General features: G+C 38.0%; 1 protein-coding gene across 1 annotated transcript; it reads right to left on the bottom strand.

The window, feature by feature from the left end:
• Positions 1–57,279: 57,279 nt before the first annotated feature.
• LOC104106624 (histone H2B-like) lies at positions 57,280–57,879 on the bottom strand. The gene has a single exon (XM_009615206.4). The coding sequence runs from the start codon at positions 57,839–57,841 to the stop codon at positions 57,398–57,400; it is 444 nt and encodes a 147-aa protein (XP_009613501.1). The 5' UTR covers positions 57,842–57,879; the 3' UTR covers positions 57,280–57,397.
• Positions 57,880–72,089: the final 14,210 nt, after the last annotated feature.

Here is a 72,089-nt window from a genome sequence, read left to right as displayed (position 1 = left end):
TCCCTTCGTTAAACAGCATGCTTCCTAATAGAACACTTCTTCATTTTCCTTTTGAACACTAAAAATATAACTCTATAACAATATAATTAAATAGGTGGTAAGAAAAGACATGTGAGTTATTGCAATTAGAATGCGATTTTTTTTTTCTCTTTTTCAATTGTAACGTAGCTTGGAGATGCCCTACCTTGGTATTATTATTTACTTTTTGCAAATTTTATTGATGATTATTGGATCATGATGCCTCCAAAAGATGAAAAGCATAATTGTCAAATTGTATATCTAAATATACTTTGCAACCTTCTGGAAATGTAACTGATACGATTTAATGTGTTTGTCTTTACAAGATGTTATGAGAACAAGAATCTTATCAAATAAATAATTAAGTTATAAGTGATGCAGACTTCCAGAATTATTGCTCAATCTAATTGATTTGAGAAAACACAAAGAATTTGATACCGCTAAACATAAATTTAATAACGTTACATACCATCTTTTGACCCTTCATTCATGATTTATAGGTTAATTAGCTTCGAATAGATCCTGAATGACGGATAAAAAGGTGGTAGATATATTTAAATATAATGGGTAGGGGTGGCAAACAGGCGGGGCGGGTCGGATATGAGATGGGTAAAAAACGGGTAATGAAAAAAAGATAAATTGTCCGACCCAACCCATATTTAATACGGATAAAAAACGGGTTAACCGTCGGATAATATGAGTAACCATATTATCTATGACTTCTTGAATATGATCACTTTTGGGAGAATTCATAGTCTCCCAAACTTGAGGAACCCCCAATTTAAGATTTTAGAAATATAAAAGTTAAACTCATTAGTTATCCATTGGTTATCCATTTTCTAAATGGATAATATGGTTCTTTATCCATATTTAACCCGTTTTTAAAAAGTCAATTATCCAATCCATTTTTTAGTGGATAATATGGGTGGTTAACTGTTTTCTTTTGAACCATTTTGCCACCATACCCCTAATAGTGGGTATCGATCAAGTTTTTATATGTTGTCAAATCTATTAGACTAGATGTCGTTGCACGGGTCTATCACGATCCAAAATCCCACCACAGGCGTCGTGATGGCACTTAGTCTCTAAGACTAGGTAAGCCGATTATAATAATAATTCACGTCTTTTTTTTATATATATATATAAGCCAACAATGGAAATAATTACAAATATAACAACCTCCCAAAACTGGTAATATTGAGTCACGAACTCTAACTGAATACATGGAATGATCTCAAGGATTGAATACTCAATTTCGTTTGATTAATAATTAACAGTACAATAAAATGGAAAGACTCCAAGGGATTGCGACGACCAAGCAGCTCTACCTTGAATCCTTATGATCACACTTTAACTCTGTCCGAGTCTGATATCTCCAACACCTGACTCTGCATAAAAATGTGCAGAAGTGTAGTATGAGTACACCACGGTCGGTACCCAATAAGTATCAAGACTAACCTTAGTGGAGTAGTGACGAGGTACAGTCGAGACACTCACTGGTCTAATAACTTGTGCAATATAGTATACATAAATAATAGAAAACAAATAATAATAATGGTAACAATAATCAACCAGTGATATACACAGCAGGGCGACAAGAACACCATAAATATTGCGCAACAAATAATGAATTTAAGTACAAGCAATTAATCAAGTCCTTCCAATATAAATCTTTCGCCTATATGTTTCTCAAATAATACTCTTAAGAATAAAATTCTTTCACATAAATCTCTTTCTAATATTATTCCTTCAAATAGATATTATTTCGAATATAATCCTTTCAAATAAAAGTCACCTTGTGACACCTCATCTCATAATCATTAAAATACGGGTCTCAGCCCACTTTCATATTCCACGGCACCTCGTACCCATATCTCTATCACAACCGTACGGATAACTCTCGTGCCAAATATGTCTATACATAAAAATCTGCATGATTAATTTATTTTCAATAAAGTAAGGTTATCATTTTTAAACTAAGTAAGAATTCAACAAAGAAATGAGTTTATTTTAGAAATAGTTGGAGTGAAGAAAAATAACATTTCAATTTAAATAAAACATCAGATAATGTATTGCTTCGGATGTAAATCTTATTAATTCAAAACATAATAGTAACTTTTTTTATTTAAAATAACTCAATCATCAAAAATCGATAAAAATCAGGAATATAAATCTTTAGAGTCTCGTACTAAAAAGCCCAAGCCAACACAATACAACAAAAAATACAAACACATAGTAAAATCAAATAATACATCACGGTAGCTCACAAGGATTTTTCTATCACAGAAATACAAAATAACCAAAGGCAATTACTACCATAGAGAGATGTCAACAAAAGGGCACTCCCGAGATACCATCTCGTAGTCCCAAAAGTAAATGCTCAACAGGGGATCTCCCGAGGTACCGCGTCGTATTCCCAAAGTAAATATGCAACAACAACAATGCCCCCCGGCTATCACAAGTCATCACAATTCAATTCCCGACATAACCCACCTTGTCTCGCCACGTGCGCAATAATAATTTAAATGCCCACCTTGTCTCGCCGCACACGTATACTAATATTTCTACCTTGTCTCGCCACATGCGCAACCCACATATATAGCCCGCCCCCACACACATACATATATATATATATATATATACACACCCCGCCTTGTCACGCCGTATGTGCATAAATCAATAGTAATAATAGCACGGCAGAAACCTCGTGCAAACACCCGAACAAAACTTCCCAACAATATATCATGCCAATATCACATCTCATAAATTGCACTTCAAGTGCTCAAATATTACAACATATCACAGATTTGCACATCAAATGCTCAGATATTATAATTTATCACAAATTGCACATCAAGTGCTCAAATATTATAATTTATCACAGATTGCACATCAAGTGTTCAAATATTACAACTTGCCACAAAAATCAACAATACACTATTTTCCACAATCAGAAGCCCATGGCTCGACCATAATGTGCACAAAATCTTAACCAATATATCCGGGAGTAAACAACTCAACAAAATAATATTTCACATAAAAATCAAAGTGACAATCATACCAAATCATCATATAAAAATAAATCCAACAAAACAAGGATTTAGGCAAGACAAATCAAAGGATTTAATAAGTGCCGATAATTTCCAATTTAATACATAAGGGCGTCTAAGGAATTTAACCAATATAATTTGCACATATAAACCAAGTACGTACTTGTCACCTCGCGTACATAGTTATTAATTACACAAATTGCACATAAGACTCAATGCCTAAGGAAAATTTTCCCCACTCAAGGTTAGGAAAGATACTTACCTTTTTTTAAATTAGGCCGATATTCCGAAATAGTCTTCTTGCTTGAATTGACCTCCGGACAGCTCAAATCTATCCAAATTAATTGTGTAGCTTCATTAAAATTTATCGAAAATAATTCCGGATAATAAAACACCAACTTAAAATTTTATTCTAAAAAGTCAGCGTGGAGTCCGCCCCTCGGAACCCGACAAAATTTTTATGAAATCCGAACACCCATTCTAATACGAGTTCAACCATACCAAAATATCAAATTCCGATAACGGATCGCCCTTCAAATCTTAAATTAAAGTCTAGAGGATTTCTACATTTTTCAACCCAATTCACTAATTTAGTGATAAAAACAACAATAGATTCATGTAATTTAACCAAAATCAAGTTAGGAATTCCTACCCCCAATGTTTTCCTTGAAAAACTCTCCAAAAATCGCTTCACCCGAGCTTCCTTGGTCCAAAAGTGAAAGAATGAGATGAATTTGTACTTTATTCTGCTACCCAGGGATTTGTTCTTCGTGTTCGCGACCCTCCCCTCACGTTGTGCAACAGAGATTTCCAAACTCTTCCCAGGCAGCCTGTAGTGTATCCACCATAAAATTTTGTACACAACTCCAAATAACAAATGGTTTGCGTTTCTGAACACTAGACACAAAGGGCTACAACTATTATTTTGGATCATCTCCAAATTCCTTATAAATTGCGAGATATGAGTCTCCAAAGTGAGACGACAGAAAGCAAAAATTTCTTCTTCGTGAATGCGAAGAACAAAGTCCCAACAGCAAAATTCTTTTTTGCGAACGCAAGAAACCCCTCGCGAACACTAAGAACAACACCAGAACCATCAACCAGCAGCATCAAAACACCCAAACTTGGTCTGGAACCATCCTGAATCAAATTCGAGGCCCCCGGGACCCGGTCCAATCGTACCAACCAGTCCCAATATATAACACAAACCTGCTCGAGGCCTCAAATCACATCAAACAATATCAAAACCATGAATCGCACACCAATTCAAGCTTTATGAACTTTAGAACTTCAAACTTCTACATTCGACACCGAAACCTATCAAATCAAATCTGATTGACCTCGAATTTTACATACAAGTCATAATTGACATTATGGACTTACTTACACTTTCGGAATCAGAATCCGACCCTGATATCAAAAATTCTACTCCCTGGTCAAACTTCCCAAAAATTTAATTTTCGTCATTTCAACCCAAATTCCACTACGGACTTCCAAATAATTTTCCGGACACGCTCCTACGTCCAAAATCACCATACGAAACTATTGAAATCGTGATTATAAATATTTATAATGGTTCGTGATTATCAATCTTATGTCCGTAAATACTTTTAAGTCTAACCAAATTTAATAGTTAGGAAGATACACAAATATGACCCCTAAAAATTTTACTAAAGAATACAGCATCGGATATGATTGAAAAGAAGGAGCTTTTCCTTTTTTTACATATTTTAGTTTTCAAGATTTTTCTTGTTTTCTTTAGTTACTCTAAAAGTTATATAGAACGTGAATTTCTTATATGATGGTTTCTAGCCTCCATTGAATTTTCATTCAGTAGTGATCTTTAGTTTTAATATTTCTTTTTCCAAGCTTGTTTCATCTGTGAAATTTTTTAACAGTCTCATTCGCTGACAGTTAAGTGATCTCTTTATGATTTTATTCATGAAGTTTCAATGCATAGTCACATTGACATCGAAGAAAAAGTTTAGCTAACATTAATGATTTTGCCATGATATAGCACTTCTTAAGTGCATCGTTGATATTCAAGTTGAAGTTAAAGGAAGAATGCCAATTGTAACAACCTGGCCGATCGTTTCGATAGTTATAGCCTCATTTTTTTTATTTTTACTTCTTTTTTTTATATTATTCAGCTATATTATATTATATCGTGTTAATTGATTTGGGACCGGAGTGGTTTCAGAGTAAATTGAGACACTTAGTCTCTTAAGTAGAAACTTAAGTTAGAAAAGTCAACAGGATATTGACTTATATGTAAACGATCTCGGATTTGAATTTTGATGGTTTTGTTAGCTCCGTTAGGTGATTTTGGACTTAGGAGTGCGTCCGGAATGTGATTTGGAAATCCGTGGTAGAATTAGGTTTGAATTGGCGAAATTGAAAATTTGGCGATTTCGGTCGGCAGTGGAAAATTTGATATCTAATTCGGAATGGAATTCCGGAAGTTGGACTAGGTTCGTAGTGTCATTTGTGATGAGTCTGAAAAATCTGAGGTCATTCGGACGTGGTTTGGTAGGTTTCGGCGTCAGTTGTAAAATTAGAAGTTTAGAAGTTCTTAGGCTTGAATCCGGGGGTAATTTGGTATTTTGATGTTATTTTGAGTGATTCGAAGGTTCGACTAAGTTCATATGAGGTTTAAGGGTTGGTTGGTATGTTTGGTTGAGGACCCAGGGGCCTCGGGTGAGTTTCGGATGGTTAACGGTTAGTTTTTGGACTTTGCAAAATGGCTGATCTCCTGGTATGAACTTTCTGGATTCCTTATACGCGATCGCGTGGGTAGGTCTGCGGTCACGTAGGCTTATTTGGGGCATAGGCGAGTTGTTCTCTGCGATCGCAGTTTTTGGGACGCGATCGCGTGAGTGTGTGAAGTTGTGCTTCGCGAACGTGTGGCCAGTGTCGCGTTCGCGTAGATGTATCGAGCTGGTGAAGAGGTGAGGTGATTGCTCTACGTGATCACGTGAGGTAGGATGCCATCGGGTAGGTTTGAGCAGTAAATGTATCGCGTTCGCATGAGGTGTTATGCGTTCGCGTAGAGTAAATTTATGGGGGGCGAAGTTGTTCTTCGCGATCGCGAGGAATTTTCCGCGATCGCGATTAAGGAAAATCTGAGCAGTAGTGTTAAATTCCAAAATCGAGGGTTTGGACTCATTTTTCATATTTTGAGCTAGAGACCACGGATTTAGGCAATTTTTGAAGGGATATTCACGGAGTTGATTGGGGTAAGTATTTCTTACTAGATTTTTGTAAAATTCCGTAATTATATCTTGATTTTTATCATCTAAATTGTGATTTGGGGTGAAAATTGGGGAAAAGTGGAAGAGTTTCTAAGATGGAATTTTGAGGTTTTGAAGGGGATTTTGTTGTCGGATTTTAATAAATTTTGTATGTATGGACTCGTGAGTGGACGAGCTTCCTAGTTTTGTAATTTTTTGTCGGATTTGAGACGTGGGCCAGGGGGCGGGTTTGAGCCAATTTTGGGTTTTGGGCTAATTTGATAGTTTTTCTTATGGAATTCATTCCATTAGCATATATTGATGGTATTGTACTGATTGTGAATAGATTTGGAGCATTTGAAGGCCGAGCATTGCGGGGTAGAGATTTGACCGGTTTGAGGTAAGTAATGATTGTAAATCTAGTCCTGAGGGTATGAAAACCTTTCGTATTATTCTACTATTTTGAGGTGACGCACATGCTAGGTGACGGGCGTGTGGGAGTGCACTGTTGGGGATTGTGACTTGGTCCGTCCCGTAGCAACTGTAAAGTTACATATTTTATTGAAACTATATGATACTTATATGTTTTAGAAAGAGTTTCTGTAAATTGGGATGAATGCCATGTTTGGGCCTTGTGCTAGTGCTGTTTGAACCCTTAAGGGACTTTTCTTATTATCCTCTCACTGTTTTCGATTGAAAATCTATACTCAGTCATGGTTATACTCGTTTACTGTATAACTCAATTTTATTACTCTATTTTGATGCATATAAATGTTGTTTTGGGTTGAATGCCATGTTTTTACTGAAATGCCCGAGTGGCTTAAGAGGTTTATGACTGAGTGAGGCCGAGGGCCTGATTTGTGAGGATATTTATGGGAGCAGGCTGCACGCCGCAGCATGTTCGATATAGGTTGAGGGCTTGAGTGATTTATGACATGATTTGGCTTTATATAGTGCTTGAGCTGAAGGAGCCCCTCCGGAGTCTGTACACACCCCCAGTGAGCGTAGGTACCTATTGAGTGCGAGTGCCGAGTGTTGAGTGACTGTGAGGCATGAGTTATTGTGAGGTATGCCCGAGTGGCAAGAGTAATTGTGAGGTATGTCCGAGTGGCAAGAGTGATTGTGAGGTATGCCTGAGTGGCACTAGTGACTGTGAGGTTTACCCGAGGGGCTGTATGTGAGTGATGCTTTACCCGAGGGGCTGTTTATGATTTCATTATTTTTTTTCTCACCTGTGCATTTTTCCTCTGTTTGAAAACTGTTGAAAAATATCTTTAAATAATTTTTACTGGAACTCGGTTTAAACGAGATATTTTGATTCAAATCCTCATTTTAAAAGCATGTGGTATCTTACTGAGATTTCATGATATGAACGTTATATGCTTTATTGCTCGTCACTACTGCATCAGTCTTTATATATTGTTATTACTTACTGAGTTGGCGTACTCATGTTACTCCCTGCACCTTGTGTGCAGATCCAGGTGTAGCTGGACACGGTAGCGAATGTTGATTATTCTGGTTGCAGATTTTTCTCGGAGATAGCAAGGTAGCTGCTTGGCGATCGCAGTCCTTGCTCTTTTCCCTCTTATCTTCCTTTAGTTGTATTTAGCTATTTTCCAGGTTGAGTTAGCCTTGAAATTGTTAGACAGATTGTAGTAGATGCTCATGACTAGTAACACCCTGATGTCAAGCTTTTCTTTTCCATACTTTTGTTTTGATTTGAACTCCTTTACAAAGGCCTTTACGCTACATAGCCTTGAAATGAAAATATCGGTTGGTTTTGCAATGAGTCAGCTTGCTTAGTACCACGATAGGCGCCATCACGACAGGTTAGGTATTTTGGTTGTGACAGATTGGTATCAGAGCCTAGGTTACATAGGTCTCACGAGTCATGAGCGGGTTTAGTAGAGTCTTGCGGATCGGTACGGAGACGTCTGTACTTATCTTCGAGAGGCTGCAGAACCTTTAGGAAGATTCCACATTCTTGAATTCTTGTCGTGCGAATCTCTTGATTCTAGTAACTAAACATATGTTGTTTCATTCTCTCATAGATTGTGAGGACTGATACTGCCGGTCAGGAGGGCCAGCCACCAGTACCACCAGCCAGGGCTACGAGAGGCCGAGGCCGCGGTAGAGGACGTGGTAGGGGCAGAGGTGCAGCATGTACCGCAACTGGGGCAGTACTTACAGATCTACCAGTTATCCCAGATCAGGACCAGATTCCAGTTGTTGATATATCAGCTTAGGCTCCACATGTGCCTATTGTGATTCCAGTCCTTCAGGAGGTCCTAGCTCAGATTATGACAACGTGTACTGGCCTTGCTCAGGCGGTCTCTATCTCGATGGTCGCAGCCACTTCTCAGGCCGGAGGAGGCACATGCACTCAGACTCCCGTCGCTCGCACACCCGAGCAGGTTGTTCAGGGACTCCAGACACCGGGGGCACCACCAGCCCGGCGGGTTACAGTTGCTCAGGATTATGTGGTTCCTACTATGCCTAAGGATGATCAGCATAGGTTGGAGAGGTTTGGGAGAATACAGCCACCACTTTTCAGTGGCACAAAGAGAGAGGATGCTCAGGATATTTTGGACATGTGTCACAGGATACTCCGTACTGCTGGTATTCTGGAGACTTATGGGGTCTCCTTCACTACTTTTTAGTTTTCCGGGGATGCACTCAAATGGTGGGAGACTTACGAGAGGCGTAGGACTGTTGGTGCAACACACCTTACTTGGCAGCAGTTCTCCGTGGTCTTATTGGAGAAGTTCGTGCCTCGATCCAGTAGAGAGGAGTTGCGCAGACAGTTTGAGTGGCTTCGTCAGGGTGATATGTCTGTGACACAGTATGAGATGCGGATCTTTGAGTTGGCCCGTCATGCTATCTGGTTGGTTCCCACAGACAGGGAGAGGATCATGAGGTTTATTGATGGTCTCACTTATCAGCTACAGTTACTCATGACTAGAGAGAGGGTTTCAGGTACTACTTTTGATGAGGTTATCGACATTGCTCAGCATATTGAGATGGTTCACGGTCAGGAGAGGGTTGAGAGGGAGGCCAATAGGCCTCATGGTCAGGGTGAATTCAGCAGTGCTCCTTTTTGGGGTCAATTCCAGCATAGTAGAGGTCGTCATTTCAGACAGGCTCAATCAGCTCGGCCATTTCACTGTGGTGCATCATCTGTCCATGGTTCTCATAGTTCTCATCAGGGCCACTCATCACTTAGTGCCCTTCCAACTCAGAGTTCATCCCGTGCTCCACCTATTCAGGGTTCTTCTATGCTAGGTTCTTCTACCAGTTATCCTAGTGCTAGGGGTTCCCTTCAGTTCCCCCCACTAGCACCAGGGAGTTGTTTTGAGTGTGAGGAGTTTGGGAATATGTGGAGGCGTTGTCCTCATCGTCATGGAGGTCTATATCAATAGAGGAGTGAGTCTCCGACTTCAGCACCAGTTACCTCACCACCCGCCCAGTCAGCTAGGGGTCGCCCTAGATGGGGAAGCATATGAGGGGGTGGCCAGGCCCGTTTCTATGCCCTCCCTGCCAGACCAGACGGTATTGCTTCAGATGCTGTGATTACAGGTATTGTCTCAGTTTTTCACAGAGATGCCTCAGTATTATTTGATTATGGTTCCACGTATTCATATGTTTCTCGTATTTCGCCCATTTTTTGGATATGCCTCGTGAGTCTTTAGTTTTATCTGTTCGTGTATCTACTCTTGTGGGCGATACTATTATTGTGGACCGCGTATATCGGTCATGTGTGGTGACTATTGGGGGTCTGGAGACCCAAGTGGACCTTTTGCTGCTCAGTATGGTTGACTTTAATATGATATTGGATATGAATTGGTTATCTCCATGTCATGTTATTCTAGATTGTCAGACTAAGACAGTGACGTTGGCTATGCCGGGATTTCCGAGAGTTGAGAGGAGTGGTTCTATAGACTATGTACCTAGTAGGGTAATTTCGTACCTAAAGTCTCAGCGTATAGTTGAGAAGGGTTGTCTATCCTATTTGGCCTTTGTGAGGGATGTTAGTGCACAAACTTCTGCCATTGATTCTATTCTGGTGGTACGCGATTTTCCGGATGTGTTTCCTACAGACCTGTCAGGCATGCCGCCTGACAGGGATATCGACTTTGGTATTGATTTGGTGTCGGGCACTCAGCCCATTTCTATTGCACCGTATCGTATGGCACCGGCGGAGTTGAATGAATTGAAAGAACAACTTCAGGAACTCCTTGATAAGGGATTTATTTGGCCTAGTATGTCACTTTGGGGTGCACCGGTTCTATTTGTAAGAAAAAAGGATGGTTCCATGAGAATGTGCATTGATTATAGGCAGTTGAACAAGGTCACACTCATGAACAAGTATCCTTTGCCTCGTATTGATGATTTATTTGACCATCTTTAGGGAGCGAGGGTGTTCTCCAAGATTGATTTGTGGTCCGGTTATCACCAGCTGAAGATTCGGGATTCGGATATTCTTAAGACAGCTTTCAGGACCCAATATGGCCATTATGAGTTCTTAGTGATGTCCTTTGGGTTGACCAATGCCCCAGCAGCGTTCATGCATTTGTTGAACAGTGTATTCCAGCCTTATTTGGAGTCATTCGTTGTTGTATTCATTGATGACATCTTGGTGTACTCTCGTAGCCAGGAGGAGCACGCTCAACATTTATGGATTGTATTACAGATATTGATGGATGAGAAGCTTTATGCAAAGTTCTTCAGGTGTGAGTTTTGGCTCAGTTAAGTAGAATTCTTGGGATACACGGTGTCCAGTGATGGTATTCAGATTGATCCGAAAAATATAGAGGCGGTTCAGAGTTGGCCCAGACCGTCTTCAGCTACAGAGATTCGGAGCTTTCTTGGTTCGGTTGGTTATTATCGTCGGTTCGTTCAGGGTTTTTTATCTATCATATCTCCCTTGACCAAACTGACCCAAAAGGGTGATCCATTCAGGTGGTCGGACGAGTGTGAGGAGAGCTTTCAGAATCTCAAGAGTGCCTTGACCACAACTCCAGTATTAGTTCCGCCATCAGCTTTAGGTTTTTATACCATGTATTGTGATGCCTCGAGGATAGGCATTGGATGTGTTCTGATGCAGGAGGGTAGGGTGATTGCCTACGCCTCGCGCCATTTAAAGACCCATGAGAAGAACTATCTTGTCCATGATCTTGAGTTAGCAGCCACTGTTCACGCCTTGAAAATTTGGAGCCATTATTTGTATGGGGTTTATTGTGAGATCTATACTGATCATTAGAGTTTGCAGTATTTGTTGAAATAGATGGATCTTAATTTGCGTCAGCGGAGATGGTTGGAGCTTCTTAAGGACTACGATATCATTATTTTTTACCATCCGGGGAAGGCCAATGTGGTAGCCGATGCTTTGAATTGTCGGGCATAGAGTTTAGGGAGCTTAGCATACCTTCTAGAATTAGAGAGACCTTTGGCATTAAATGTTCAGGCCTTAGCGGGCCAGCTTGTGAGATTGGATATTTCAAAGCCTAGTCGGGTATTGGCTTGTGTGGTCTCTAGGACTTCTCTTTATGACCGTATCATGGAGCGTCAATATGATGACCCCCACTTGCTCGTTCTTCAGGACAGGGTTCGGAGAGGTGATGCTAGAGATGTGACTATTGGCAGTGATGGTGTGTTGAGGATGCAGGGCCAGATATGTGTGCCTAATGTAGATGGGCTTCGGGAGTTGATTCTTGAGGAGGCCCACAGCTCGTTGTACTCCATCCATCAGGGTGCCGGGAAGATGTACCGGGATTTGAGGCAACACTATTGGTGGAGGCGTATGAAGAAGGATATAGTTGGGTTTGTTGCTCGGTGTCTCAACTGTCAGCAGGTTAAGTATGAGCATCAGAGGCCGGGTGGCTTGCTTCAGAAGTTAGAGATCCCAGAGTAGATGTGGGAGCGGATCACCATGGACTTCGTAGTTGGGCTTCCACGGACTCCGAGGAAGTTCGATGCTATTTTGGTTATTGTGGATCGGCTGATCAAGTTCGCACACTTCGTTTCTATTGGTACAACTTATACTTCAGAATGGTTGGCTGAGATTTATATTCGACAGATTGTTCGCCTGCATGGTGTCTCAGTTTTCGACATTTCAGATAGAGCTACTCAGTTCACATCGCAATTTTAGAGGGTCGTGCAACGAGAGTTGGGTACTCATGTTGGGTTAAGCACAGCTTTTCACCCTCAGATGGACAGGCAGTCCAAGCGCACTATTCATATATTGGAGGAGATGTTACGTTCTTGTGTCATTGACTTTGGGGGTTCATGGGACCAGTTTCTGCCACTCGCGGAGTTTGCATATAACAACAATTATCAGTCGAGTATTCAAATGGCTTCATACAAGGCTTTATATGGGAAGAGGTGTAGATCTCTGGTAGGATAGTTTGAGCTAGGTGAGGCTAGGCTCTTAGGTACAGACTTGGTCCAGGATGCATTAGATAAGGTGAAATTGATTCAGTAGCGGCTTCGCACAGCGCAGTCTAGATAGAAGAGCTACGTAGACAGGAAGGTCTGTGATGTGTCTTTTATGGTTGGGGAGAAGGTTTTGCTGAAGGTATCACCCATGAAGGTTGTTTTGAGGTTTGGGAAGAGGGGAAAGTTGAGCCCCTGGTTCATTGGGCCTTTTGAGGTGCTTCAGAGGATAGGGGAGGTGGCTTAAAAGCTTGTCTTGCCACCCAGATTGTCGAGTGGGCATCCAGTGTTTCATGTTTCCATGCTCCAAAAGTATGTTGGCGATCCATCCCATGTTTTGGACTTTAGCACGGTTCAGTTAGAGGGTGATATGACTTATGATGTGGAGCCGGTGGCCATTTTGGATCGGCAAATTCGGAGGTTGAGGTCAAAAGATATAACTTCGGTGAAAGTGCAGTGGAAAGGTCAGCCTGTGAAGGAGGCCACCTGGGATACTGAGCGGGAGATGCGGAGCAGATATCCACGCCTGTTTGAGACTCCAGGTATATTCCTAGACCCGTTCAAGGACGAACGGTCGTTTCGAGAGTTATAGCCTCGTTTTTCCCATTTCTACTTCTTTTTGTGTTATTCAGCTATATTATGTTATATCGGGATAGTTGGTTCGGTACCGGAGTGGTTTCAGAGTGAAATGAGACACTTAGTCTCTTAAGTAGAAACTTAAGTTGGAAAAGTCAACTGGACGTTGACTTATGTGCAAACGACCTCGAATTTAAATTTTTGATAGTTCCACTAGCTCCGTTAGGTTATTTTGGACTTAGGAGTGCATCTGGAATGTGATTTGGAAGTCCGTGGTAGAATTAGGCTTGAATTGGCGAAATTGAAAATTTGGCGATTTCAGTCGGCAGTGGAAAATTTGATATCGGAGTCAGAATGGAATTCCGGAAGTTGGAGTAGGTTCGTAGTGTCATTTGTGACCTGTATGCACAATTTGAGGTCATTCGAACGTAGTTTGGTAGGTTTCGGCATCGATGGTGGAATTTGGAAATCTAGAAGTTTTTAGGCTTGAATCAGGGAGTAATTTGGTGTTTTGATATTGTTTTAAGTGACTCGCAGGTTCGACTAAGTTAGTATGAGGTTTTAGGGTTGGTTGGTATGTTTAGTTGAGGTCCCGGGGGACTCGGGTGAGTTTCGGATGGTTAACGGTTAATTTTTGGACTTTGCAAAATGGTTGATCTGCCGGTATGAGTTTTCAGGTTTTCTTATACGTGATCGCGTGGGTAGGTCCGCGATTGCGTAGGCTTATTTGGGACAGAGGCGAGTTGTTCTATGCGATCGAAGAGTTTGGGACGCGATCGCGTGAGTGTGTGAAATTGTGCTTCGCGAACGTGTGGCCAGTGTCGCGTTCACGTAGAGGTGAGGTGATTGCTCTACGCGATCGCGTGAGGTAGGATGTGATCGCGTAGGTTTGAGCAGTTAGAGTATCGCGTTCGCGAGAGGTGTTACACGTTCGCGTAGAGTAAATTTCTGGGGGGGGGGGAAGTTGTTCTTCGCGATCGCGAGGACTTTTCCGCGATCGCGATTATGGAAAATCTGGGCAGCAATGTTAAATTCCAAAATCGAGGGTTTGGACTCATTTTTCATATTTTGAGCTAGAGACCACGGATTTAGGCGATATTTGAAGGGATTTTCAGGAAGTTGATTGGGGTAAGTATTTTTCACTTGATTTTAGTTAAATTCCATGATTATATCTTGATTTTTATCATCTAAATTGTGATTTGGGGTGAAAATTGGGGAAAAGTAGAAGAGTTTCTAAGACGGAATTATGAGGTTTTGAAAGGGATTTTGTTATCAGATTTTAATAAATTTTGTATGTATGGACTCATGAGTGGACGAGCTTCCTAGTTTTGTAAATTTTTGTTGGATTTTGAGACGTGGGCCCGGGAGCCGGAGTTGAGCCAATTTCGGGTTTTGGGCTAATTTGATAGTTTTTCTTGTGGAATTCATTCCATTAGCGTATATTGATGGTGTTGTACTGATTGTGAATATATTTGGAGCATTTGGAGGCTAAGTCCAGAGGCAAGAGCATTGCGGGAAAGAGATTTGACCGGTTTGAGGTAAGTAACGATTGTAAATCTAGTCCTGAGGGTATGAAAACCCGGATTTCGTATCATTCTACTATTTTGAGGTGACGCACATGCTAGGTGACGGGTGTGTGGGCGTGCACTATTGGGGATTGTGACTTGTTTCGTCCCATAGCAACTGTAAAGTTGCATATTTTGTTGAAACTATATGATACTTATATGTTTTAGAAAGAGTTTCTGTAAATTGGGTTGAATGCCATGTTTGGGCCTTGTGCCAGTGCTGTTTAGACCCTTAAGGGCCTTTTCTTACTATCCGCTCACTGTTTTCGATTGAAAATATATACCCAGTCATGGTTATACTCGTTTACTGCATAAATCAGTTTTATTACTCTATTTTGATGCATATAAATGTTGTTTTGGGTTGAATGCCTTGTTTTTACTGAAATGCCTGAGTTGCTTGAGAGGTTTATGACTGAGTGAGGCCGAGGGCCTGATTTTTTAGGATATTTATGGGATCGGGTTGCATGCCACAGCATGTTCGATATAGGCCTAGGGCTTGAGTGATTTATGTCATGATTTGGCTTGATATAGCGCTTGGGCTGAATGAGCCCCTCCGGAGTCTGTACATACCCCCCGTGAGCGCATGTACCTACTGAGTGTGAGTGCCTAGTGCTGAGTGACTGTGAGCCATGAGTGATTGTGAGGTATGCCCGAGTGGCAAGAGTGATTGTGTGGTATGCCCGAGTGGCAAGAGTGATTGTGAGGTATGCCCGAGTGGCACGAGTGACTGTGAGGTTTTTCCGAATGGCTATATATGAGTGATGCTTTGCCCGAGGGGATGTTTATGATTTCATCATTTTTGCTCAACTGTGCATTTTTCCTCTGTTTGAAAACTGTTGAAAAATATCTTTAAATAATTTTTGCTGGAACTGGGTTTAAGCGAGATGTTTTGATTCAAATCCTGATTTTAAAAACATGTGGTATCTTACTGAGATTTCATGATATGAACGTTATATGCTTTATTGCTCGTCACTACTGCTCAGTCTGTATTTATTGTCGTTACTTACTGAGTTAGCGTACTCACATTACTCCATGCACCTTGTGTGCAGATTTAGGTGTAGCTAGATACGGTAGTGGTTATTGATTATTCTGGTTGCAGACTTTTCTCGGAGATAGCAAGGTAGCTGTTTGGCGATCGCAGACCCTGCTCTTCTCCTTCTTATCTTCCTTTAGTTGTATTTAGATATTTTTCAGGCTGAGTTAGCCTTGATATTATTAGACAGATTGTAGTAGATGCTCATGACTAGTGATACCCCGATGTCGTACTTTTCTTTTCCGCACTTTTGTTTTGATTTGAACTCCTTTACGAAGGTTTTTACGCTAAATAGCCTTGAAATTATCCTTGAAATGAAAATATCGGTTGGTTTTGGATTGAGTCGGCTTGCCTAGTACCACGATAGGTGCCATCATGACAGGTTAGGTATTTGGGTCGTGACTCCAACACGTCTTTCATAAACATAAAATGCAGAATAACCTCATAGACACTTGTATTTATTCGTGTTTGTCATCCCAGTCATTGTACTCAAAGAAGTTTCATTCGGATACTTATAATTATATCAAATTAATATTTTAAACACTCTAATCGCATGTGTTCTTCAAACGCGTTGATGTGGATGCCACATCAGATTTTATTTATTATTTAAATTATTTAAAAATTATATTTTTTTCCTTTTCCATTCCACCATTCCCTTCATCACCTTCCTCCTCACTCACCATCTTTATTCTCCATAATTCACCACACATTTACCACCACCTTCAAAATACCCCCTCCTCCTCAAACCCAATACAAAGCTCCCCATTTAACCGTCCCAATTCACGTAAGAATTACAACAACCAATACCCAGAAACATATTGCATGAACTCTGTGTCCAACTCCAGCCCATCTATTGTTTTCGGGGACAAAACCACCTCCAAATCAATGTTCCTCCTCCTTCTCTCCCTCGAAACGCCGATATCTTTCCGTCAAACTTGTTCGCCCACCCGCTCCGGAACGCCGATATCTTCCCATCAACAAGTTTTTGTAAGATTCCTTTACCGGAAAACAGCTCGTCCGAGATCTTTTTGTACTTTTTCTATTTTCTTCATAAGTTGTTACCAATTTGGGAATCTTTTTGAATCTTGGGCGACATGAACATTTATGGTGGATGAGAGATGGTTAAAACGGTTGTATTGTAGTTGGGTTTTGGGTTAAAATAAGGGAAAGGGTAATAACTGGAAGAAGGGAGGAGGAGAGAGAAAATGGGAAGGGGGAGATGGGAAAAATGCAAAGAGAAAGCACTTACTAACTTTTCTTTGTATTTAACTTTTTATCTTTTTCTTTGTTATCATTTTAATTATTTTTTGGTTTAAATAATTATACTCACGCTCCATTTACGCGTGAAATATACACGTTTTGTCCAGTTCAGCTGTCAAGCAGCCACATAGACCCAGTCAACGGTCAGAGGGATTTAAAATATTGATTTTGAACAACTATAAGTGTCTGATGAAATTTTGTTGAATACAAGGATCGGGATTACAAACGCGAATAAATACAAATGTCTATGAGGCTATTCGATACAACTATATGAGTCTATGTTGGATTCATTGCACTCACATGGGCTGACGTGTAACTGAGCAAAGGAACGATATTACAAAGTGACTACATAGCGCGTGAAATGAAAATTTGAAGTGGGGACTACATTTGTTGAGTGCGTGAAGATGGGTACAAATTGAGCATACAACAATAACAACGATCCAGTAAAATTCCACTAATGGGGTCTGGGGAGGGTAGTGTGTATGCAAACCTTACCCCTACCCCGAAAAAATAGAGAGGTTATTTCTGAAAGACCCTCGGCTCAAAAAATAAAAAGACAAAATGACAAAAAGGAGACAATATTAGTATCACAACAACAATCATAGGATAAATAGGAACACCATGAAATCCAGAAGAAAGATGCAAAGCAAAGGGAGACTATATTAGTAAATATTAGTATCACCACAACAATCATAAGAAAAATAGGAACACCATGAAATCTAGAAGAAAGATTCAAAGCAAAAGCGATAGCTAGTAAATAGGACATGCACTGAAAAGCGAAATAGTAAGCCACAACATTGCCACTAGCTATCTTAGACAAAAACCCTACATGGCTAGTCTCACAATTGTACGAAGTAAGGCACGACTCAACTACCTCCTAACATACAACCTTAATGCTCGACCTCCACATCTTCCTATCAAGTAGCATTTCCTCGAAAATTTGGAGTCTCGTCATATCCTGTATGATCACCTCTCCTCAATACTTCTTAGGTCGCCCTCTACCTCTTTTTGTGTCTTCCACAACCAGCTGCTCACACCTTCATACCGGAGTATCTGGGATTCTCCTCTGAACATGCCGGGGAGAAATGAAGATGGGGCATACTTTTTCAACTATAAAATACGCGTATGCTCAAGGATATGAAACTTTAACATTGGAGAATAGCAAAAGGTTGTCAGCTCATAATCTGAATGGCAAGTACCGTGGTGCCCACATGGTCATGTTGTCTAGGTGGAAATGACTATATAATCCTACGCTGAACCACATGCATTAACAATCATAAGGACATAATAGACTATTCAAAACATGGTTGCACCCAAATGACTAAATTGCCCTTGAAAGGCAAGCATGCATGACGACCCCAACTGCCTCCCAAGCGGCTTCTATACGGTAATTCCTGTGTTTCAAATTAGACGAGATATTTTTTTTTTTAATTTGTTTCAAAATAAATAATATATTTTTAAATTTGGAAATAATTCAAACTTTAAACTTTTCATTTTATCCTTAATGAGAAGCTTTTATAACCAAACAAATTTCATAACCCCACAAAGCTCTTACCCCTTAAGCTTTTAAGTCCAGAAATTTTAAAAATCTTCTTCTTTTTTTTAAACTCTGTGCCGAGTCAAACTACCTTATCTAAATTGAAACGGATGGAGTAGTAATTAAGCATCAATTTCAAAGGTGTTCACCATTTATATCTCCATATATTTTGTAAAATACGTATCCTCACAATATCTTATAAACATATTAGAATTTATTTTTTGGCAAAACGGGAAATATCATTAATACTAGGTAGATATTACATGAGGACAAGGGCTATTGTTCCTAAGGTTCCTAATAATACAAATATTACCCAGTTGTGCTAATATATTACAAGTACTAGAGGAAACTTTCTTAGATATTACATGACCATCTTTGTCCCTTTGTAGCCTAACAAAAACAAAATTTGGTGCCGCTGGTAGGATGTGAAGTTGGCTGACTATTAAGTTTTTACTTCCATGTTGAGCCAAAATGTGCGACACTTCGTTGCATTCACGAAAGCTATGGTGGAGTGCTGGATTCCCCAACTTCTTCATCAGAGAGAATGTTTGTGTAAGTTGGATAATCATTTTGTAACAAGTGTAGGATTTCCATAGAATCGGTTTCTACATCCAATGGGAGTATGCTCATTTGGTAGGCCAATTGAAGGCCTGAGTGAAGAGCAAGGAGTTCCATATGTGTATGGTTGTGTCCATAAGTTGCTTTAGTAAATCCAACAACCCAGTTGCCTTGGTCATCTCTTATCACTCCTCCTACGCCTCCTTGAGTGTCACTGCTCTTGAAAGCACCATCAATGTTGAGCTTAAATCGGCCAGCTACGGGTGGGTACCATTTAATATGGATGGAACGTAGATGTAGCGTGATCGTGACTTCATTAGCTATAAGGATGAATTCTTGAGCATGCATTATCACAATTTGGTTTGGATGTGAATTGATGGTGCTCTTGAAAGCACCATCAAAGTTGAGCTTAAATCGGCCAGCTACGGGTGGGTACCATTTGATATGGATGGAACGTAGATGTAGCGTGATCGTGACTTCATTAGCTATAAGGATAAATTCTTGAGCATGCATTATCACAGTTTGGATGTGAATTGGATTTGAACGGTTTTCAAATATATTACGGTTCTGTTTAGCCAAATATGCCAAAGTGCAAAAGGGAAAAAGAGGATCCAGCTTACTTGGGGAAAGTGGAGTTTTGCTTGATGTTCTTTATGCTTAATAACCAGTGTTCATCGGGGGAGGAGAGGTTGTTAATATCTATCCCTATAGAATTCCAAAAAAGAAGGGTGATGGGGCATTCGATAAAGATATGTTTGGCTGATTCGTTCCCGTTTTTACACACTTGACAAATAGCATTGTCAATAATTCCTAGTCTGTGTAGGTAGGCACGAGTAGGAATTCTGTCGTGGAAACATTGCCATAGGAAGAATTGATCTTATTAAGGGAGTGAAGCTTCCAGATCCATTGGAAGGAATATCTAGTATGAGTGTCTTGCTGGAGTAGCTTGTAGACGAATTTAGTAATGAATATTCCATTGGTGTTAAGCGACCAGATAAGGGTGTCAGTGCAATTAGGAGTAGTTGGGAAATGGACGGACATGATCTTGTTTTTAATGTCCCCCGGAATTTCAAAGGAGATGTTAGACCAGTTCCAATTATTGTCTTGGCGTAAAGACTCAACTTTGAAATTAAGTTTTGAGTGGTGTAACGGCTCGTAGATAATGGAGCGGAGGCTCTTTGAGTGAGCAATCCATTTTAAATTTCGGAGATCAATATGCTTGTTATTTCCTGCTACCCAGGCTAACCCTTGGGAGCAAATGTCCCAGCCACGCAGAATATTCTGCCAAATAAAGGAGTTTTTGTGGGAACAATTACTTCTACTATACTTGGTGATAAGAATGGTATCCCATAGGGAGTTTGGTTTCATGTAGAGTCTCGAGGAGAGGCTAGCTAAAGAAGCTGTATTTTTTTGGGAAGCCGGTCTAAGTCCAAGACCTCCTTGAGCTTTCGGACGAGTGATAGTTTCCCAGCTAAGGTAGTGGAGTTTTTTACGGCTATTAGTAGAACCCCATATAAAATTTCGCTGAATTTTATCTATTTGCTTAAGGATTTTTATGGGGAGTTGAATATATTGCATGGAGTGGTTTGGAATAGTGTTCAAAGTTGCTAGAGCAAGAGTCATTCTTCCCTATGGGGCAAGAAAGTTGGTTTTCCATCCCGAAAGTTTGCTTCGCATGTTATCAATAATGTATTGGACGTAAGATGCTTTTGGCCTCTTATTTAATATAGGAAAACCTAAATATTTACCGAAAGTGTCAGTAGAATTGATATTAAATTTAGAAGTAACGGCTTCAATGATAGAATTATTACAATTTTTGGAGAAGAGAATTTTGAACTTGGAGATATTGATCGTTTGTCCAGAGAGAGCAGAAGCGAGTAAGGAAATGATGAATTGAGTTAGCAGACTCAGTAGTGGCGTTAGACATAAGTGTGAGGTCGTCTACAAAGAAGAGATGTGATAGATGGGGACCAGTGGGGCATAATTTTATGGGGTTCCGTAGGCTAACTTCAACTTGGTAGTTTATATAGACTGATAGTAGCTCCATGTATATAATAAAGATGTAAGGGGACATGAGATCTCCTTGTCGGATGCTCCTAGTAGGAGAAAAGAAGTTAGTTTTGGCTCCATTTACAAGCATTGCTATGCTGCTAGTAGATATACAACTCAAAATTAACCTAGTGATGTTTGGAGGGAATTTGAAAAATTTTAAGGAACGATAGACAAATGACCATTCAAGTCTGTCAAAGGCTTTTTCGAGATCTATTTTAAGGATGAGTTTACCTCTAGAACCTTTAAGATTTTGAATATGACTAATGATTTGTTGGGTGGTGATTGCATTATCACAAGCTCTATGCTCTTTAAGAAAGCTAGCTTGGTAAGGACCAATGATTTTGTCTAGTAAGGGCTTAATGGTTGACAATAAATTTTGTAATGATCTTGTAAATAGTATTTCAAAGTTCAATAGACCGAAATGTTTTGAGGTTGTTAGCATTATCGAACTTGGGGATGAGGCATAAGTAGGTTTTATTAATAAAGTTGGGAATTGATTGGGTCCTAAATATTATATAACAAAGCTTAGGAATTGAGGGCCCTACAATATACCAGTGTTTTTAATAAACGAAAGGATGGAATCCATCTGGTCCTGGGGACTTAAAGGGCTTGAATGAGAATAAAGCAGATATGATTTCTTGGTCACCTAAGGGTCTATCTAGGTCAGAAAGGTCATTAGTGTTGAAGCTCTGTCACAACCCAAAATCCTAAATTGTCGTGATGGCACCAATCTCGATACTAGGCAAGCCGATAATCTCAATAAACCACAATTTCTCTTTAGTTTAAAAATATAATATTTGAATACAATATGAAATCCCACAAATACCGATACGAAAACTCCACAAAACCTGGTGTCACTAAGTATATGAGCATCTAATATGGATACAAGTAAAAAAAATGGTCTATAATAGTCTAAGGCCAAATAGAGTAAACAAGGAGATAGGAAAAGAGAGACAAGGTCTGCGAAATACGACAGCTACCTCTGAATCTCCGAAAAATCAATTGAGCGAGAAAATCAACACTCGCTATGTCCGAGAACACCTGGATCTGCACATGAAGTACAGAGTGTAGTATGAGTACAACCAACTCACCAAGTAACAATAAAAAATAAGGAACTGAAGATAGTGACAAGCTACACAGTTATATTTTACTTTCAGTATTTCTAGCAAGAATAGACATGCTTTCAAATCCAGCAGTTTAAGTCAAATCAATTTTATACAATTCAAGTTCACGTAATACGGATATAGAATTCTTCAGAAATTTCACCACAACAATAGATAGCAACTAAGTGCATCAACCAATGAAAAACAAGTACAACATCTCAGGACAACAATCACTCACTAGGCTCCCAACCCTCATCACTCACACTCAATGGGTACCCGCGCTCACTAGGGGTGTACAGACTCCGGAGGGGCTCCTACAGCCTAAGCACTATAATCTGCACGGACAACTCACGTATTGCACGGACAACTCACATGCTATAATATAAATATCTAGATCCGCATGGCCAACTCACATGTTGCACGGCCAACTTACCTGCTATAGTATAATATAAGGATCTGCACGGCCAACTCACGTGTTGCACGGCCAACTCACGTGTTGTGGTATAATATCTAACAATCAGGCCCTCGGCCTCACTCAGTCATAAAGCTCTCCAGTCTCTCGAGCTCTCAACAATCATAAAATCAGCCCAAACAACAATGATATGATACATCAATAATGAACAATAAAGACTGAGATAAAATAATCGAGTAAGCTGTTACTGAGTACAAAACAATAATTTAAGCAGATAATTCATATGTACACGACCTTTGTGGGTCCTAACAATACCAACATATAGCCTAAACATGGTTTCTAGCATGACTTATAGTCAAGTTTCCACAACACATAGAGAGCACATAACTATCAACAAGTTATCAGCTTTACAGTTTCCATGGGACGGACCAAGTCACAATCCCCTCGGTGCACGCCAACACGCCTGTCACCTAGCATGTGCGTCACCTCCAAAATAATCACATGACACAAAATTCTGGGGTTTCATAACCTCAGGACCAGATTTAAATCTGTTACTTACCTCAAGCCGTGAAATTCTTATTCTGCAATGTCTTTTCCTCGTGAATTGGCCTCCAAACGCCTTTAATTTAGCCATAAATAATTCGTTTCAGTCAATAAAATTCATTGGAATTAACTCCATAAGAAAATACTAATTTTCCATAAAAATCCGAAAATTAGCTCACAAATCGTCGCGGGGCCCACATCTCGGAACCTGATAAAAGTTACAAAATATGAATGCCCATTCATCCACGAGTCCAACCATATAACTTTTACTCAAATCCGACATCAACTCGACCCAAAATGTGCGGACTTGGTCAACCAATCTACAATCACCCAAACAACATCAAACTTTCTCACGGTCCGTGGGAGCACAACTACGAAATCCATGGTAATACGCTCCCATTTCCACTCCTGAATTTCAAGTCTCTGAAGCAATCCTCCTGGACTCTGATGTTCATACTTTACCTGTTGACAATTTAGATACCGGGCTACAAATCCAACTCTAACTTTCTTCATCCGCCTCCACCAATAGTGCTGCCTCAAGTCCTGATACATCTTCGCGGCACCTGGATGAATGGAGTACCGCTAACTGTGAGCTTCCTAGAGAATTAACTCACGCAAACTATCTCCAACATTAGGCACACATAGCATGCCATGCATCCGTAATACACCGTCATCTCCAACAGTGACTTCCTTGGCATCACCGTGCTGAACAGTGTCCTTAAGGACAAACAGATGTGGATCATCATACTGGCGCTCTCTGATGCGATCATATAAAGAAGACCGAGAAACCACACTGGCCAAAACTCGATTCGGCTCGAAAACATCCAATCTAACAAACTGGTTGGCCAAGGCCTGAACATCCAAGGCTAAAGGCATTTGTGCTACCGGTAAGTATGCTAAGCTACCCAAACTCTCTGCCTTATGACTCAAGGCATCGGCCACCACATTCTGGGATGATAGAGAATGGCAATGTCATAATCCTTAAGCAACTCAAACCACCTTCGCTGCCGCAAATTAAGATCCTTCTGTTTAAACAAATATTGTAGACTCTGATGGTCGGTATATACCTCACACTGGACACCATACAAGTAATGCCGCCAAATTTTTAAGACATGAATAATAGTTGCTAATTCAAGATCGTGGACTGGATAATTCTTCTCATGTACCTTTAACTGTCTGGACGTATAGGAAATCACCCTACCGTCTTTCATCAACACTGCGCCGAGACCAATACTTGACGCGTTACAATACACAGTATAAGACTCTAAACATGTAGGCAACACCAATACTTGAGTTGTAGTCAAAGCTGTTTTGAGCTTCTGAAAGCTCTTTTCACATTCATCCGACCACCTGAACGGAGCACCTTTCTAGGTCAATTTAGTCAAAGGTGATGCAATAGAAGAGAATCCTTCCACAAAACGATGATAATAACCAGCCAAGCCGAGAAAACTCTGAATCTCAATAACTGAAGATGGTTTGGGCCAACTCTGAACTGCCTCTATTTTCTTCAGATCCACCTTAATTCCTTCACTAAACACTATATGTCCCAAGAATGCCACCGAACTAAGGCAGAACTCACACTTTGAGAATTTGGCATAAAGTCTCTCCTCTTTCAGCCTCTGTAGTACAATACCCAAGTGTTATGCATACTCCTCCTGGCTATGTGAGTACACCAGAATATCATCAATAAATACTACGACAAATAAATCAAGATACGGCTGGAACACACTATTCATCAAATGCATAAATATTGCTGGGGCATTGGTTAGCCCAAAAGATATCACAAGAAATTCATAGTGTCCATAACGAGTCCTGAATGTCGTCTTTAGAATATCCGAATCCCGAATTTTCAATTGGTGATAACCAGACCTCAAATCAATTTTGGAGAACACCCTCGCTCCCTAAAGTTGGTCAAATAAGTCTTCAATATGCGGTAATGGATATTTATTCTTGATTGTTACTTTGTTCAACTGCCTATAATCAATGCACATCCGCATAGTACCATCTTTCTTTTTTACAAACACAACTGGTGCACCCCAAAGTGACACACTAGTCCTAATAAATCCATTTTCAAAGAGTTCCTGAAGTTGCTCTTTCAATTCTTTTTACTCAGCTGGTGTCATACGATACGGAGGAATAGAAATGGGTTGAGTGCCCTGCACCAAGTCAATACCGAAATCAATATCCCTGTCAGGTGGCATACCCGGCAGGTCTGCATGAAATACATTCGAAAAGTCTCGCACGACCGGTACTGAATCAATAATAGGAGTATCACCATCAATATCTCTCACAAAGGCCAAATATGACAAGCATCCCTTTCCAACCATACGTTGGGCCTTCAAATAAGAAATTATCCTGCTAGGAACAAGATCTAGAGAACCCCTCCATTCAACCTTTGGCAACCCCGGCATCGTCAACGTCAAGATTATTGTGTGACAGTCAAGAATAGCATGACATGGAGACAGCCAATCCATACCCAGGATTATATCGAAATCAACCATACCAAGTAATAAGAGATCAACTATAGTATCCAGTTTCCCAATAGTTACCACACATAACCGATACACACGATCCATAGTAATAATATCACCCACTGATATAGATACACAAACAGGTTAAACTAAGGACTCATCGGGCATATCCAGATAATGAGAAAAATACAATGATACATATGAATAAGTGGAACCAGAGTCAAATAATATAGAAGCCTCCTTGTGGCATACTTAAACAATACTTGTGATCACTGCATCTGAGGCAACAGCATCTGGACTGGCAGGAAAAGCATAGAATCGAGCATGCCCGCCACCTAATCGACCTTCCCCTCTTGGACGACCCCTAGCTACCTGACCCTCACCCCGTGCAGGCTGGGCGAGTGGTGGAATTGCTGGTGTTGGTGACGTCAGTCTAGGACTCTACTGTGGAGCCCCACTCAACATCCTAGGATACTCTCTCTTGAAATGACCAAATTCTCCGCACTCGAAACAACCCCTCCTTTGACGGAACTATTGCTCCTGATAACCTAAGGAATTACCTGCAGAAGCCTGAGCAGACGAGGCAGGATGAGAACTCTGTGCTGGTAGTGCACTGAATGAAGACTAGCCTGATTGAGCACTGTAAGAACCGTGGCTAGCTGATGCACCACGATGAACTAGATGACCCGTTTGAGCGTGTCTATAAAAATGACCTCTACCGCAGTAAAACTGACCCCCTGAAGGAACACCGATGTAATCACCTGGACCACGAGGCCTCTTAGCCTCTCTCTCTCTCTCTCTCTCTCTCTCTCTCTCCACGTTCCTGGCTACGAACCATCTCTATCTGCCGAGCAATGTCCACTACCTCATCAAAGGTAGCACCAGATACTCTCTCCCTAGTCATAAGTAACCGCAGCTGATATGTGAAGCCATAAATGAACCTTCTAATCCTCTCCCTATCAGTGGGAACCAGCCAAACTGCATGACGAGCCAACTCAAAAAATCTCATCTCGTACTGTGTCACGAACATATCACCCTGGCGAAGATGCTCAAACTGTCTGTGCAGCTCCTCTCTATGGGACTGAGGCATGAACTTCTCCAAAAAGACCATGAAGAACTGCTGCCAAGTAAGGGGTGTTGCGCCAACAAGCCTACACCTCTCGTAAGTCTCCCGCCATCTGAGTACAGCCCCAGAAAACTGAAATGTAGTGAATGAGACCCCACTGGTCTCCAGAATACCCGTTGTCCGAAGCATCCGTTGACACCTATACAGAAAACCCTGAGCATTCTCTGACTCTAGACCTCTAACAGATGAAGGTCTAATCCTCTCAAATCTCTCAAGTCTTCTCTGCTTATCATCTGCCATAACAGAAACTATCGGTGCTTGAGCAGCTACAGCCAGCTGGGCTGGTAGTGCCCCCGGTATCTGAAGTCCATGTACTACCTGGTGTGGAGTACGGGCAACAGGGGTATGAGTACCTCCCCCGGCCTGAGAAGTGGCAGGTGCGCCCTGAGCCTAAACCACCTGAGCTAGACTAGTGCAAGATACCAATATCTGGGCCAAAGTCTCCTGAAGGCCTCGAACCTCAATGGGCACAAATGGTGCCTGAGATGATCTTGTCGGGTCAGCTATATCTGGAATCTGCTCCTGAGCTAGAGCAATTGGTGGTACTACAAGTGCTGGTCCAACTGTAGTACGAGCTACACCTCGACCCCGGCCTCTACCACAGCCCCGGCCTTTCGCGGCCCTAACTGGTGGCACTAGTGGCTAACCGTCTAATCTGGTAGTACGTGTCCTCACCATCTGTGAGAGAATAGATTAACAGAAATTTAGTTTCCGGAATCAACAAATTTGCACGACAGAATACAAGAAAGTGAAATTTTTCTAAGGGTTTTGCAGCCTCTAGAAGATAAGTACAGATATCTCTGTACCGATCAACAAGACTCTACTAAACTTGCTCATGACTCGTGAAACCTATGTAACCTATGCTCTGATACCAGCTTGTCATGACCTAAAATCCTAACTTGTCGTGATGGCGCCTATCTCGATACTAAGACCAAATACAGTAAACAAGGAGATAGGGAAAGAGAGACAAGGTCTGCGAAACACGGCAGCTACCTCTGAATCTCCGAAAAATCAACTGTGCGAGAAAATAAACACTCGCTATGTCCGGGAACACCTGGATTTGCACATGAGGTGCAGGGTGTAGTATGAGTACAACCAACTCAGCAAGTAACAATAATAAATAAGGAACTGAAGATAGTGACGAGCTACACAGTTATATTTCACTTTCAGTAATTCCAGCAAGAATAGACATGCTTTCAAATCCAACAGTTTAAGTCAAATCAATTTTATACAATTCAAGTTCATGTAATCCGGATATAGAATTCTTCAAAAATTTCACCACAACAATAGATAGCAACTAAGTGCATCAACTAATGAAAAACAAGTACAACATCTCACGACAACAATCATTCACTAGGATCCCAGCCCTCATCACTCACACTCAATGGGTACCCGCGCTCACTAGGGGTGTACAGACTTCGGAGGGGCTCCTACAGTCCAAGCGCTATAATCTGCAAGGACAACTCACGTGTTGCACGGACAACTCACATGCTATAATATAAATATCTGGATCCGCACGGCCAACTCACATGTTGCACGGCCAACTTACGTGATATAGTATAATATAAGGATCTGCATGGACAACTCACGTGTTGCACGGCCAACTCACGTGTTGTGGTATAATATCTCACAATCAGGCCCTCGGCCTCACTCAGTCATAAAGCTCTCCAGTCCCTAGAGCTCTCAACAATCATAAAATCAGCCCAAACAACAATAATATAATACATCAATAATGAACAATAGAGACTGAGATAAAATAATTAAGTAAGATGTGACTGAATACAAAACAACAATTTAAGCATATAATTCATATGTACACGACCTCTGCGGGTCCCAACAATATCAACATATAGCCTAAACATGGTTTCTATCATGACTTATAGTCAAGTTTCCACAACACATAGAGAGCACATAACTATAAACAAGTTATCCAGCTTTACAGTTTCCATGTGACGGACCAAGTCACTATCCCCACGGTGCACGCCCGTCACCTAGCATGTGTGTCACCTCCAAAATGCTAACATGACATAAAATTCCGGGGTTTCATACCCTCGGGACCATATTTAAATTTGTTGCTTACCTCAAGCCGTGAAATTTTTATTCTGCAATGTCTTTTCCTCGTGAATTGGCCTCCAAATGCCTCAAATCTAGCGATAAATAATTCGTTTCAGTTAATAAAATTCATTTGAATTAATTCCATAAGAAAATGCTAATTTTCCATAAAAATCCAAAATTTAGCTCAAAAATCGCCCGTGAGGCCCACGTCTCGGAATCCGATAAAAGTTACAAAATGTGAACGCTTATTCAACCACGAGTCCAACCATACAACTTTTACTCAAATCCGACATCAACTTGTACCTCAAGTCTCCAAATTAAACCAAGAGGGTTTTCAAACTTTTCCAACTTAATTCACCAATTAAATGATAAAAACAACCATGGATTTGGGTAATTTAACCAATATTGAGTTAAGAACACTTACCCCATTATTTTCCTTGAAAAACTCCCTAAAATTGCCTTTTCCCGAGCTCCAATCCATTAGAACTTAAACTCTCTGCCTCGATATTTGCTCTACGCGATCGCAAACATTCCCACGCGATCGTGAAGAATAATTTTCCTACGTGATTGCGGACTTTCCCGCGCGATCGCGATGCACAACATCACTGACCTACGCGATCGCGGACCTAACCACGCGATCGCGAAGCAAAAATGTGTGATTTCCAGTTCTGCCCAATTTCCTCTACGCGAACGTGACCTTCTTCACGCGTTCGCGAATAACAAACTCACATAGCTACGCGATCGCGTCCCGCTTCACGCAATCGCGAAGCACAAAATGTCATAGCCTCAAATTAACCCTATGCGATCGCAGATATCCCCACGCGATCGCGTAGAACAAAACCCCCCACTGACCAACTAAGCCTATGCGATCGCAGACGCATTCACGCGATCGCGTAGAAGGAAAACAGCATCAGATATCAGAAAATTCCAGCAATTGTTCAAGTCCAAATTTTTGATCTGTTAACCATCCAAAACTCACCCCGAGCCCCTTGGGACCTCAACCAAATATACCAACAAGTCCGAAAATATCATACGAACTTAGTCTAACACTCAAATCACCTCAAACAACGCAAAAATCATCAATTACAGCCCAATTCAAGCCTAATGAACCTTGAAATTTCTAATTTCTACAAATGACTCTGGAACCTATCAAATCACGTCTGATTGACCTCAAATTTTGCCCACAGGTCATAAATGACATAACAGAGGTATTTTAATTTTGATAATCGGATTTTGATCCTGATATCAAAAAGTCAACCCCCCCCCCGGTCAAACTTCCCAAAATTTCAACTTTCGGCCTTTCAAGCCTAATTCCACCACGGACCTCCAAATAATTTTTCGGACACGCTCCTAAGTCTAAAATCACCATACATAGCTATTGAAATTATAAAAATTCAAATCTAAGGCCGTTTACACATAAGTCCACATTCGGTCACTTTTCTAACTTAAAATTTTTAATTATGAGACTAAGTGTCTCATTTCACTCAGAATTCCTTCCAGACCCGAACCAACTAATGCAGTAAGTAATAAAATAACTATAGAGAATAAATTGAATAGTAAATAGGAGAACGGGGTTATAATACTCAAAACGGCCAATCGGGTCATTACAAGCTCGTAGGACTCTTGTTGATATCTTGCCAATTAGTGTAGATATAGCTTATAGAAAAAGCAGATTGGATGTAAGCAAGGGTGTGATCCATAAGTCTATCCTGATCCATGATCCAGTTGTCATTATCATCTTTTAAAAAAAGATATTGTATTCCCCATACGTCTATTAATAACTGAGAGGTGAAAGAATTTGGTATTGGCATCTCCCTCATTTAACCAATTAATATGATATCGGAGTTTCCAGTAGTCCTCCTCAATATTTAGGATGTTATTGTATTCATGTGAGAGGTTTTGTTCTAGATTTTGGAGAAAAATATTGATAGGATAGTGACAAGATTGTTCGATTCTGTTAAGTCTAACTAGGAGTTATTTTTATGGAAAATATCCCCAAACGTATTCTTACTTCAATTTATAACATTATGTTGGAAATATTGAGTGGCTTCCGTGAATTCCTTACCCTGCCAACTATTATAAATAATTGAGGTAAAATCAGGATGAGTGCACCAATAGGATTCTAAACGGAATGGTCTATCTATAGGTCTGGTATATGGTTGGATGATATTAATAAGGAGTGGGTTATGGTCAGAGTATATTTTTGGGAGGTACAAGACTGAGGCCTGGGGGTACTGTTGTAGCCATGCATCATTGGCCAAACAACGATCAAGCCTTTCCAATATTAAACCATGGCTTCTCCTTCTATGATTTGACCAAGTGTAACGACTGCCTATAAATCCTAGATCAATGAGATTACATTAATTAATAGAGGCCCAAAGCTTAGATGATCTAGTTCTATTTAACGGTCTACCACCCCATTTCTTTTCTTGACTCATAATGTCGTTGAAGTCGCCTCCCATAAGCCAAGGACCCCTATAATTATCATAAATAGTTCTAATGTGATCCCAGAGTAGATTACAATTTACCACTAACGTAATAGCATAAATGGTACTAAATAACCAAGGTTGGTGGTTGGGCTTTACCTGGATCATGGCTTCAATGTCTTAAGGGGAATGAAATATACGGGTGACAGCCACCACATTATCCTGCCAAAGGATAACTAGACCTCCCGACCTACCTTGGGTAGGGCCTTCGATCATGTCAGAGAAGTTGAAGTCGTCTCTTAGAGCAATATGACTTTCCATCCTAGTTTCTAGAAGAGCGACCATACAGGGATTATACGTGCTAATTAATTCCCTGAAGTTGCGCCTAAAATTGTCATTATTGGCTCCCATAATGTTCCGTATGAAAAAGCTTGTGGGTCTATTCATGCTTTGGGGATTTGTTTGATGAGATAAATTGTTCCGGATCTGTAGTGGAGGGAATTAGCTGCCTCTCAAGGATGGACTCCACTACTGTATATTTTGCTATCGCAGTGTTGAGTGGTGGACGATTGTGTAGGGATCACTTGTAGAGGGTTGCAGGGCACCAATGTATATATTCCTTGTCCTCCAATTCTGGGAATAGCATAAGGGTTTCTCCTCGCATACTTGAGATTTCTGTGAACGAGGTTCTGTGCGCTTCCATTTCTCTTTGTTCTTGTGGAGGAGCAGGTTGTGAATTGTTCATATGCATGGGTATCTAGGGTGTTTGTGGAGCTTGGGTTTGTTGAGGTTTCCATGGAAAGAATAAGGGATTTGTGTTGACTGTCTCATGTGGAGTGAAGAATGGTAGGTCGTAGACTTGATTCATGTTTAGGAGAGGGTTGAAGTGTTGTGGTAGTGTCTATTGGGCTTGTATGTTGTAGAAGAAAGTGTTATCACTCATGTAGTTGTCCATTGCTAGTCCCATTCCCTCGGTTATCAGTTGTGCAGGGAAGTTTTGGCTTTGGATGATGACAATTATCTCTTGTCCATTGATGCTCAGATTGAAGAACATTGCTTATCCTTGCAGGTCCTGCTCGATCCACGATAGAGGTGGTTGAGAAGGTGGGATTGTTTGGGTTGCATACAGTGGGATATTTGGTGGAAATAGTGGGGAAGTGGTGTTGGAAACAGTGGAAGAGGTGGCGATGGATTGTCCATTGAGGGGTTTCGAGTTAGCCGATGAGTTAGAAGGACTAGTAGATTTGATCTCTTGTTTAGGGGAATTAATAAGCCCGGCATTATGAGGTGAAGGAAGGGAGTGGGGATTAGGGTATGATTGGTAATCAGTAGGGATAGATTTGGTTTGCAAGGAAGAAATAATATGCGTGTGTGTAGGGTCAAATTCTAGTGTATCAACTTGCATGTCTACTTGTCCAATAGGATTTGCCAAGTGTTGAATGCATGCATTGGGTGGATTAGATATGTTGGCGGCGCGGATGATTTTAGTGGTCTCTAAAGGAGGTTTATTAGTAATAAGTGAGTTGTCATCTATCTATTATTAATAGGAAGGAAGTGAGCCATGAGAATTTGCAAGTGTTGCGTACAGAAAATGCCATGTGGCAATTTTAAGACAATCTATCTATTATTAATAGGGAAAAAGTGAGCCATGAGAATTTGCCAAGTGTTGCGTGCAAAATTCGGCTACAAATTCGGCTTTCATTCACGATGCTCTGCCAGTGCAAACTCAAATTTCTTAGTCAAAAATCGTTTTGATCTTTTCAACAGAAGTCGATATTTTTTTGAAATCCCACTTTCCATTAGTGCATATCATTAAACCACTTCATCTTCCTTCCAATTTCTTTTAAAAAAAGGCATACTAATCCAAATTCACTGATCCTTCTCCATGGAGTATCAACCCCCCCCCTTTCCAGACCAAGCATATGCAATATACATAATCAGAGACAAAGCAAAAAAAAACTTAGTTACCAAAGGCTTGTTCTTTGATTACTATTACTATCTCTTAAATAATTTTTATGTATTTTTTATATGCAAGCGTATAACTATAAGATCATTAGACTAAATCACTTATCTTCTTTGTATATAAATGGGGGAAGAAGATAATTCTGGTGATAATAGTATATAAAATTTAGGTATAATTTGCATTCGCTATGGTGAATGATCTACTGTAAAAGAGTAGAAAAAAGTATTCTAATAAACTACGCTTCTAAAAGGACTTGATCACATGAAATTTCTTGGAAAAGTTTAACATTAATCGATATTCTTAAGATCGTGCAGAAAAGTGGAGAAGGCAGTGGAAATATAGTGTAGAAAATAATTTTTATATATTTCTGAACACTTATAAAATCATATGTTACAAGAACTTTGAACTGTAAATTTTTTTGATGATTAATCTTTTAATTGATAAATCTTTGAATGTTATCACCGAAAGATGAATGGGTATGTATTAATTTTCATTTCAGATATTAAAAATAGTTCTTTTTTGTTTATGTGTCGATGTTGCTACTATTTCTACTAAATTTTATTTTATTGATGAAATTGTTTGCTTTCTTATTGACTTTGATTTACCTTCCTACTTTCAATGGAAAATTCCGGAGTTGAGAGAATATTAAGCAAATTGTTACCTTCATCTTCTTGTGCTTAATATTAAAAAAATAAAAGGAAAATGAAAAATACTCTACTATTTTTAGTTTTTTTGGGACAAATAGGATCCGTAACAGAATTAGTCTGTAGATTATTCAAAGTAATTTTTCCTTTATATGTATTGTTACTTCTAAAACCTAACTTAAAATAACATACAAATCAATTTCTTCTACGGACAAAGTTGAACCTTCCAAAAATAAAAACTATTCAGTCGAAAGTGAAGAAACATTTCCTTCTTTGTCTGATATAACAAATGGTGAGTGACAATATTATCGATTTACTATATTTATAATTATGTTATTAGAACTTACTTTACCATAACTTATTCTTATTAGAATGTTTGGTTAAGTTGATTAATAGTTATACAACTAACGATGTATATGTACTCATTATGTAGATATGACAAAACATCATCTTCTTCCTGATTTAAACACAATTCATATATTGCAAGGTTAGTACCTCAGAGTGTTCTTTATTTAAGACCTTTATCATATACACTTTTATTCACTTATTTGTTCTAGATATATTATTTATAAACATTACACAATTTCATCATAGTTATTATCGATGACAACATATAAATTTAGCTTCTAAAATAACTTGATCCTGCACATGGTGATTTGGTTTAGACATCGAAAGGCCAGCTTCTTAGCAGGTTATCCAAAAATAAAATGTGCAGCAAATATGACATGTTGAATAGCAGAGTAGCAACATAATTTTCGATGTATAACAAATAATTTATATATACTCATGAACACTTTATCATATTATATGTTACAAGAAATTTGAACAGTAATATTTTTTAAAGTTTAATCTTTTTAATTGATGAATCTTTGAATGTTATCACTGAAAGATGAACGAGTATGCATTAATTCTTATTTCAAAGATAAAAATGTATTTGTTTTTTGTTTATGTGTCGTTGTTGCTATTTCTATTGTTGCTTTATTTTATTTTATTGGTCAAATTTTTTGCTTTTCTTATTCACTCTGCTTTCACTCCATACTTTCAATAGAAAATCCCAGAGTGGAGAGACTATTAAACATATTATTGCGCCTTCATTTTCTCTTGCTCAATACGGGGAAAAAAAGGAACATGAAAAACACTCTACCATTTTTAGTTTTTTGTGACAAATAGGATTCGTAACAGAATTAGTCAATAGATTATGAGAAGTAATATTTTTTTTACATGTTCTTTACTTCTAAGAACCTTTTCTGGCACTTTTAATGAACCATTAATTGCATACAAGGTACTGCTCCTTCAATTGAGCGGACTATCATGAAGTGGTTCTTATACATTTAAACCTCTGATAAATAAGGTACTTGAAAACTCTAATGATGATAATTAAAGTAAGTTGGTCGATTTATTTGATCAACTAATGTAGAAGCAAACTTTCAGTCCTTGTGGATTTGTAGGAAGTTTCTAGCATCTCTCTTTAATTTTCTTTTTGTTGTTAGGTATACTGGATTGCTTTTTGTAAAAGGAAGCGGCAAGCCGCTAGAGATATTAGCAAGACTAAATGAGTTGGTTGGCCGTTCGCCTGACAAAGAAATTGAACTTTTTGAGGTAAATTTTTCTTCTTCTCTTGTTGCCAGGTTTTTAACTAAAATCAAATGATGCGTGAGGCTTTGCAGGTTCTTTTTTCACTTCTCAAAATAATTTCAACAGGAGCGACCCTAAGGTCCTTTGTTATATAAATTGACGTGAGATCTTTCTGATGTAGATAAATGTTTGTCCTGGTGGATTTTCAGCATTGGTAGTCGTTGGAATAGTTGTAATGGGTGTTGCCATCCTTTATGCAACTTTGTATGTGTGGTTGGGGGTGGATTTACCTGGAGAAATAAAGGCAATAAATTGTAAGCGTTCTACCTATTATTTTATCTAATAGTCTACAACATACATTTATTTCTACAGGTAAAAAAACTTACCTTAAGCGTGCAACAGAGAACTTTGCCTCAGCTGTAAAGGAACATGTAGCTTATGATGAAGGTGTTTTCGACTGGAACAACAACATCACTGCTATGTCGGTATGTGACACAAAATCTTGTTTTTATTATATGCATTTCATCTAAGACTTAAAATTGTTATATAGATTCTACTTACAAGGATTGGGTATTTCTGAGATCTTGGTTTCTGTGTGAGTCGTCGCTTATATCATCAACCAAAATGACTGACTTGCTCATATTCTCACATACTTCTGATTCCAAAGCACATCACAACAGAAGGTGATGTCTTAATCGGTGAATTATACATGTGTTTAACTGTCCTTTATTTTTTCTGATCATAACTTGAGACAACAATATCTTTTTTTCAGGTGGACTAATCAGTTTAAATCCAAGTAATTATGTAGCCAATATACATTTGTTTCTAATATCTCCCTCCATTGTTTTCCTTTAAAATGATCCGCGCATCGCGCGGGTACGTATACTAGTTACAAGTAGTAGGGGATAATATCATTACATCACTATTAGGGCCCATTGGTGGGAAAATATCAGCCTTAGCCACGTTTAGGCCACGTGACGAAACATTAGGAGTTGGTTCATTTGGAATTAACGGAGGCGAGGGTGAGTGGGCGTGCGTGGCAGGAGCAACGATTGGAGTTCCCTGGGAATAACCAAAAAATTCTTCCTGCATGGGAAGGTTCAAAAATTTATTATGTGTTTGTATTTTGAACGGTTGGTGATGTATGACATGTGAATCTTTGTTATTAATGGGATCACTATTATTGCTAAGACTCAGAGATTAAGTAATTGCTTTAGGTTTGAAATTTAACTTTTGAGTATTAATGTACTTACCTGATGCTTCATAAATCATAACATTTATACCTTCATTAGTAGGTGTGGTAGATTGATTCTGATTCACTCTTTGTTCCTGATTATGCCTGCGCGAGAGACCCTTCTTTTTCCTTGGAAAGGACACTGTAAGCCATTCCTCATTGGTGTCCTTGTTGTTTAGTAATTTGGATGGTGGGAATGATCCTTCTATGTGGTCGGTGAAGATTTGTTTTCCCTTCTCTAGTATGTTTGGGCAGTGTTGTTGAGTGTGACCAATTTTGCCGCATCCTTTACAAAGTAGATATTCACTTTCATACACTATAGGCTGCTTGTGAGATCTGATGTATATATGCGATTTAACTGGATGTTCTGATGGGACTTCAACACAGAGCCTTGCGTATCTACCTCTCAGAGTAGCACTAGTGAAAGCATCAATCTTTAGGAGTTTTCCAATCAAATTACCGATCTTATTAAGGATCGTTCCATCGTAGAACTCTATTGGTAATTCTGGTAATCTTAACTAGACGGCGGATAATGTTTGTTTTGCTTGGTTGACAACGAAGTTAGGTTTCCATTTTTGTACTGTTAAGTAGTATCCATTGATGAACCAGGGTCTTTGTTGCAGCGCTTTTATCATGTTGTCTTCCTTTGTAAACGATAAAGTAATTTGAGCCAAGGTCAATTAGAGGGAATTATTCTGTAGGTTTCCATAGTTGCTGGATTTTTGCATTTAAATATTGGTGGGGAATTCTTTTCCCTATGAGCTTTTCATGGCAGGTACATGTGATGTTTATCTTCATATGAGAGCTCTAAGATGTTCTGGAAGTTCGTGGAAGGTAGTGGGCTGCTGTTGGTTAAATTAGGTTCAATTTGTACCGACACCTAGTTTTCATTACAGATGTGCATATCTGTTTCTTCTATAAAATGTTCTCCTTCTGTGAGCAGCTTGTCTTTGAAGCTTAGTGAAGGATTCAAGGAAGCTGATGGACTAGCTATATCTGGTGGCTTCGGGGGAACGGGGGGGTGCGCATCTATGAAGGATTGTCAGGGATTGGGTTGGTCATTGAACGTGACAAACATATTAGAATTGCATCAATTACATCCCCTAGTAGGTTGCTAAAGATATCCAAATATAAAACTTGACAACTACATTTTTCATCATCGTGAAGCATCATAAAACATTAATAACCAATAATAATCTATAAAATATAAATAAATAATAATAATAATAACAATATCAAAGTAAAATTTCCCCAAACTACACTAGATTTGAAATAATTAAAGAAAAGGTGAATTCTATTTAAAACAACCATATGTCTTCTCTAAGCACCCTACTGTGATGCTCCAACTAGATACTTACTCGAAAGTGCTTTCTATTAGAATATGATATAAAATTTTGTAACGACCCAATCGGTCGTTTGAAGTTTTTGTATTCCGTTCAGTGGTTTGAGGACATGAGTAGCTTCTCATGTGTATTATGACTTTCATGTATCATCGGTTTTGATCTTCGAGTAGTTCGAGATTAATTTGGAAGAATGATTCTCATTTTAGAAGCTTTAATTTGGAAGAGTTGACTAAGTTTGACTTTTGTGAAATTGACCTCGAATCGGAGATTTTATGGTTCTGTTATGTCCGGATGGTATTTTAGACTTGGGCGTATGCCCGAATTTGTATTTGGATGTTTCTAGAAGGATTTGGCTATAATTGACGAAAGTTGGAAATTTAAAGGTTTGTAAAGTTCATGGGTTTAATTGGGAGTTATCTTCGATGTTATCGGATTCAGATTATCATTGCGAGAGTTGGAATAGGTTTGTTATGTTATTTGGGACTTGTGTGCAGAATTTGAGGTCATTCCAAGTTGATTTGGTATGGTTAGACATGAGTTTTAGAAGTTGAAAGCTCATTAGTTCCTTAGGCTTGAATTGAAGTACGATTCATAGATTTGATGTTATTTTGTGAGATTTGAGGTCTCAAGTAGGTTCGTGTTATATTTTGGGACCTATTGGTACGTTCAGACGGGATCCCATATGGCACGGGAGAGTTTCAGACGGGTTTCGGATCATTTCAGATCATGTTGGTTATTGTTAGTTTTGGCAGGGACCTGGTATGGTCGCATCTGCGAAGGATTGACCGCAGATGCGAAGCCGCACCTGCGGATGAATTTGTGCACATACAAAATTTTGGTCAGACTGGGGGTTTGCGCTTCTACGCTTGAGTGATTGCAGATGCGACTAGCTTGTCGCAAATGCGGTCAGCGATCTTTTGAGGGATCCTCGCAGATGCAAGATTTGTAGCGCAGAAGTGGTTGTCACAGATGCTACTAAGTGACCACAAAATTGGATTCACTGGCAAATTGTATTTAATTCGAGGGTTTATTTATTTTATCATATTTGGAAATTTGGAGCTTGATTTTGAGAGATATTTGAGAGGATTTTCACCACATGGATTGGAGTAAGTATTTTTTACTCCGATTTGATTATTTTACATGATTCTACCTTTGGTTTTGGCTATTGATTGGTGAATTTAAAAGAGAAATTGGGTTTTTTGTCTAAACTTTTATAAAGTGAATAATTGGGTTTTGTATATTTGATTAAAGATTCGACCTCTATCATTTGGGTTTGTTTCCTATGGCATTAATTGATGTGTTTGATTTTGCTTTTGGCTAGTTTCGAGCCGTTCGTAGGTCTTTTCACGCGGGGAGCATTTCTAGAGTTTGTTTTGGCTTGCTCTGTATTGGTTTATATTTTTCGAGGTAAGTAACATATCTAAATTTAGATTTGAGGGTAATTATCCCTGAGGATCACGATATTTGATATATGTTGGGGGTGACACACGTGTTAGGTGACGGGCCTGTGTGCGTGTACTGGGGCATTCATGATCTGGATAGTTCTTAATCTATTATATGCCTTGTTTTGCTCTCATGTTTCTTTGATATCATGTTTTCTCCAATTTTATGACTACGTGAGTAATATGTATGCTAGAATAATGTCTAAGCTATTTGCTTTATTGTTTGGGACATGATAGGGCTATTTCGCCATGTTGGGCTATTTGCATTAGTCGTAGTCATACTGTTTAGTCATGATAGTTATATTCGCATGTTATATCCCGGCCTATGTGCATTTTTTATATGATATCTCACATGTTATTGGTGTCCTTATACGTGATACGAGTTTGAGTTGAATTTGTGGTACATTGTGATATCCCGTGTTGTATTATTGATTATGTTACTATGAGATGTTGGCATATGGAGACTTGAGCGGATTGATGACTAATGTGAGTCATGGAGTGGTTGTGAATGATATTTAGATCGGGTTGCACACCGCAACAGTTATAGTGATATTGAGGTGACGCGCACATCAGTCCCCACATTGGACTAAGTGATACAGATTTTAAGGCTACGCATGCACCACGACAGGGCTATGTGATATTGATTAGCACTTGGACCAGGATCCGCCCCTCATGAGTTTGATATTACAGTGAGCGCAGGCACAATGATTTATATGTGCTTTGATGAGGGGTATTTATGCCAGGCATCCGTACAGTGCTGAATGATCCTGTTTGATGGTGAGGGGCTTTGAGCCAGACACCCATATAGTACTGAGTGATTGTGTGTGTGATGGAGTGGCGGCATTTGAGCCAGGCACCTTGAGTGTGCTGAGAGTGAATGACTTGATGATATCACTATGAAATTATTTACTTGACATGTATATTTGACATGTAGACAAAGATGTATTTTTCTCATGATAGACGGTAAGATGGCATTTGATGACTTGACATGTAGGTATAGAGATGTTATTTTCTCATGCTAACTGGTAAATAAAAAGTCTTATCTGATGTTGTGAATTAGATTAACACAATTCTTTTGATAAACATATTTTTAATTGAATTTTTAGTAGTAAGATTTGAACTTTGACTGTTATATTGAAAAGCATGTGTATTTTCCCGTAATTATGAATGAGCTAAGCATACTATCTTTTAAGTTATTGACTTTTACAGTCTTCATTATATTATTATGAATTTTTATTAGTTGTTAGTGTTGGACTCTGGCCGTCTCTAATCTCGTCACTGCTTTCAACCTAAGGTTAAGTTTATTACTTATTGAGTATATGGGGTCGGTTGTACTCATATTACACTTCTGCACCCTGCATACAGATCTTGGAGTTGATGTTGTTGTGTATGGCAAGAGCTGGCATTGAAGATGTACCTGCTTTCCGGATATAATTGCCACTTGTCCTTGATTGCTTAGATTTGTAATCTGTTTATGTACATTCCAAACAGAAGCTGTATTTATTTTCATACCAACTTTGTAAATCTAAGTCTTAGTGGCCCATAACTTGTAATATCAATCCTTGAGATAATGTATTGGAATTTAGTTGCTTCATTATCGACTTCTTATTATTCTTATTTGAATTGTATTGACTGTTAGTTGGCTTACTTAACTGGTTGAGTTACGTGCCATCACGACTAGATGGATTTTGGGTCGTGACAAATTTAAGTTAGAAACTCTATAATACAGAATCTGGAAGTTTAGAAGAATGGAGAATAGGTATCACGGGCCATGAAGGATTTTGAGGTTGGTGCAGAGAACAACCGCTTTTAACGCAAAGCTAAATGTTAATATATATCGCATACTAGTTTTTGGGCACGTACTTTGTATTTGTATCCCATATCAGTAAGAACAAACTTTTTAGAATTGCATAAATATTATTAGAAGATGTGTTTAATATTAAAATGAAATATAAAAGAAAAAAGTACAAGCTCAAATTAATAAATTATGAGAATATTTGACCAACTTAACCATTGAATGCAAAATGACGAAATTGAACAACTATATTTAACTATACTAGTAAAATGTGTAATGAGATTACCTTTAAAAGGAAGTTTGTTTGACATATAGAGATTGAGTAGTTTCTCCATATGAAAAAAGGAGAGTATCAAAAACATCCATATTTAGTTTGGCATTATATATTAATTACCTTTTGAGTTTGTAGGAAATATTGGGTTCACCCATAAGGGGTGTTGTAAGGCTTAATAGGGTTATTAGTTAACCCTAATATTCCCTATATAAGTATACTTAGTGTGTATACAAAAATAAGACTCTAAGCAGTATTTTTTCACGCGCTCTCTCTCAATCCAAACAAGGGTTTAGACTGTGTAATTAGGGTTGCTCCAACACATCGTAACAACCACCGCCGATCAGTAATTCCAGCCGCGATTCAATCCGTTTTCGCTTCTGCTTTACGAAAAATAAGTAAGTTATCATTTTACAATTTATAAACTAATCTAATATGTTTAGATTAACGTGTTCCTTCGTTAATATAGAGCCATAAGCTAGTTTCTGGTCCGAAAAATATATACAATAGTTCTAATTTTCTATGTGAATCGAGAACTTCGTGACATGTATTTTTTTGTACGTTTATTGCGCAACTAGGATTTTTAGAACAATTTTACACACTGGTTTGGAATCACATTTTGAATCAGTTTTTACTATTGTTCTTAACATGGTATTTATTAATTTTTAACAAGATTATTTTTTGAAACCAAAAAGAGGAAAAGCAATTTTTTTTACCAGTCAGAAGCCCGTTATCATACCCCAGCAATTCTTTTGACTGATCACAAAAAAAAATTGTTTTTAAAAGGTATTTTAGATCACCCCGTCGTAGCCTGAATACCACCACCGCCGCTGGTGTATATCCACTTTTTTCAAACCACTAAAAGTAAGGTTAGAGAGGCTATGCTTCTCCCTTCTCTGAAAATCGGAATGTATGAAGCTTGGTGCTTCATGACCATAGCAGTAGAGAGGAAGAGAAATTGGGGTTTCTTTTTCAATGGCGGCGGCGGCGGCTAAAATTAAGAGAGAAGAAGAGGAAAGAAACTAGGGTTCCATGTCTTCTAAAATCTATTATTAAGTATCGGGGGAAAAAAAAGGAGACACTAAGTTTCTCCATGGCAAGCTGCAACGGTTTGTAAGTAAGAGGAAGATATCTTCCTAAAACCCTACCCCTTTAACACTTATAACTTTACCAAAAAAAATAATAATAAGGGAAGTAGCCCAGAATGCTGGCAGCACTAATAGATTGGGCTGAAGGCCCAGTTTCATTCAATTAAATTGTTTTATTAATTTGTAGGTCTTGGGTTAAAGGTCCACTTTAAATTGGCCTTAATTGTTTTTGCTGGCAAATTGAAGTTGGGATAAAGGCCCAATTTTAAAGATTGCTTTCTCATTTTATTTTGGGGTAATGGCCTAAATAAAATTGAAATTTAGTTCTATTATTTCAATAACTAAATTTCATATTATAAAATTAGTCATATAGACTTAATTTTCAGAATATAAATTTAGTATTTATATATTTTTTTTAAACTATGATTATTTTATCATCCCAATTGCTAGAAATATTAATTTGTTTAACATAAAATTTATTTGTTAATTTTTTTTAACATGCTTGAAATGTCAATTGTTTTAACATTATTGGCTAATTAGTTTACCACATGCTTTATGTTAATTTATTTAGCATGAAATCAATATTAATTAGTTTAATATTAATAATACTTGTTAATTTGTTTAACATGTATAATGTGTTAATTAGTTTAACATTAAAGTAAATTTTATGTGAATTTATATAGCATTTAATAAATGTTAATTAGTTTGACATTAATTTTGTTCGCATACTAAAATAAGTTATTTGTTAACTTATGATCCACATGGGATTATAAAATCACGGAAGATGATTATGTTATCTTAAACATGATTAAGACACTTAGCTAGATAATTGAATAGGTTAATTTTCATAATATTTTAATTCTTGAACGATGATTGGGAACGTAGTGAACTTTTGACTCCATAATTAATATATGTATTTATTAACTTAATCAATCGATGCTTAGTGTCATAAATGTATGTAAAACATCGTGCCTTGCGTTATTTTTTTTTACATGATCCTCATATTATTTTTTTATTTTGTTAAAGAATGACTACTGCTTCGAAAAATATTGTTGTTGAACTCAACAAAGGGTTGAAACTCAATGATGACAACTATGAAACCTAGAGCTTGAAAGTCCAGTATGTGCTAGAGGAGCAAGAGGTTATAGAGGCCATTAACAATGTCATGAATGAGCCTGAGGAGGGCAACATTGCTCAGCATTGGTGTGAGCGTGAAGCCTATGACAGTTGGAAGAAAAAGAACTTCATTGCTCGCATTACATTGTGAGCACCTTAGATGATGACATTCTAAGGGAGTTTAAGGATCACCAAAGAGCTTTGGATCTTTGGAATGCTTTGAGGAAAAGGTTTGGTACCTGTTCCGCTACAAGGCTGCGATCCTTAACGATCAAATTTGACTCATATAAGAAATGCCCAGAACATTCAATGAAAACACATCTAAGGCAAATGACAAATAAGATCGGGGAGTTGAAAGATGTTGGTCATGTATTGACTGATGAACAACAAATCCAAGTTGTCATACGCTCTTTACCTAGTTCTTGGGATCATATGAAAATGCATTTGACCCATAATTAAAGAATCATAACTCTGGAATATGTCCGGAGACACCTTGAGTTAGAGGAGGAACAACGTGAGGCTGCAAAGCCAATAGCTGAGTTGCACATGGCAACAACCTCCAAAACCAAGAGTGATTCAAGGAAAATGAACTGGGGAAAGAAGAGAGGGCCACCTCAAGTTCAGCCTGTTAAAAGAGCAAAGACTAAAAAAGCAAGAAGAGACGTCCCAAACGTGTCAAAGTTGCTAGAGTGAAATGCTATAATTGTGACAAGATCGATCATTATGCCAGAGATTGCTCTGAGCCTCCTAGAAAGGTATTTCACGATGCTCGAATTAGTGAACTTTGTGTTTCTAGTTCTGTTTTTCTAACTGAATCTAATCCTTTGTGGATTGTAGACTCAGGAGCAACGGACCACATAGCTTGGGAACGCAATGCCTTTATTGAATTTCGGCGAGCTCCACGTGGAGCAAAGTGGATATATGTGGGCAATAACAATAAAGTTGTTGTTGAAGTAATCGGTACATGCAAGTTAGTCATGCGTGGTGGTCGAGACCTAATACTACATGATGTTCTCTTTGCACCAACAATTCGCCGAAATGTTATTTGAGTTTCAGTTTTGCTTAAGTTAGGATTTGACTTGTTTTGTCATGGCAATTCTGCCAAGTTGACTTTTGGTGCAACTTTATTTGGTTTTGGTCATGTGACCGGAGGTTTAATTATTATGAATTTGGATTATGATTCATTTAATAATAATGCTAGTTTTTCTATATTTGTTTCTTCACATAAATATGATAGTGATGTAAACATATGGCATGCTAGACTTGGTCATATTGGCCAATAAAATGCAAAGGTTAGCAAAACAATGTTTGCTTTCCAGCATTGAACATGTGGAATTGTCCACTTATGAAAATTGTCTAGCTGGAAAATCTGCAAGAAAACCTTTTGGTCAAGCGACTAGAGTTGAATATCCTTTGCAATTAGTCCATTCAGACATTTGTGGGCCTATGAATGTTAGGGCTAGGCATGGAGCAAGTTATTTCATCACATTTATTGATGACTTTACACGTTTCAGCTATGTCTATTTGTCACGACCCAAAATTTTCCACTAACGAGACCGTGATAGCGCCTAACATTTCACTTGCTAGGCAAGCCAACGTTAGAGAATCAATTACCAATTTCTTATTTTCATTCAGTAATTAACATTAATTAACTACGATAAAATATAACAAGTGCGGAATATCATAAATATGTATTAACTACTACCACCCGGATCTGGAGTGACAATTCACAAGCATTCTAGAATTTACAACAAGTAATAGTCTGAAAGAAATACAACTGTGTGAATAAAAGAAAATAGTAAGACATAAAGGATAGACGGGGACTTCAAGGTCTGTGAACGCCGACATATATACCTTGAGTCTCCGTACAGCGGACCAGTAGCAAATCTCGATCAACCTGAGCCGGTATCAAAATCTGCATAAAAAGTGCAGAGTGCAGCATCAGTACAACTGACCCCATGTACTGGTAAGTGTCGAACCTAACCTCGGCGAAGTAGTGATGAGGCTAAGAAAAGAACTCACATATAACCTGATTAGTATAATCATGCTAGAGGCAAGAACAATAAGTAAAATAATAATGCAGAAGTAATGGGAGGGGAACATACAGTGGGGGAATACAACATAAAGAGTGAGAATAATGAAAAGACATAATTAAATCGAAAATCCTTAAACGAATTGAGCAATTAAGACAGCAAGAAAAACTACACGGCATCACCTTTCGTGCTTTTATTCTCAACCTCACCAAATAACAAATAAGACTGCACGGCATCACCCTTCGTGCTTTTACTCTCTTCCTCACAATATAAATAAATTATGCACGGCATCACCCTTCGTGTTTTACACTCTTCCTCACAATATAATTAAATTATGCACGGCACCACCCTTCGTGCTTTACACTCTTCCTCACAATATAATTAAATTATGGACGGCATCACCCTTCGTGCTTTTACTCTCTTTCTCACAATATAAATAAATTATGTACGACATCACCCTTCGTGCTTTTACTCTCTTTCTCACAATATAAATAAATTATGTACGGCATCACCCTTCGTGCTTTACACTCTTCCTCACAATTCACAGAATCAATAACAACGGGTAGAGAGAAGTTTCATAAGAAATCAATATTCACAATTTTATTGACCTTGGTGGAACCGGATACAAGTCTTCCAACATTTCAACAACAACAACAATAAGCATGGATAGCAAGATTTAAGACTACAAATTTGCAAGAAATGGAATTTTACTCGCATGCTATGACTCGACCACAACGTATAGATGCTCGTCATCTCAACTATACGTCGTATTCAACAACAAAACACGTAGCAAATACTCACACAATACCTATTCTCTCAAGCCAAGGTTAGACACAACACTTACCTCGCTCTGAAGGCCACTTAATTCTCGATCACAGCTTTTCCTTTGGAATTCACCTCCAAACCACTCGTATCTATTCAAAAATGACTCAATAATATCAAATATTGCTAAAGGAATCAATTATATTTCAAAATTTAAATTTTTGAAATTTTACTCCAAAAGGTCAAAAAAATCGACCCCGGGCCCGCTTGGTCAAAACCCGAGGTTCGGACCAAAATCCTTTTACCCACTCACCCCCGAGCCCGAATATATAAGTAGTTTCGGAATCCGACTTCAAATTGGGGTCTAAATCCTCAAATTTTCAAAATTTCTAGTTTCTACCCTAACCACTAATTCTAACATGAAAACTCTAGATTTTAGGTTGATAATTCATAAAATGTAATGGGTAACTGAAAGAAAATGATTTAGAATCACTTACCAACACTTTGGGGAAGAAAATGGCTCTTGAAAATCGCCTCTACCCGTTTGGTTCTTGAAAATGTTGAAGAAATGGCTTAAACCCATGTTTGGAGTCTATTCGCGAGAGGCCTGTCGCGATCGCGATGCACAACAGTCTAAGGCCTTCGTGTTCGCGAGTCTTTCTACGCGTTCGCGTAAGGCAGCTCCCCCAAGCCTTCGCGTTCGCGTAGAAGAACATACCCCCCCCCAGGTCAGTTGAATAATCGCGTTCGCGTGAGACAGATCGCATTCGCGAAAGGTACCACCCCCAACGCTTCGCGTTCGCAAAGAAAGAATTTCCGCTGCCCCATTTTACCTTTCGCGTTCGCGACACTACCTACGTGAACGCGAAGAAGGGCACATCAGAACAGCTGCTGCAGCAAAATCTCAGATTTCCTAAGTGCAAATCACCCCAAGCCTATCCGAAACTCACACGAGCCCTCGGGGCTCCAAACCAAACATGCACACAAGTCTAGAAACATCATACGAACTTGCTCGCATGATCAAATCGCCAAAATAACACCTAGAACTACGAATTTAGTACCAAATCTAATGAAATTCTCAAGAACACTTTAAAATCCATATCTTCTCAATTGGACGTCTGAATCACGTCATATCAACTCCGTTTCTCACCAAATTTCACATACAGGACTTAAATATCATAATGAACTTGTACCGGGCTCCGAAACCAAAATACAGACCCGATACTAATAATGCCAAATATAAATAAATTCTTAAAAATAATTAATTTTCATACATTTAATTTTTATCAAAAAATCATAACTTGAGCTAGGGACCTCCGAATTCGATTCCGGGCATACGCCCAGGTTCCATAATTCGATACGGACCCACCAAGACCGGCAAAATATGGATCCGAGCATGTTTACTAAAAATATTGACCGGAATCAACTAAAATCAACTTTTGAGGTAAAAATTCTTATTTTCATCAATTTTCAAGATAAAAGCTTTCCAGAAACCTGTCCGGACTGTGAACGCAAATCGAGGAGGGTAAAAATGAGATTCTTAAGTCTTAGAAGTGCAGATTCAAATTCTAAAATATAAGATGACCTTTTGGGTCATCACACTATTTAATTTTCCACAAATCAGAAGCAATAAGTTGCTTCAAACGCTATATGAGCTTAGTAGAAAATCAATTAGACAAGAAGATAAAAGCTGTTCGAACTGACCGTGGTCGTGAATACTTATCAACCCAGTTTAATAATTTATGTGATGAAAAGTGAATAGTTCATTAGTTGACTATCCCAAATACTCCATAACAAAATGGTATTACGGAAAGAAAAAATAGAAAGCTACTAGAAATGGTTAGGTCAATGATGGCACAAGCTAACCTCCTAATTAGTTACTGGGGTGATGTGTTGCTTACTACCACCTTTGTACTTAACTGAGTGCCTACAAAATCAGTTACTACTACTCCATATGAGTTATGGACTGGAAGACAACCTGACCTGAGTATATTAAGACCTTGGGGTTGTGCTACCTATACACATGATTCCTTTCAAAAAATATGGCAAATTGGGCCCGAGGGGAAAGAAAAGTATCTTTATAAGATACTCTGAAACCTCAAAGGGTTATGTGTTTATAGGTCAGCAAGAAAGTGGGAGTGTAACTGAGTTTGAATCACGAGATATCACATTCTTAGAGGATGAGTTCTCTAAGAAGGGAGAGGTAGGTCAAGACCAAACCTTATTTGAGATAATGGATCAAGAAGTACAAGTATCACTTCATTCGAGTGGGAGAACTTTAGCAGATGATGAATTAGTTTCTCATCAAAGACCTCTTTCATCATGACATGCGAATGAAAGTGATTATTCTACATTTAGTGGAAGTGACCAAATGGATCTTGTTCCAAGTGGGAGCGAGATGGTCGCAGATCTTGTTCCAAGTGGGAGTAGGGTGAATGATCTTGATCCGAGTGGGAGAAACATTGATCCAAATGGGAACAATGATGAATCGCAAATAAGACGTGGTTCTTGTAAAAAGATTCCCCGCCGATGATTTGATGTTGAAGGCGGCGAACTATTTATGATGCTCCTACAAGAAGAAAACGAGCCTAAAAATGTAAAAGAGGCTCTCTCATGCCCTTCTAAGGATAAATGGACAAAAGCAATGGAAGAGGAATTGGAGTCTATGAGAGTCAACAAAGTTTGGGAACTAGTTGACCTCCCTGAAGGACGCAAAGCAATTGGGAGAAAACGGGTTCTCAAAATTAAGCTCAAGGCTGATGGCACAGTTGAGAAATATAAGGCTCGACTGGTGGCAAAAGGGTATACGCGGCAGAAAGGAATAGACTACGAAGAGACTTTCTCGCATGTTGTACGATTTACCTCAGTTCGCCTGGTTCTAGCTATTGTTGCAAACTTAGATCTTGAATTACATCAGATGGATGTAAAGACTGCCTTTCTCAACGGAGAACTAGATGAAGAAATCTATATGGAACAACCTGAGTGATTCATTAAAAAGGGCCACGAAAAAAAGGTTTGTAGACTTTTGAAGTCTATTTATGGCCTCAAACAATCTTCAAGGCTGTGGTATATACGCTTTTAGAATGTTCTTGTATCCAATGGTTTTACCATGATGGATGAAGACCATTACGTTTATACCAAGTGATCAAGAAACAAGCTTGTGATTTTAACAATGTATGTAGATTACATACTTATAGCTGGAAATGATAAGGAGTTTATAACCAAGATAAAGTCATGGTTATCATCTCAATTTGAGATGAAAGATATGGGTGAAGCTACATATATTCTTGGAGTTAAGATTTCAAGAGATCGTCCAAAGAAACTATTGTATCTCTCACAAGAGAATTATATTAGAAAAGTTCTTGAACGATTCAATATGCAAAATAGTAGCCCAGTTGAAACTCCTATCAGTAAAGACCATACCTTGGGAAGTCAGATATGTCCTAAGACTCCTGAAGAGACAGAAAGAATGAGTCGAGTTCCTTATAGGAGCACAGTCGGAAGTCTAATGTATGCTATGGTGTGCACTAGACTTGATATCTGTCAAGCAGTTGGCTTGGTAAGTAGATATCAAACCGACCCAGGTTTAGCACATTGGCAAGCAGTAAAGAGGATCATGAGATATATGAAGGGAACTGCTGATTATGCCCCTTGTTATCAAGGCGGCAAGGATCTGGGATTAGTAGGATACAGTGATGCTGATCATGGAGGAGATCTAGACGAGAGGAAGTCTACCTCAGGATATGTTTTCTTACTCAGTGATGGCGCCATATCATGGAGCAGTAAGAAACAATCATGTGTATCACTATCTACGATGGAAGTCGAATACGTGGCTCTCGCATCAGCAACACAAGAAGCAATTTGGTTGAAAAAGTTCTTGGAGCACTTGTTGGATATCACTGAAAATACTGAACCAGTATTAGTCTACTGTGACAGTGAGGCTACAATATCCTCCACCAAGGACCCAAAGTTTCATTGTAAAACCAAACATATATATATCAAGTATAACTATGCGAGAGACATGGTTAGACGCAAGGTAGTGAATGTGAAGTATGCGTCTACAAAAGATATGTTAGCAGATCCATCCTTCGTCTAAAGATGTATTTGTGAGACACACTAGGTCTCAAGGCTTGCGTAGACTCTGAGATACTTTATTTTGTTATTTATTTTCTCGTATTCACAAAATTGATGTTCTCTGATTATCAATAAAGTTGATTTACATACATACATATTTTTAATGCTGAATGTTATGTGCATTCTTTAGTTTTAGTTTTTTTTATTAGTATGTCGGGTAGACAAGAGGTTGGCCTTCTCACACAGGCAACCGCCTCCTTATCTTAGTGATGTGAGGAGATGAGACATGATTTTAAGCAAAATTATCATAAGGGTAATTTGAGAGCTATTTCGCTTAAAATCAGAATGTCGCTTAAACAATGACATAAGGTCATTAGGGTGAAAAACGTTCACCAAGTCTACTTTTTGAGCCACATGTGAGTTAAATATGATTTTGTAGATCAAGGAACTCAAATTTAGATACTTATGGTGTCTAAATATCGTTTGTACAGCATTCATTTATGAGATAAAGACATACGCTTCTTAGGAAAAGGGAGAAAATGTTGTAGCACATGTTTCATACCATGTGTGCTAACGTCGACCAATTGGGATAACATAAGTCCATTCTCAACTTATTGTTGTGTGAGACCCAGAGCCTTTATGCTGGCTCAAGACTTTGTACCCTCAGAGACTCCAATCAGATACTTGAGATTTAGTGTGATGTTAGCTATCTTAGTGTATTTCCAAAAGACCATGAACACAGATTCGGTCTAGTGGAGCATATCTAGAAAAGCAGTCAAACTAATATTAAAGGGATCGTGAGAAGAGGAAGAACATTGATGTAATTTCGTTTATTTGTATTCACTGGTGCACCAATTATAACTTATGAGTTATGATTGTGAATACAAGAAATAATGATATATGAGATTTTGAGACTATATCAATCGTGATTTATATGATCTAGGGTACAACATACTTTATGATCTACTTGCAGATTTGCGCTCGACGAGAGGCTATATACTCCTAACAGATGTATAGCACTTAGCTCTCACAGTATGTTGGTCGCGCGGTCTACTTCCCTGTATGAATGATTTAGGAGATGAGTTGAGAATATGTTTCTCACACTAGATGAGCACTCCCATTATGTGTGAGTGGGAGATGTAGGAAATATTGGGTCCACCCATAAGGGGTGCTCTAAGGCCCAATAGGGTTATTAGTTAACCCTAATATTCCTTATATAAGTATACTTAGTGTGTACACAAAAATAAGACTCTAAGCAGTATTTTTTCATGCGCTCTTTCTCTCTCTCAATCCAAATAAGGGTTTAGACTGTGGAATTGGGGGTTGCTCCAACACACCGTGACAACCACCGCCGACCAGTAATTCCAGCCGCGGTTCAATCCGTTTAAGCTTCCGCTTTACGAAGAACAAGTAAGTTCTTGTTTTATGATTTACAAACTAATCTAATGTGTTTAGATTAACGTGTTCCTTCAGAGTGTCAACATCATATTCTAAATTATGAGGTTATTTGTTACTAGCTCTTTATCTAATACCAATTTAATTTCTGCAAAACACATTAGAAGAATTAGTTAAAATGACATATTTCATAAACTATTTGTATTATGAAAGCCATGGCGTTTATTCATTTTTCAAATTGAAACCATGATTTTGAATCATAGGAGAAAAGGGCATAAAATTTATTAAAACACATACTATTATAAATTAAGTGGAAAGATAAAAATTCTATATGAGTTCATACAGGCAATAATTCTCATGCTTGAAACAGTTTACCTGTGCATGCTTTAGATTGGAAAGTGTATAAACCCATGAGGCATGTAACTATTGAGCTATATTGCTTTCATAATTCAAAAAAATGTCTTCACCAAAAGAAAAAAAGGGAGAAAGAAAAGAAGCACCCTAAACTGAAAAATAGCAATTCTTGGGAGATCAAAATTAAAAATAAAGGAATTATTTGTCACCATCAAATCCAAATCATCAACGATCCCTCACATAGCTAATTCTTACTATAAGCATTAAAGTACATATTTAAGAAATAAAGAAGCTATTGAATTTCCTTGCGATTTAGGAAGAGTTAAGTTCCGGATTAGGAGATAATTTAGGGATGAGACTGAACAAGGAGTATTTCAAAAATGATTTGCACTTCGACAAAGTGCAAGTGTAGAGTTAAAAACTATTAAGTAGAAAGCAACAGCTATGATATTATTATGAAAGAAAATGGCAAATGCTCACAGGTGCATTAGTTGGGAAGTTATGAAAATAAAGCGTAAGCATCACCAATTTAACCTAGGAAATATTACTTTGTTCAAAATATTTTACTTTTTCTCAGTTGTAACATAATACATTACATGGGTTATCAATATGTAATACTTAGCATTCCAACTATACTCCTTTTCCTCCTCCGTTATGAGTTCATAGAGTGACCAGGGCCGTTATGAGTTTAAAGGCCTGTGCCTTAAGCCCCGAAATTTGGGGACCCATTTTTTTAAAAAAAATAGGTTCATAGGTATTTAAAAAATAATATGTAGTACTTCTAATTCAAAACTAGAGTTTCTAATATAAAAGGAAAGAAACTTTTAAGATATATAAATAAAGTAATAATTTGACTTATTTAAAAAAATAGTGTTTCCAACTTTTCAGTTTTTCAAGTTTTACTCCTTCATTAAAAAATTTACTCTTTTTTTCTTAATATGTCCAAGTCAATCTTTATTTTTTCCAATCTCTTCATATTTCAAATAGCCCTATATATTTTCTGTCTTTCTTTTTTATATTCTTACCTACATTCTTTCTACAAGATTTTATTAGTTCAAGCGTTCAACAATACTTTTAAACTTCTAATAGTTATACACTTCTATTGCTCTGTAAAATCTTATCTAAGATCAACAATATCTCAAGAAAGATTAACTGAATGGACTATATTATCAATCGAAAAGGAATTATGAGAGAAAATTGATTTAAAAAAATTCATTAACAATTTTGTATCTCAAAAAGTTAGAAAAATAGACTTCAAATAAAAACATATCTAATAACTTTCTTAAAACAAATTTAGGCCTCATATTAAACTTTGACACTATACCCCACGTGTGCTTGAGCGGTGCCCGTGCCTGGCATAGACTTATGAAGAAAATGTTGAAACCAAAAACTACTCATTTTTTTGCAAAAATATGCGTTTAATTCATCAATGGGAAGGGACCAATTACTTCATACTCATTCTTAAACACTTCTCCACCAAACTTTTTAGACGATGCTTTTATAAATGTTCCCTATTCTGACCATTCAGCTTTAATTTGTATTATATTTAAATGTACAAGAGATTCGATAAACATAATCTGAAACGTTAATCTTGAAAAAGAACATAGACCACAATCAATTTCTGTTTACAAATTCTCAGTGAAAAAACATAAATATCAAAAATTCACAAGAATATAAACAAATCAAAAAAGATCCAGAACTTAAAACTTCATTAGACGAAACCATTCATGTATTTGCATTGCTTCATCAATATTCGAGGTCCAATAAGAAATCAAACATAAAAAACCAACATCCTTTGCATTAACTAAATACTTCCCAAATTAAATGAATCCTCTAGTAGCTTCCTTAACCATTTTCAAATGCTTCTCACACGGAAATGGTAAATAAGCCAATATTGACTTCTTCAACTGCATTTTCTGTTAGACTATGAGCTAGAATATATATATATTACTACTTAGATTTAAAATATTGTAACTCTTAAAAGTTAAAACAATATAAGGAGATGTGTTACCTTGAGATATGGTGCTTTTTGAACTGTTCTCGATCTGCTTCGATATTGAAGGTACTGTTTTCTATTAGGATATGAGATAAAATCTTAGTTAAGAAAACTATATAACCCAACATTATGAAAGTTTTCCAGTAAACATAACATAAATACCTTGGGCCATGAGGATCTTCTACGCGTAGTGCTCCATTATGGTAGAAAGAGGACCAATGCTCATAAATAAATATTAACTAAATTAAAAGTCATGTTTTCCCATATCACATAGCAGTCTTAATTAAAAATCATAATAAATACAGTAAGTAATTAATGTTCGTTCAAATCAAATGGATTTAATTTCTATGCATATGAATTACTAATTAATTTACGGAACGAGTGGCCGCTTTGACGACATTGGAATTCAAAAAGCAATAAATCAGTGCTAAAATGGAAATTTACTCGAATAGTCCCTTAAACTAGAATTTATTGTCCACGTCATTATCTTATTGTTTTTCGATTATCCAAGTCATTATTGAAGTTCCAATAAGTGATTAGATGAGACATACTACTCCCTAAACATGCTTCACATTAAAAGCAGGTAAGGTATGTAGTTATGCTCTATTTTTCTCGACTGTCCAAGTCTTTTTTAAAGTTCCAAGAATTAAAGAGACGACTTATGCACTTGAAATGTTCACACTAGAGATTTTTCAAACGAACATAACCTCGGTGAAAATCATTATTTTGTTAGCTCTTGTATAAATTTTCATTTTATGCCTCTTAAATTTTGACGAGAACCGTACATTTGTTGATCTTCAAAAAATTTGAATGTTAAGGGTATATTTGATGAGTTGCAACTTAATGGATTAAATGTGCCATTGTTAACATGAAATCAAAAGCTGCACGATTCAATCCACCACCTCAAACTTTTAACATTAAGATAAAATATTTGAAAACAAAAGTTAGGAAACAGAGAAAATGGAAAGATATGCTCTTCGACAAAGTTGAAACGTTTCTTATGTTCTTCTACAAACATAGGCTTTAAAAAGTATACTTGATTCAGCTCAACTTTAGCAACAATTATGATACTACTATATTATGATAGGTTTAAACTGTTGTATCATAAAATAACCCTAAACACCTTGCTCAAAGGTTTGGCAAGTTAAGAATGTGTAAATCACCGATTCGAAATACTCAGACCCGTAAATTTATAAAGAAACAAAAAGAGATCCAGAAATAAGAATTTAGTTAGACAAAACCATTCATTCATTTGCATTACTTGATCATTATAAGACCAATTACGAAACAAACACCAAAAATAAAAATAAAAACATTCACCTAGATATTCTGTTAGAATATGAGATAGAATATTAGACATTAAAATATAAATGTAGCTCTTACAACAAAAAGGGATGTGTTACCTTGAACTGTGGTGATGCATGAATTGGAAGATTCTTCAGAAGAACTGTTTTCTGTTAGAATTATGAGATCAAATCTAATATCTGACAACTCTATAATCCAAAATTATACTCTGAGAGTTTAAGAAGAGAAAATATATACCTTGGGCCATGAGTTTTTTCACTTTGGTGGAAAGAACTACTCGATCGTCTTAAACTTACAATTAGTGCTCCAATATGGCAGAAAGAGGGACCAAAATTCATTTATATACTACTAAAATGTTTCTCCATATTACATAAGCATAATAAATACAGTTGAATATTCAAATTAAGGGAATTCCTATGCGTATGAATCTATTATGTGTAACGACGGGCGGTGTTGACGACATTGGAATTCAAAATCAGTAATAATCATTGCACGGGCTGGAACCTGGTAAAATGGCACTTTATTTCCCATAAACTAGAATATCTAGAGTCGTCTTTATTTTACTAGTTTATTTTTTATTTACCCAAGTCAATATTCAAGTTCCAAGACGTCTAATATACTCTATTTTTCTCAGACTGTCCAAGTCATTTTTAGAGTTGCAAGAGTTAAAGAGAATACCAATGTTATTAACATGTTCACACTAGAGATTTTTCAGATACAAATAACCATTGGCGTTGATTGATTAGTTCTGAAGAATGGAGATAGACCCCTGCTAAATACAGAGTACTTAGTTAGTTATAAGGTCCTAAAACAAGTCGGCTCCCCAAGTAATTGCTTACATCAGTTGAAGATAAGTTGGTTGATTGTGCTTATTCCTGTTTAAATTTCAAATTCAATCGACCACCTCAAACATTCAACATTGAGATAAAGCATTTGAAAGCAAAAGTTAAGAAACAGTTAGATTAAAAGAATATGACTATATAATAATAGTAGAAAAAACAAGAATTAGTCGTTCAAAAATGATTTCCACTTCGAGTCTAAGACAAAATAAAAAAGGTTTATAAGTTGTTCTACAAACGTAAGTGTTATACAGTATACTTGATTTATTTCACCTTTTGGAAGAGGAAAAGTAAAAGGCAAAAAATCAAGATATTATTAAATACTTAAATTGTTACTGTCATAAAGCAGGCATTAAACACCTCACTCAGAGGTAAATGAACTGGTAAGTTAAGAAAGAGAGTATCACAAATTTGAAATACCAAGTAAATCATAATATTACCTTATCCAAATTCAATCACCATACACTGAAACACTATCTTACAAAAATTTATTTACCAAATTCATGCTCAGGTAACGAATTCCAAATGAAGAAACAGAAAACTTCAAAGTCCGAAAATATATTTTAAACAAAACAAAAAACAGAACATATCTAAAATATAGAATTTCGTAAGATAAAACCATTCATTCATTTGCATTACTTCATCAGTCAAGGACAAATACAAATCAGAAACACCAAAAACTAAGAACCTTTACATTCACCGAAAATCCCAAAATGAAAACCTAAGAGCTAGTAAACTTAGTAACAGCCTTAGTCCCTTCAGACACAGCGTGCTTAGCCAACTCCCCAGGCAACACGAGTCTCACGGCAGTCTGAATTTCCCTTGAAGTAATTGTTGGCTTCTTATTATACCTAGCTAATCTAGAAGATTCTTGAGCAAGCTTCTCAAAAATATCATTAATAAAACTGTTCATGATCCCCATTGCCTTACTAGAAACACCAATATCTGGGTGCACTTGCTTCAGCACTTTGAAGATGTAAATCTTGTAGGTTTCCACGCTCTTTTTTGCCCTCTTTTTCTTCTTGTCAGCTCCAGCTGCTCCGGCTTCCTTTGGGAGCTTCTTGCCAGCTTTTGGCTTCTTCTCTGCTGGGGCTTTCTCTGCCTTTTTCTCCTCTGTTGCTACTGGTTTTTTCTCAGCTGGCTTTTTCTCTGCCTTTGGTGCCATTGTAAATTGCTTTAACAGACAGACGAATAGAGGATTGAGTAAAGAGAAAGTGTGAGAGATGAATGGGAACAAGGGGGAGTGAGTTTTATATATAAGGTTTTGATTATGTTGTGTGATTGGTTGATTTCGATTAACGAGGATCGAGAATGTGAGCCGTTGATAAAGTGGAGAATGGACGTTCAATATTGGCTGTTGCGATTAGTTAGGTTCCACGTGCTCGTTTCGGATTCGTTGGGTATAGTTTTGGTGGATCGTAGATATCAGCCGCTGATGAAAGGACGCATTGACGGTTGATTTTAATGTGTAGCGGCATGTGAAACTTTTTGAATGGGGAAGTTTGAATTTCCGTTTTCTATGTGGGCGGGAAACCTTTTTTTTTTTTGGTAAGAAAAACTTTAAATTATTTTGGTAAGAAACCTATTTTGGGTGGACTTAAAATTACTTAGAATTAAGAAAGTAGTAGAAATTTCACGATAAGGAATAAATTAAACCATGGTTAAATCTAAGTAATTTTTTCTTAGGCGTTTGCCGGATTCAATCCGGAATTGAATTGATTATAGAAATATGAGTTTAACTAATCAATTTATCGGTGAACAAGAAAAAAAAATCAAAACAAATGAATAATTGACCTTGAAATAAAAATAATTAATTACTTAGTATAAAACAACGAAACATGCCGCTTAGTGTTTTTCTAACATAACCTTTGTAGAGTAGATTGAAAACTTTGTAAAGTATAGGATTTTTTTTTTTGGTCGAAAGTAAAAATTTTATTTCAACCAGTTTCTAATGGACAACACCTGCTCTTTTTGACTCAAGTAGCAGGTCTCACAAACAACCTAAAACAATAAGTTATACAACCATACTGTTGCTTATCCCATACCACTTGTGAAATGTGGTTCTTTCTCTATCCTAAATTACGAGAACTACAAACTAGGATAACTATTCAATGTATTCAATATAGGTCTCAATTTGCATTTTTGTTGACATGTTATATGCACTTGAAGTGTAATGTCTTTAGCTCTGTCCATAGCTTCCCTCTTCTGGTCTTGAAATCTTCTACTATTCATTTCCATCTAGATATGATACACCATAGCTGCAAAAACAACCTCTAGATTGTTCTTCTTGGATTCATGTTATTGACATTGGTTGATAACCAATTCAATTCAGACTCTCAGTTTGTGATGCTCCTTTGGTACCTTAGCCATATCATCATTACCTTCCACAAGCTTTTTGAGTATTGGCAATCAAAGAATAGATGAGCATGTGTTTCTTCAGTATCCCTATCACACAGCACACATGACTGGGGCACCTAGATTCCCCATCTTGCAAGCCTGTCAACAGTAGCTAGTCTCTGCCGAACTTTCATCCATAATATGAACTAGTGTTTTGACATGATTCCCTTCAACATGTTTAGTGATTTCCATGAAACTTTGGGGTAACATGGCATAGAATAGATGTAGGCCTTCTTTATGCTAAATCTTCCATCAGACACAAAGGAGTTGGTCACTGTTACATCAGAAGCCCGCCACTCTCTAGTAGAGAATATTTTTCTTACTAACCAACTGGCATGTTTGGGTATTGGCATGGTAGCAACATCTTTGTGTTTTATGTTGTGATTGTGAATCCACATAATCCATAGTTTATCTTTCTTTGTAGTTATAGCCCATAGAAGTTTGGTAAGTGCAACCTTGTTCTATAATGCATAGTTGATAATGTTTAGACCACCAGTAGCTCTTGGCTTGCACAAAGTTTCTCAAGCAATAAGAGCTCTACTAGGGTTGTCATGTACTCCAACCCAAAGAAAATTTCTACACATGCTATTAACTAGCTTAATGACCTTCTTGGGTATTAAGAATACCTCATCCTAGTAGGTCTGCATCTCAAATATAACAATCTTAATGAGTTGTAGTCTTCCAGCATAAGATAGAAATTTTGAAGTCCACATTCTCATCATGTCAACAATCTTTTTAACTAATGGCATGCACTGGTGGATTGTGAGCTTCCTTGTGGACAGAGGTACTGTCGCGACCCAAATTCTCCCTCCGTAGGTTATCGCGACGGCACTTAATCTCTATGACTAGGTAAGCCTAATATTTTATGGAAATAAAATAAAAATATAAAAATTAACAACTAACAATAGCAGATAATTTATATAAGCAATTGAGAAGCCTCGGGGCATATACAATAGTCAACTCTCGGAATATACATAACACTCCCAAGACCTGGAATACCGTAAGTCACAAGCTTCTATGAAATTCTAATTATTCTATACGTCATTATCTATAGAAATAAGAGAAGAATGAACATAGAGTAATAGAGGGGGACTCCGAGGATCTGCGGACGCGGACAGATATACCTTGAAGTCTCCGAAAAAAGCAGCGGTTGCAACTAAGGATGAGACTGGTAGGCAAAATCTGTATCTGCACACGAAAAATAAAATGTGCAGGAAAGGGCGTGAGTACACCACAACGGTACTCAGTAAGTGTCAAGCCTAACCTCGGTCGAGTAGTGACGAGGTCAAGTCAGGGCCCTACCGGTATATATATAATAAAAATAAGGCAGAATAAAATATCGCAATAAAATAAAGACAAAACTTTAACAAGAATGAAATCATAGAAAGGTAACAGCTCAGCACACAGAGATAACAACAGGGGGTCTCCCGAGATACTGTCTCGTAGTCCCAAAAGTAAATGTGTAGGGAGGATCTCACGGAATACCGTTCCGTAGTTCCAAAGTAAATATGCAGGGAGATCTCCCGGAATACCGTTCTGTAGTCCCAAAATTAAATATGCAGAGAGGGTCTCCCGGAATACCGTTCTGTAGTCCCAAAAGTAAATACACAGCTCAAATAATAGAATTCAACAACCACAACATGAAATCCTATAATTTAGACTAAGTGCCAGCCAAGGAAAAACATGAAAATTCGCTAAACATGTTGCACGGAGTTCAGATAGACAATTAAGGTAAGTAGACATACTATTCTAATCTAATATGTTACTACGCATGCTGATATGACTCAAATAAGAAGGAAAATAAGTTATTACTTAGCAGAAATCATTTTTTTTACAGCAATTAGCCTATGTACGTACTCGTCACCTCACATACACGACGCTCATATATCAAAACAGTACCAAGTCTTAAGGGGAGTTCCCCCACACAAAGTTAGGCAATCCACTTACCTCGAACCAAGCTCAATCAATTTGTAACAATGCTCTTTCCATGAATATCCGACTCCGAATGGTCCAAATCTAGCTAAAATCAATTACATATCATAAATAAAACTACAAGGAACTAATCTAGATAATGAAATCAAAGCTAAAGCAAAAAATTAGAAAATCGCCCTAAAAAGCCTCCCCGGTCCCACATATCGGAATCGGGTAAAAGTCATCAAATATGAACACTCATTCACTCACGAGTTCACTCGTGCCAAAATTATCCGAATCCTATGCCAAAATCTCGATCAAAATCCAAAAACTCGGCCTAAGAACCTTTCCCAAATATTTCCCAAATTTTCACCTCAAATCACTAATTTAATGATGAAATTAAAGGCATAATCATGGAAATTAACTAAAATTAGGTAAGAATCACTTACCCCAAATACCCACGTGAAAATCCCTCCAAAAATCTCCTAATTCTGAGCTCTCAAGTCCAAATGGTGAAAATGACATAAACCTTCGATTTTGAACTTTTAAAGTTGTCGAGGTGCTCCCTTCTTCGCGAACGCGGCCACTCTCTCGTGTTCGCGTATAACAAAAATTCCACTAACCAAATTTCCTCTTTCGTGAATGCGAGGGACCTCTCGTGAACGCGTACATCTCACTTCCTGGTCCTTCGCGAACGCGATACCCACTACACGAACGTTGGACCAAATGACTGGGGTCCCCAGCTGCCTCACTTCCTCTACGCGAACACATTCCACTCTTTGCATTCGCGATGCTTCCACTGGTCATACCTTCGCGAATGCAGACTCCTTTGTGCAAACGCGAAGAACAAACTTGAGCTGGCCTCCCAGATGGCCTACGCGATCGCGAGACCTCTATCGCGAACGCGATGAAGAATTGTCTACAACAAAAACACCGAAAATCTGCTATATTTTTCTTAAGTTCAAAAGGTCTGTTAACCATCCGAAATAACTCGAGACCCCCGAGACCTCAACCAAATATACCAACACGTCCTAAAATACCATCCGAACTTAGTTGAGCCCTCAAACCACATCAAACAATGCTAAAATCACGAATCATCCTTTGATTCAAACTTAAAGAACTTGAAACTTCCAAATTCGACAACCGATGTCGAAACCTATCAAACCACGTCCGATTGACCCCAAATTTTGCACACAAGTCATAATCAACCTTACAGGCCTACTTCAACTTTCAGAATTGGAATCTGACCCTAATATCAAAAATTTCACTACCGGTCAAAATCTCCTAAAATTTGACTTTCGCCATTTCAAGCCTGAATGAGCTACATACCTCCAAAACACAATCCGGACACGCCCCTAAGTCCAAAATCACCTAACAAAGCTAACAGAACCGGCAAAATTCTATTTCGGAGTTGTCTTCACACAGTTCTGACTACGGTCCAAATCCTAAGTCTTAAACTTCCTTTTAAGGACTAAGTGTCCCAAAATACTCCGAAACCACGACCAGTACCTCCCGGCATGACACATAAGTAGAAAAAGATACGGGAAAGTAGTAGACAGAGGATCAGGGCTATAACTCTCAAAACGATCGGCCAGGTCGTCACAGGTACTCCAAGGTACTTGAATGGTAGAGTACCTAGAGTTAAGTTCAACTCAGTTATCATTCTTTCTTTGAAGGCCACATACACTCATCCTATATATAAGGAGCTCTTTTCCAGGTTTGCTTTAAGTCCAAAGATAACATAAAATTGTTCAAATGCTCCCATCATTAGCTTCATGGACACTTCATCTGCCCTACAACACATCAGTAGGTCATCATCAAAGCAAATGTGTAGAACTTGTAGCCTTGCACACTTGGGATGGAAGTTGAAGTCAGGATTCTGTATGAATGTCTTTAGGGATATGTTCAAGTATTTCATTGCCAGCACAAACAAGTACGGAGACATTGGGTCTCCCTGTCTTAACCCCTTTTTTTGCTTCAAATCTGTTAGTCAAGCCATCATTAAGTAACAATGTGTAGCTAACAATTGTTACGCATTCTATTATCATGGTTATCAGTTTACATGGGATCCCAAATTCTAGTAGTACCATCCTCAATAAGCTTCATTTTACTGAGTCGTATGCTTTCCTGATATCAACCTTGATCATGCATCTGGGGATACTGTTTTTTGAGTATATTATTTGATGAGCTCACGTGCCATTATAACATTGTCAAGTATATTCCTACCTTTAATGAAGGCAGGCCGTGAAGGCCCTACCAATAGATCAACAACTAGTTTGATTCTAGCTGTTAGTACCTTAGCAATGATTTTATATAGTGTGGAGCAGCATGAAATAAGCCTAAATTTCTTGACATAAGTAGGATTTTAAACTTTGGGTATCAAGGTGACTCTAGTACAACTTCTTTCTTTCAAAAGCTTGCCAATTTTGAAGAATTGCAACACAACCTATGTGACCTCCTTTCCAATAATTAGCCAGAATTCTCTGAAAATACCCATCTATAGAATTATAAAACTACTTTTGTTTTTTTCAAATAGATCCTTTTACGAAAAAAAGTACAAAGTTTCTTTTAGAATGTATTTCCACTAAATTGTAATGCAACAATTATTTGTTGTTGGGTGTTTAATTTGTTGTATTAAAGAAATTAATTTTGATGATAATGAGTGTATATTTTAGTTGATTTGTTCTATGTATTGTAATATTCGAATTTTATTTCTTGTTCAATTTTGCAAAAAATAATAGTACATAGAATCCCGCGTAACTTTTACATGTATTATTTTATGGAAAAAAAAAACCTAAAATAGCAACCAAACAATGTATAAAACAAATCAATATCATCTAATCAAATTTCAACCTTATGATTTATTAATATAAGGTTTATGCACTAATATTATATATAGTATTTTAACACTATCAGTTAAGTCACTCGCAATGACAAGTAGCTATTTATTACAGATATGATCTGATCACTTGGTAAATAAGCATTTTTTTTGTTATAACATATTAAATTACACTAATAATTTTAAAAAAGATTGGGCTTTTTTTACTTTTAGCCCGCGCCAGAAACTATTCACATTTTGTAGCTGAAAAAATATAAAAATTATAACATACAAAATGTGTGTGTAATATATATATATATATATATATACAAAAAAAATATACATTTTTTGGCTATTATTTTGAGAGCGACTATACAATGTCATTTTTCCCAAAAACAAAAAATCTTATTTTATAAATGTGTAAAACTTAAAGACTATTTATCATTGGGATTTGGATAAGTATAGGATTGTTTATTGAATTATGAAGGATCTTAATTCCTATAGTAATACATGTTGGAGTACGTTATTTTACAAGATCAGCTTTATAAAAATGTAGGTGCTCATTTTTAATACTACATTACATGTCAGCATGTACCAAACAATTCATAAAGCGCAACTTTCAGCTCTTTCTTATCCATATAGTCTCTCCTCGCCCTTCCAATTTGTCCTTGTCATGTAGGGAGGATAAAATTAAAATAGAATGTGGACATTCACTCGACACTCATCAGATTGAGACTCCATTAATGGACCCCAAACGGATGAAATTTAACTTTATTTCTCTTATTATCAATTGTAATGTAATTGCGGGCCCTCCCTAAGCTGAATGTAAATTGTAGTAATGAAATTCATCTCTCCCAATGTATGTCAAAATCATTTTTTTCCCCACGCAAATGGACTGTATGCCTTATTTCCAGCGTTATCTTGTTCATCTTTCTACTGAAAATCTCTTTTGCTTTTCTCCATTTGTTGGTTATAAATTAGGGGTGACAAAATTAATTCATGAAAATATGATCCGTCAAGTGCATCTGAGTTTGTGTGTATTGGTAGAAAATAGACCTACTGCATGAACTAATTGGATCTTGACATGTGTCAAGAACATTAGAAGATCATAGAAAAATTAAAGTCCGATATCAATATCAGTTGAAGTTGGCGATGAATCAATGTTAATAAATTTGGTATCGTGATTATTAGTATTGGAATCGCTCGTAATGACATCAACCATTAGCTAGCACAAAGAATCTTTCGTAGATACGGAAAGGAAGAGAATCAGTCAACTCCGAATAAAGTGAGATTTGATATAAATTCCTGATCAGTTACATATTCTTAGTGTACAAGGTGAAAAGTGCAGTTAATGGACATAACGGGAGAACGAGATATCAGGATTCGGGGGAGTAGTTACGTACGGCTTCACTATTTAAACCGCTCTCTCCCTAGCTTTGTACGCCATCTGAAAGATCACTTTTTACTCTTTAATCACAACACTTCATTAGAGGAGCTAATATGATCAATCATAATTCTCTTCCTTTTTTACTTTATTATTTTCTTACCTTATTCTTTATTTCATGCTGATTATATTTGGAAAAGTATGTTAAATCGATTTATGGTTTCCTAAAATAGATTTTTTATTGATTTAACCTATAAGACTAATTTTAGGTTAAGCATTGTGCAAGTTAGATTGGGAGGGTGTTTGAATTGGCTTAAAAGCTGGTCAAACCAGCTTAAAAGTATTTTTGGGCTTATTTGAGTGTTTGGATAAACTAAAAGTGCTTTTAAGTCAAATACTTTTAAGTTAAAATACCGAAAACAAGTCAAAAGTAATAAGTTGGGATTGCCCGACTTATTACTTTTTAGCTTATAAGCTCCTTATGTTTGACCAAGTGATTTAGTGTCCCTTTCACTTTTTCTAAATCCCAAAATTACCCTTCCTTTACTAATTAAAGTGTCAGTTCTCATCACCATTTTCCATTTTATCGTTGCTGCTATGTTCACCAAAATTAGTTAACTTTTTTGAAGTGCTAGAAGGGAAGCCAGCAATAGTTTTTTAAATAAATGTTTGAAATATTCCAATATTTTGTAAATATTATTCTTTAGCTTCTTTTTTGGTTCCATAACAGTTAATTTTTTTTTTGTCGTTGAATCCGTCCTTTGTTTAATTGCTGAAACTATATTCTAAATCAAATATTTCAATGAGTTTACATATTACCCCAGAATCTGAAGTTATGAACGGAAAAACCACTTTTTTGGTCAAATAATTAATTATTGTATTTTATTTTAAAAAGTAATTTATATTTAGATAATTAATTAAAATTGAAAGTGATTTAATTATAAATTATTTGTATATGTGTTAATTTAGAATAAAATATTATAGTAACATCTTCTTTATAGTGTTAACAACTTTAAGGATATTTCAGTCATTTTAACAGAAAAAAATACTTATTAGCATTTGTTTACCGAACACTCCAATAATTTTTTTCAGTTTCAGCACTTTTATCTAAACATATAACTGCTTATTTATAAAACAAACTTCAGTACTTAAAAAATACTTTTAAACACTTTTGCTTAAAAGCCACTTTTTTTAAGCCAATTCAAACGGACTATGGGTAGTTTTTTGGAAAAAATTGGAGAAAACCTATGCAACTCAAACTATTTACCTAACGCTACTCATTTCCTCTCATTTACAATAGTGCCCATTAAAATTATTACTCTTTATACCTATTTTAGTCCGCAACTTTCATATTCTCATATTATGTCACTTATCCCTTTTTCCCATATTTTTCATTTTATTTCTTCATTTTTTTTTATTTCTTCTTATTTTTCATCTTACTATCCTTTATTTTTTTATTTCTCTTCTTTATATTTTTTTCTTCTTTTCTTTTTTCTTCTTCTTTTTTTCTCCCTTCTAATTTCATTCAAATCTTTTTTTCTTTTTTTCTCCAGAATTTGATTTTATTCACTTTTCACTCCTTTTCTTTTATTTTTCTCCCTTTTTAATAATAAAATAATAACTTATATATAAATCGTTATTTACTTTATTTTATTTTTTATATTAGTTATCAGAAATAACTTATACATTATACCTTCTTCCTTTTTTATTTTTTTCAAAATATATGTATTACTGCAAATATTTCAGGCATATAGTATATCATAATAGTACAAATTATGTAAAACAATATATATTAGTATAATAGAGTGGCATATTAGTGATTAATATTATTATAAATACTAGAACGGTATATAAATATGTCAAATATGTATATTTACTATTTTATGTTTATTCCTACACCTACTTCTTATACAGTAAATAATATATTCATGGAACTAGATCAAACACTTCATTTAAGAAAATATTTGAAAAATTCGTGAGAACTTCGTCTAAAATTTGAAAAAGAACCTGAAAATATATAATAAAAAAAACAGTATATTATATACTATAATAGTATACAATTATTGCAGTATATTATATATTATTATAGTATATTATTGTAGTATATTACATGGTATAATATTATAATATACTATTATATTATATTACAGTAAACTGCATAATATAGAATGTACTCTTTTATAGTATATTGTATATTGTATATCGTAGTGGTCTATAAATACTACCCTACTTCGTTCATTTTTCTACTTTTTGACCAAGCTTCTACATTCGTACCTTCAAGATATCACTGCTTCTCTTCATACCCCAACATTTTTACCTTCATTCTTCAAGAGTTTTAGCAAATTGCAAGTTTTCATTTATCTTTTACCCAAATCAGTGCACTTGATTTTCTCAGCAAGTTTTTACCCTTCATCCCCCAATCTTTCTTCTCATTTCTTCTAACATTTTTCTAGATAACAATGGCGAAGACTTTAAGACTGTTCCCCAAAAAGTTGCTTCTTCTTCTTCTTCCTCACGGCCGACCACCGAAGTCGAGGAGACCGCTCCTGATGTGGTTGATCTCGAGAGGTCCTCTCCGAGCGTGGCTACCGATGAACCGGCAACCGAGCCTCCCTTGAAAATGTTCGTCCCCGGGGGGTGTTCGGTTGCGGACGACTTTAAGGTCGAAAATCCCTCATTGGTGCAAGGCCGATGCGAGGCGGTATCTATGTACATTTGCTCTATCATCGAGGCCATCCTTCATGCGGTTCGTAAGGACTGCGGTTGGTCGGATGGGTACCCATGTAGATGTCCTTCCTGCCCAGGCCTGATGATGACATTACTACCCATATGGATGGGTATCTGAGTATTTACACTTACCCATTTACATTGGGCCTGGTGGACCCGGTTATTCTAGACTTCTGCAGGAGGTATGAAGTGTGCCTCGGTCAGATCCACCCATCGCTTTGGAGGATCATAATCCTAGTTCGATTCTTTATGAACAAAATCGACTCCTGCCTGTTCACCATCAATCATCTACTCCGACTGTACAATCCCTGAATCTTTTGGGGGGGAGGGATGATAAAGCTCGTACGTCGGGCCAGCAAAGCTCCATTTTCAAGCATCGACAAGGACAAAAATTGTGGCTTGCATGGACGCTTGGTCCGGATGAGGATCGCATACTTGATCTGTGTCGAGTTTAGGCCATTCCCCGAGAAGTGGAATATATCATGTAAGCATAACTTTCTTTTAACTGTTAATTTTATGTTTTATTTTCCTTTCTCTCATCGGTTTTTGCTATGGTGCAACCCTTGCTCGAGTCCCAAACGTCATTCCTCGGCTCAAGGAGTGGATCAAGGGTATTTGCTCGCAGATGCTTTATTCTAAGCGCTCATGGCGTGAGCTCTCGAAGGGCCGTTGGGAGGATTGTTCTCACGGTAAGATCTCTTTCCCGAATGAGTAACATTAGGCTCCCCTTTCAGCATCACATTCTCATTTCCTTTATGTTCTTTTTGTAGCCTTGCCTAAGACCATTGAGCTTAGGCCTTCAGTAGGGGATGAGGACTTGTCCGTTGATCCCTCCGCCTTGGGAAAACTTGGGGCTGCTGCAGAAGAGAAGAAGAAAAGAAAGGCTCCGAGATCCCCGAGTTCGGAGAAGAAGAAGCCAAGGAGAAGAATGGCTCGCAAGCCAAAGGAGAGTTCTGGCTCTCGAGCACCTGACTCGGATCATACTCGTTTTATCGGCTCAGGGATGAGCCATAGGAGGATGATATTCTTGTGGCTCGTAGACCGATCTCCCCCGAAGAGATTCATGAGGCCGATCTCCCTCAGATTAGGTAGGACGATGAGGAGACCGGAGCCGAGACTTTCTGGGATGATAGTCCATTCCCTGAAGGAGGAAGCCAGTGTAATAGATATTTTAGGATCGCCTACTTATACCAATTCCATGCTCTAAGAAGCTCGAACGACGAATGTGCGAACCAATGAAGGGGCTCATGGTATGGACGATCCCCTTCGTTTCTTTTTCGAATGTGTGGATTCAACCGCCCTGGAAGACTTTATCTGGATTGGGTGATTTGGAGGTGCCGAGAAAAGACCCATCTTCGGAGGTCGGCGGGCTGAACTCAAGCGCAAAATTAATAAACCGGTTCCCCGCTTCGAGCATGGATCCTGGCCGAAAGCGGTCAATAATCATCACCGTCTCGGAGGACGCCCGAGTTCTTTCTACCCCCGTTAGTATAGCAAGCTACCTCTGGTGCTTGGTAACCAAAGAAGACTAGGCGAATATGAACGAGGTGGACACGCCATGCTTGTTAAAGGAAGTAGAGCAAGCCTTGAACCGGGTAAAATGCAATTACACTCTTTCATCTTAGAATTTAGTTTTTGATATCTCTCACGTTTTTTTTGTTTTTTTTTTTGTATTTTTGCAGGGCTCGGTATATCTGGTATCGGGATGAGGTTAACCAACTCGAGGCTGAGGTCAAATAGCTTGATGAGAAGAGGGATATGTATAAGCTTCTCAGCGAGCAACATGAAGAAGAATCCATGAGTCTCCGGGATATGTTGGATGCGGCTTAGAAGGTGCATGCCGACCTAGTGGAACATGTAAAGATTTTTGAAGTTAGTGATGACGAGTTAGACATGGCGACTAATGGACAAACCTCGCAGGTCCAACAGAAGGTTGACAGGATTGACGAACTCCGAGCCGAGATGAACGAGGTCAAAGCCATGGCTGAATGGTGGAAAGGAAAAATGGACTGATTGGCTTCAGAGAAGGAGACTGCCCGAGAACAATTGGTATCGGTGTAGGTCTAACTACGAGTGGCGAGAGATAAAGTCGAAGCACGGGCTCAACAAATCAAAGACCTCTAGTCTCAACTGGGCTTGGCCATTATACAAGATTCCCTCGGCAAGGAGCTCAAAACATCAAAGTCTGTGTCAGAAGTAACTAGGGATGATGCCGAAGAGATGATGGCCCAGTACAAGGTTGATGCCTAGGCAGCCATGGACCGCCTGAAAGTTACTGTTGAGTATGTGAAGTGGTTGTCCCGAAGGGAGGCTCTCGAGGAGGTTCATGCCCGGGGTTTCGACTTGTCGGCCGAGATCGAATATGCCAAAAGGCTCGAGGCCGAGGTCAAGAAGCTGGCTGAACCCAGGGTGAGGAAGGCTTTGAGGGCTCCGGCGAACCCAAGGATAGAGAAGACCCCGACGGCTCTAGTGACGAGGCTAGTTCTGGTGAAGATCAGACTTAGGTGCCTTAGGGATTTTTCTTTTTCTCTTTATTTTTTCATTTTGTTGAGACCGTTATTTTGGCCTTTGTATAAGACTTTTACTTGGAATGTATATAAGGTTTTTTCCCTTTGGCAATTTTTAAGTTCGTTTCTTTTGATTACAAAGGTTTCAAATGCCTTAGCACGAAATAAAACGTAACAATAAGGTCTTGTTCGGAGGTTCAGACAAGACTCGTTCTCGATGTAAATTTTATTTGAAACTTATGTGTGTGTGGGGGGGGGGAGGTATGACCGAAAGCTTACCCTGAAGTGCTTGTTTATATAATTTAAGATTATAGTTTTGTCGAGGGTAGCATATGAAGCAGTTTGGAATTTTTGAAGGCTTTATGTTTTGATTACGGGCTTCGGACATCTCCTAGTCGTTTCTAGGGTGGCCGTATCCTTTTGCGTTTGGGTATTTCCTAATAGGCTTTATACCTCGGGCTTCAATACCCGAGCTGTCCGAACTTGCCTTGGATGACAGTTCCTGAGTGGAGGTGGTCGTAACCTTTTAAGTTTAGGCACCTCCTAATAGGCTTCTGTGCCTCCGGGCTTTGATAGCCCGAGTCATTTGAGTTTGCCTTAGTCGACAGTCCCCGAGTGAGGGTGATCTATTGGATCTGGATAGAGATGGCCCTTGGGCTCTATATCCCTTAGGAACAAATTGTAATAGTCTTAAGAGGCAAAATATGTATCTGCAAGGTAGAAACTTTCTTTTATTCCTGTGTGCAATATACAAGATTGTAAGTGTGTACAAGCTTCGCGTTATGGCTTAGGTGGTCTACGCGGGCACGTTTCACTTGACCATTTGGCCCTTACATTAAATACTATTTACCTAGCCCAAACTGTTTAAGCACAAAGTTTCCTTCCTTGCTGAGATTATTACATGAGGGTGATGGCCCCTAGTATTCGAGGTCGATCGACGAGAGGGCTCAAATACTGTTGATGCGACCATCAATTCTGGTTCATAACTGGTCTTTGATTCTAACTTAGCACGATCCATTGTTGCCTCATTAAAAACCTTGCCGGAAAATCCATTCGGGACAAAACCAGTTCAAGGGAAAAAGAGTGCAACGCATACTTTCAGGCCTAATAACTACACCATTCTTTGGTTGTTTCATGCAAGTGTTAGTCTAATTATCAATATATGTAAAGAAAAGAACGAATGAGGTTGTACCTTAGTAGTAATATCGTTTTAAATGGGTCAAGTTCTAGTTTTTTGGTAGTTGCTCATCGTTCTATGCTTCGAGTTTGTATGAACCTTTACCGGTAATCTCGATAATTCGATATGGATCTTCCCAATTCGGTCCCAGCTTCCCTTCATTCAGGTTTCAGGTATTCAGTGTCACCTTTCTTAAGACCAAGTCCCCGATATTGAAGTGTTAGAGGTTGGCTCTACGATTGTAATACCTTTTGATCTGTTGTTTTTGGGCGGCCAACTGGACAAGGGCGACCTCGCGCCTCTCGTCCAATAGTTCCAGGCTCTTGCTCATGGCCTCACTGTTTGACTCTTCAGTCGCATATCAGAATCTGAAGCTTGGTTCTCCTACCTCAATCGATATTAGCGCTTTGGCACCGTAGGCCACCGAGAATGGTGTGGCCTATGTACTAAATTTTGAGGTCGTACGGTATGCCCACTAGACTTTGGGCAAAA

Source organism: Nicotiana tomentosiformis, chromosome 6, assembly GCF_000390325.3.
Source record: "Nicotiana tomentosiformis chromosome 6, ASM39032v3, whole genome shotgun sequence".
Lineage (NCBI taxonomy): Eukaryota > Viridiplantae > Streptophyta > Magnoliopsida > Solanales > Solanaceae > Nicotiana > Nicotiana tomentosiformis.
This window is presented reverse-complemented; position numbering and strand designations above follow the sequence as displayed.

Bases quoted from the DNA above. Each gene is read 5' to 3' on its own strand.
- LOC104106624 (XM_009615206.4), bottom strand. From the start codon at position 57,841: ATGGCACCAAAGGCAGAGAAAAAGCCAGCTGAGAAAAAACCAGTAGCA.